The 72089-nt window shown below is 41.0% G+C and overlaps 1 protein-coding gene across 3 annotated transcripts; it reads right to left on the bottom strand.

The window, feature by feature from the left end:
• Positions 1 to 25567: 25567 nt before the first annotated feature.
• On the bottom strand, positions 25568 to 53107 carry LOC147607491 (uncharacterized). Of its 3 annotated transcripts, none has more exons than XM_086790301.1 (5): positions 52580 to 53107; positions 52425 to 52495; positions 51360 to 52327; positions 49592 to 49725; positions 25568 to 26772 (listed from the first exon to the last, which is right to left on the bottom strand). In XM_086790301.1, the coding sequence occupies exons 3-5, from the start codon at positions 52262 to 52264 to the stop codon at positions 25856 to 25858; spliced, it is 1956 nt and encodes a 651-aa protein (XP_086646427.1). In that variant the 5' UTR covers positions 52265 to 52327; positions 52425 to 52495; positions 52580 to 53107; the 3' UTR covers positions 25568 to 25855. The 3 variants fall into 3 exon arrangements, with proteins under 3 accessions (XP_086646427.1, XP_086646428.1, XP_086646429.1); XM_086790302.1 differs by having other exon boundaries at positions 51360 to 52330; positions 52580 to 52864; XM_086790303.1 differs by having other exon boundaries at positions 51360 to 52330; positions 52425 to 52864.
• Between the last annotated feature and the right edge of the window lie 18982 nt (positions 53108 to 72089).

Raw genomic sequence — 72089 nt, 5'->3', positions numbered from 1 at the left:
TATGTTAAAAGAGTAATCCCCATGAAAATGGCAATCCATGTATTCCAATGAAGTAAGAGAAAAATTGGGATGCTAAAATAATGTATATTTTATTTAAAAATTAAAGAAAGATTTTAGTTAAATTTATCTTTTTGCATAGATAAATTTAAATAATGAAAGAGGAATTCCCACCATATTGGAATTCAAATATTTAAATGAGGAAAGTGTAATTCCTAGTGTAAAGGAATTAATGGAGATTTTTAATTAAATTTTAAGAGAAATTTTGGTTAAATTTATCTTTTTGCATAGATAAGTTTAAACGATGAAAGAGGAATTCCCACCATATTGGAATTCAAATATTTAAATGAGAAAAGTGTAATTCCTAGTGCAAAGGAATTAATGGAGATTTTTATTTAAATTTTAAGAGAAAGATTAGTTAAATTTATCTTTTTGCATAGATAAGTTTAAATGATGAAAGGGGAATTCCCACCATATTGGAATTCAAATATTTAAATGAGAAACGTAGAATTTTTAGCTTAATGAAATTAATGGATATTTTTATGTAATTTTTAAGATGAATTTTAAATAGATTTAATTTATGGTAAAAGATGAATTCCCATGATAATTGGATTGCATTCATTAAATGAGAAAAAGAGGGATTTTAAGTTTTTTCAAAAAATAGGTATTGGTATTTAGTTAAAAGAAGAATTTTTATGATATTTAAGAAAAGATGGGTTTGAATTAAATCTTAGTGTCAAAAGATGAATTTCCACCATAATTCTACCTAATGAATTAAGGCTGAGAAATTATGTGGCATAAAGAATATCTTTGGATATTTTAATTGGTAAAATCACTAAATTGATATTTACCCAAAATCTAGATGTTTAGTTGAAGGGAATCCTTGTAGAACTAAACCGAATGAATTTGGTTAGACTACGTGAGGGACGGACAGTAAACCTAATTATCCTTCTCTCGATCTGAATCAGACAAAAACTTTGTGACCAATTCCAGTTACTAAATCCAAAGAATACACTACCGAAACTAATCTAGGTTTTCCTTGACCAAACTCACCAAGAATCTAGTTGGACAAATGGACAAAATGATGGGTAGATTACCCTCATGAGAGATCAAGGATCCTCATTATGAAACTGGGAATTATGGAAAAAGGGTTATCAGAAACCGATCTCAAGCTGAAATTTTACTTGCATTGGAACCTCTGTTTTTTCATTCAAAGGACTGTTTTACGCCAGAATGCTAGAGGAAGCATTTGGCTTATGTTTTCCTAATAGGAGGTTAGTCCACTTGATGAGCTTACAAAAGAGTAAGCAGATGTATTACATGGTTCAGCAGCATATGCTTTCCCATATACCCCCCTCTTTCTACCCCTCCTTGCCATACGGCCCCACAGAATGGTTGGTACAATGAGGAATGTCGCGAGACTCGTGACCGCTTGCAACGAGAGATCACCCTTAGCATCCACACACATAGATAGGCTAGAATGCTCTTCAAACGCCTTGTGCGGAAGAAGAAGCGGGATTACCTAGACAAGCTTGAGATGGAGATATACCAACTATTTTTGGGGTAGGACAACAAGAGGGCATGGAAGATGTTCCATGAGCGACAACCACCCACACATATCATAGCACCTGAGGCATGGCATGAATATGCAAGAACTTTATATGAAGTACTAGGGCATCCCCCCATCCCTCATCTGTCTCAGCGACTCGCCCGGATCATAGTACTTTTGTCACCATTCGGATGGTTTTGGATGCTTTGACAGACTACGTAATGGAAGAGCCCAAGACCAGGATGGTCTGGTGGGAGAACATTTTTCACATGCCAGGATGTATTAGCACCACTGCTAGTACACATGTTTAACAGGGCCATTTGCGAAGGTTTCCCAAATAGTTGGTCGGCACATACTATTGTACCTCTATTTAAGAGTGGTGTACCTCTATTTGCGAAGGTTTCCCAAATAGTTGGTCGGCACATACTATTGTACCTCTATTTAAGAGTGGTGTATCTCTATTTAAGAGTGGTGACCCCATGATACCAGGGAACTACAGGACCATCATTATTGGCCATTACTTGGCCAAGATATTTGGATCTATTCTAGATCGAGATCTAAGTAGATGGGCTGAGACACATGGACTCACAGCACCTGGGCAGGTAGGTTTCAGATGAGGTTTCATGACTTTGGATCAAATATTTACCCTTCAGGTCTCTCATTGAGGAGGGACGAGCACGGGGGAAGAGGAGATATTGCTACTTTGTGGACTTTCGCAAAGCCTTTGACACGGTGCCACATGCCAGAATCATGAGGAGATTGCATGACATTGGTGTTCCCGAGGAGATGTAGTGGGGCATTTATGCATTATATGAGGTGGTGATAGGCAAAGTACGGACTTCTGGAGGCATGTCGGATACAATGACTAGCACCATTGGGGTGAAGCAGGGATGCCCACTATCACCCACCCTTTTTGGACTTTACATTGATGAGATATCTGACTACATTGACAGGATGGGGGGGCAAGGGGCCAGTCTGAAGGGGCCAGTTTGTGGCAGGGGTTTGGATACCCATAATACTATATGCCAATGACATTGTACTTATTACAGACTCCCTTGCGGGTTTGCAAATAGCATTTGGATGCTTTGCAGTCGTTTTGTGCAGATAGGGACCTCACAGTGAACCTTGGGAAGACTAAGATTATGGTCTTCAATACAGCATAGGACTAGGTGACTAGATCCGACCATCAATTCACTTTTAGAGGTGAATCAATGGAGTACACCAGATCATATGTGTACCTAGGAGTCACATTCAGCGAACCACATTTCTCTATAAGGCATGCGTCAGAGGCTAGATTGTCATGTGGATATGCAGCCCTAGGGGCACTAGAGAGACAATGTGCCTACATTCAATTTCAGGAGCCGCGCACCAAACTCTGGTTGTTTGACACATTGGTCACACCTACACTCTTATATGGCTCACCCATATAGGGACCCAGCCCCTACTACACGAGGAGGGAGCCGCTTGTCGACTAGGTCGGGAACTAGAGAGAGATTTCCATGATGGATGGCAGGTACTAGAGAAACCACTTGTGACTATTATCGCATGCATGATTCAGAGCAAACCATCGGTACCTCAAGCAGAGATAGGACCCGCACCAGTGGTGGTTACTGAAGCCCTGTTCCAATTAGTGACATTTTTGCAGAGAATATGGGAGCTCCCCAGATAGACATACCCACACCTAGCACTGTCTCTTCCAGGCAGTTAGCAGCAGATGGCAATACACGATGTTGGTACACCCAATTGTGCACCTGGATGAGATTACATGGCATGACTATTTATGCACTCCCTCCATTTAATTACAGCCTGGACTGCCCCTTCTTGGACCTTAGTCGCTCTCTGAGCAAAATAGGGTGATCAAGATGGACATCGTGTGACAGGGTCCAGCCCCCCCTACCACGAGGCACAAAGATGGCCCATTATCGAGACCATTTTCTACATCTTTCCCCAGATGGCTTTGTGGCACGGTCTACATACATGGACACCCATCTCTCACATGGCATTTGCAGTGCCATTAGACAGATCCGCACTTCATCACATCAGCTGAGGGTAGAGATTAGCAGATACGAGGGGATAAAGCCAGAAGACCGCATTTGTCAGGTATGTCACCAGGAAGTGGAGTCAGAGGAGCACTACATATGCCAATGTACTATGTACTATGAGATACGAGGGAGATACTAGTGTCTCTTCCGAGAGGGTTTTGGACAATTATGACATGTGATGGAGTTTGAGGATCATAGGTGTTTGGGGATTTTCTTATTGGAGCTTAGACGCCATCGAGAGGCTCTCCTATGAGCCAGGACAACACACTAGGATCCACCCCGCCAACGAGCCATGACAGATTGTTTTAGGGCCAGGACCACCCCAACAAATATGACTAGGACCTCCACTACCCCCTCAGCAAGCCAGCTGTCCTTTGGGAGGAGTCACCCTTGACAAAGCCATAGCACTTTGTCGAGCGAGATACCCATGCTTACGAGGACCTCGTCCATGGCCGCTTTATCATCGGTAGATTAGAGCCATCATCACCGCCACACAAGAGATGACTTCCCCGCCACTTTAGTCTCTCTATCTTACAGCACCCCAAGAGAGAGATACTGAGATGAGTAGATTACACCAGTCTTATGCTAGTTGTAGATATTATACACTTTTGTTGTACCTCAGTAGGAGTATTTTCCTTTCTTAGCTGTTTAGGACTGTTTTATGACTTTTTTAGTCCTTTTTGTCTTACTTTTGATGAGACACCATCAGTTGTGTACTATGTTTTGGTCTCATAGGCCACTTTGGCCTTTCGCAGACGTTAATATATCTTTCTCTCTCTCTCTCTCTCTCTCTCTCTCTCTCTCTCTCTCTCTCTCTCTCTCTCTCTCTCGCTCGCTCGCTCGCTCTCGCTCTCTGTGCCTACAGGCCCCTTACTGTTGTTTTACCGACACACACATATGCATGGACCTTTCACCCATCGTAGATTTGCAAGCATTTAGAGGCAGATGTAGAAGTTCATGCTATGTAAATAGTTGTGAGTTATGTGTGACAATGCAATTAAGGATTATCATGCATAGAGGAAGCAAGAACAATGTGCAAGGATGAAGTCTAAGCTACAAGACGAACGGGAGCACAATGCAAGTCATGGTGTAAATGAGTAGAAGCGTCAAAAAATTAATATGCAACAACATCGTTCAGTACTTTTATCAGCATACCAAGGGTCTAGACGAGAAGACGAGGTTTGATATATTATCTCAGGTTCTCTAACATTGCTCCATGAAAGAAATTTCCAGCAATTCTCCACTATGGAACCAGACAAGTCTAATAGAGTTGTCTCTCATTTTGATGGTCTAACTTTTCCTTGCATGCGTTTAGCTCTGCCCTTAATTCCAAGATCATACTGTCTTTCTCTGCAATCATTGCATGCATTTCCTCTTACAATTCTTTTCTAATTTCAGCCTGCATTAAAGTTTGTACAACCTGTAATTCTGCCCGTACTTGGGCTTGCATCTCACCCTTCATCTTTGCATACATGTCTGCATACGTTTCAGCCAAACAGGAATGTATTTCTTGCTGCATTTCTTGCTTAACTTCCTCACGCAGGAGGCGCATCTCTGTCCTGACCAATCTATGTATCTCATCATACATTGCTTCATCGATTCTCTTGGACGTCTTCCCCAGTCACTTTGACCCCGGGGAGAGTGTCCATTCCCTACCTTTTCTCACATGAAACTTCTTAACAGAAGGGGAGGGGAGGGCAAGGGGAAGGGGAGGGGACTTTACCGGTGTATGAAATGCAGCATCAACAGCTCCTTTAAGTTTAGTGACAATCTCCTCTTCGTCCATGCAGAGAGAGAGAGAGAGAGAGAGAGAGAGAGAGAGAGAGAGAGAGAGAGAGAGAGAGAGAGAGAGAGAGAGAGAGAGGTAAACAACAAGGCGATGGCAGTGATGTAGGTTTAGGGTATAGAGGAGATGGAAAGAGACAGACTGGGTAAGCGAAAGAGAGAGAGCTTGTGAGAGAGAGAGAGAGAGAGAGAGAGAGAGAGAGAGAGAGAGAGAGAGAGAGAGAGAGAGAGAGAGAGAGGTGGCGAAATGAGTGCACCACGAGCTGCTTGTAAAAACTATTTTTTTGTTGTCAAGCTTTTCAAACGTACAAAATGTGGAAGAAAATGAGGAAAAATGACTTTTTTAAATGTCTAAAAACCAGCTTAAAAGCCATGTCTAGGAAATAGGTTTTGATTCCACCTTACCATGCATCCACCTTAATAGGAATGATTGGAAATCGCTACCGTGTGATCACGAAATGGGATCAAGACATCCAATCATGAGATGTGATTGAATTACGGCCATAAAACGAGATCACGATGTCCAATCACAAGGCATGACTAATAATCAGCCATGATCATGAGATGTAATCATGTCTCCTAATCACCACGTCCTTTAGATAAGATATAAGATAATATAATGATCACGAGACGTAATCGTGTCTCCTAATCATGACTTCCTTTAGATAAGATGAGATAATACAATCACTTGATTGGCTGTTTGCGTCACAAAATCTCAGCATAATCTTCAAGTCAACTTTGACACACTACGATTTATAAAAAAAACTTAACCGCCATCGCGGATATCACGACTATGATTCTGTAAGAAATAATCATGAGCATAATTTTGTAAGAAATAATCACAATTGTCACTGTGCAGGTTTTAATTTTTAGCTTATGGTTTGGGGTGCAAATGTGAGTGTTCCCTATTCATATGTTCCAAAATGAATGACGCAATGGGATCCCCAATGGCTACTATTTTTTCTATTTTTTAAAATTTTTAATAAATGAAAAATAATATGAGGTAGAACTTGCATAATCATAGCTTGATCTTGCAAGTCAAGAAATGCAAATAATATTTTTTATGTTTTTCTTTGCTTGTTTAATGCCTAAAGTTCAGAAACATCAACCAAAAGTACAAAAACAATGATTTTCCCTTCTTTTCTCCCCTACTTTCCAGACTTATCCACTTCTCTACCACCTACATTGCTTTAAGAAGCCATGTTTTGGGAAAAGGGCTTGAGGGTGGGAAATGGGGACTCAAAAAGGAGTAGAAAAAGAATCGGTTGCTTCCTTGACAGTGGCACCAAAAATGTTATGGCTTGCACAACCCCTTGCAAGATTCCTTAAATAATAAGCTATGCTTACCTTAACTTGTTGTGGGGATGTACTGATTCTCAAGCCATATGCCTTGAAGACTTCAAGCTCCACTAGTTGGTGCGAGCTTCTTCTCCTCCGAATCCCTCTCCTTGGTGTAACCTCAAGGAGCTCCACATACACCCATAAATTCTTTCACTCTTATCACTCTTACTCACTCTCATGTGATGAACACGAGGCACATGCACCAAGAATGATACATACTACTCTCAATTCTCTCTGTGTCTCACACACACACAAGACTAGTGCACAAGAAAGCAAGTAGACAAGCAAAACTCAATTGGCACAAAAAGAGGGATTGTGTCCTTGATTATGAGAAAAATTTATATACATATGGCCCTTATTCACACTTGGGCACCCAAAAACTTATCTTAAGCTTGGTCATTGGCTAGATTTTCTCATTATACCCTCATTCATGTCCACCACCCTTCATAAGTAGTATAAACCCTTTTTGTTTCTTTTTATAATGGTATGATGTTGAGATGGAAGAAGAAGCTTTGGATGATAAAGGGTTGGATAAAATCCTTGAGTTGAAATATAGTGGTAGATATGACCTCATCCAAACCGTGATCTTCCTGAGGTAATTAGCATTCACTTTAATTAATGCCATGTTTTTAATATGTCCCCCACAAAGGGTCCCAAGGTCAAGGGTTAATTCGATAAACAAGATGCATCCTTTAGGAGAGCTATGGGATTATTGGGTATGATTTGATCATATGAAAAGAATCCATGATTGGCATAGTATGGCATGCCATGTTTATAATCCCTTCATTAAAGAGCTATAAACAATAGCTATTGGATAGTTTTAAAAAAAAGAATACTAATGCTCAAGTAGTATTTTGGTATTTACGCAATAAAGTAATAGAGAAAGAGGGTTTTCCTATTATAGAGTTTCATGGCTTTATGGGGGATGAGGCCCAAGAAAATCAGAGGGCAATAAGTTTTTCTTACAATGGTGGCCCAGACAATGTTATGGAGGGGATAGAGCAAGGTTGTTTGTGGCATTGGGAGGACAACCTTGACAGGCATGCAAGGAAGTGCATCCAACACCATGATCAAAAAGAGTTCAAGTTAAGTTAAAGTCTCTTTGTGAGTGGCTAGATAAAGTTCATGTTATAGTGAGCTTGGCCATCGGTCATCTTTTTTCATAATACAACATTTTATAGCACCGTTCATCATCACACTTATTACAAGCCATCTCTCATGTGTAGAGGAGAGATGTTTTGTTAACCCAAAATGAGTTCAATAGTTTGTCTTAGTGTAGAATGAGGAAATGAATTGAATGTAATTAACTAAGTGATAATTGAGAAGTTCTTACAATACTACGTCTTCTAGAAAAAGGAGAGCGTTGCAAAAGAGAGGTCTATTCTAATGCAAGTTATAATAGCATGTTGTTGATCTATGTATTCTTAGAATATAATTCCATGCTAAAGGAAAATAAGAAAAAATTTATTGTGCTTAAAATCTTTATGAAGGATGGAGCCTCAAGTGTAGATCCACTTAATTGGATGAAATGACCAAACATCGTTGGCTTACACAAGTGTTGTTCAATCAAATAATAAGATTATTATAGTGGAAAAAATCCATGTTTATGATTCTACAAATTCCTCTGATTTCCATGAGATCCTAAAATGAATCATGTTTAAGTAAATGTGGATATCGATTTTCATAATGTGCAAGATTTGATGACCACAGCCACTTCAAAAATAAACAAGGAACATAAAATCTTATGTGATCTTTTGGAATGTGCTTAATCAAACCTCTTCTTGATATTCACCACCTCTATGAGGTTTTCTTTCATCATCATCGACTTTTTATGTTTTCCATTTGAACATTTGATATTTCTCCACCATTAACCTTTACATTTATCAATGTTTGATATTTGATAGTACTTCATTGTGAGGCCATGCACTTATGCCATGGGAACTTTTGTCCCCCTGGGTTTTTCCCATGGTCATCCAAGTGTGAACAGGCAAAGTAACCTCATTCACAGTTTAGGTTTGTTTGCTAATGCCCATCCAAGTGTGTGAATGGGCACCTTAGGGTTAGCTATTATATAAGCAACCTCATTCACAATGTATGCTTACTTGCTCATTTGTACTTTCCCTTTGTACTGGCTCACCATTAGGTGTAACCCATCCTTTGGTTCCCAAACTATTGATTGTAGCCATTATTTCTATCCAGTTTAGATCATTCTCCTCACTCATGAGACCTTTGACTTGTAGGGTGATTCTTCCCCTACATTGGTATCCTCCCTGCAAGTGTAGCAGTATTGCAAAGGGGTTGAATGGATAGTAGTTTCAAATCTCTAGTCGAATAGTCCACCACTACCCATTTGATATACGTGACTAGTCTCACAAGGTCTACTCTAAGGATTGAGTCATAAATTGTAAGTAGACATGGTTTTTTGACCAATCATGGACCATTTTAGCTTCATGCATAAAAGTCTTCCTAAGATCATTTCATAAGAATCAAGTTGCTTGGAAAAGTCCATCACAATGAACGTATGCCTCACTCGATGTTTCAACACCTTGATCTTAAGGTTGCGTAATATGTTTTGGTAACAATACCATCATCCATTTTAACCACAATGTGTAAGACTTCAAGCCTGGGTTTGAACATTTTTTCCCATCATTTTTTGGTGAATATACTGACTCCCGCACCAACATCTAGGACTCCCATTATTATGATGCCCTTGGTGGTGACTAGTAGTAATGTGTTGGATTGACCCAATTTATTCAATGGAATTTTGACCATTGATTTGGAATACTCATTCTTTACTTGGGTTCTTGGATCTTCTATGACTTGAGTCAGCAAAATCCCATAATAGGGTTGAGTCTTATGGGTTTCTAGAAATGGTGGTAGTCCTATGTTGAGTTCTCCATTTAAAAGAGCTTTCAATGCTCTGAAGTGTTTGGGATCTCCACACAAGCACGTAGTCATCATGGTCTTTGTTTTAGAAGCCATGAACTCTAATAATTTAGTGATGTTGAGAGGAGTTCTTAACACCTCTCTACCATATAAAGGTACTAGGGAGACTGTAATCTCCAATTCTTCTATGGGGTTAGGGTTTTCAAACTAAAAAATTCTCCTTGGGGTCCATACTTACAGTCAGTGAGTTTTCTTTTTCCTCCAAGATGACACTAGGAATATCTAACAGTTTGTGTGCCTCCACAGGCTAGAGATTATCTGGGTGTACCGTGTCAGATATTCTTACATGTCTTGGTTTTGGCTCTAGCTCCTATTGGGCCTTAACAACCAAATCTCAGAGCTCATGCACATGCTCAACATCTTTTACCAAGTTAGGGTAAGCACCAAGTTTTGGTGTTCTATATGCCAACAAGCTCATACAACAAGTGAGTGTCCAATCTTGAGAGCACAATACCAAGGAAATTATAGTTTTTGCGGTCGCTATGGTCATGTTATCTCACAGTGTTGAACGCACTTGCAAGCCATTTTGCTAATGCTCCTAAAGCACAGTTAGATTTACTAGCGCCACCACAACAACAAACTATCATGCTAGCCATAGTAGCTTAACACACTACTGACCAGCCACAAACCACTCAAGGTGCATCTTTTACACCACCATCTACCACTTGTAGTCATTGCGGCATAGATCGTATGATCAAGGATTGTAGAGTGGTCCAACCATCATACCACTTAATATGATTGGTGTAAGTGACAAGTCAAAAGAAAAAGTTTTAAAGTTGAGAAGGAGAAATATTTAGCAATTTGGAAAATCGTACCTAGTTAAACCCAAACACTTGGATTTAAGATTTAGACTTGGTGAGGAATCCCAAGGCGAATACACACCAAGTCCTAAATTTCAGGAAAACATTAGGAAATCATGAAATTTAAGCATTGGGGCTAGGATCCTTTGCACTCAGATGAGGGTTAATGCCATGATTTTATGGCCAAATGGTTCTTCTCCAAGCAACTGGGAGCATAGATCCCCGAGGGCCTGTGTTGACTGGGAGTCCTTGAGTGCACAAATGAATCCATACTAAGGACTGGGTTTAGAGCCTCAGGGCTATTATGATACTTAAGAGTCAAATGTGTATAATGATACACATAAATTTCCCTAATGATCTAAGGTCAATTGTGCACAATAGTGCACATAAATTAATAGTTAATTGTGTATAATGATACACATTTACTAATACACATAAATCATCCTAAGGATTTAGTTTAAATGTGCACAACTATGCACATAAAGTTTTCTAAAGCTTAAAATGTACATGTGCATGATAATGTGCGTAAAAATTACCCTAAGGTTCAAATGTACATGTTTACATTTCATACATGTGTACAATAATTATAAATGCAAATAAAACCCTAAGGCTTAAATCTTATGCCAAGGTGTTTTCTCTATCAAAATGATCTAATACTTCAATTTTTTTTCTAGATTTTAAACTACAGCTAGAAAAATTCTTCACTCAATTTATCAAAAAGGGTTTACATCTTATTCTCTATCTAAAAATAAGGCTAAGGGTAAAAACTAATTTTAGAGTTATTGTCCAATATTAATTGGTCATGGAAAATTTACTTTAAAGCTTTCATCCTAAATCAAGGAATACTCAAGGGTTATTGGAATAATACTAAGTTTTTTGGGTCACTTTCATATGTATGGTCATATTAGCATACTCTTGGGAAGTAAACATCCTATTGGCAAAGTAGTACACTAGAAAATGTATTATTTCTTTTGTGGTTGGTGCCAGTAGCTCCTATGGTTAATTTTGAGGCATCCACATGTGCATGGAAAATGATATCCCACCTTTGAATTAGAGTAGTGTTACCTTTTCTTTCAATGTTTGGAATGATTTTTTCTCTTCTTCTCGACTTGAACCTAGAATCCAACTTGGATATTTCCAATAAGAGTGTAACTATCCTAGTAAACCCTTGAATAAACCTTTAGTAAAAATTAGCATATCCCACAAAAACAAGCAAACTTAAGTTAAAGTTGTTGGGATCTACATTTCTTTAATAGCCTTGATTTTGTTTCCTGCTTGAATGCCCTACTTAGACCTAATAACTCATCTTTTTATAGGTAGAAACCACACTTCTAAGGATTGAGGAAGATTCTCATTTTCCTACATCTCTTAAAGATTTCTCTCAAAAGCACCCCAAGTTTTTGATGATTTGAAAAAGGTTGCAAAGTCATCTAGAAAAATGGTCATGAATTTGTGCAGGGAAATCTATAAAAGACTCCATTCTGCACCTCTAGAAGGTATTGCATAACCTAAACAACATGATTTTGACATGAAGGCACCCCATCCTATTATAAATGTGATCTTTTCTTTGTCCTTGATTACTGTCTTGTTAATTCTTTCGACCTTCATACCTTTTTTCATGATTCTAACTAGATCTTTAGAATCTTCCTAATTCTAACTAGCCCTTCATAATCTTTTCTTGGATTATCACTCTCTATAAAAGACTCCATTCTGCACCTCTAGAAGGTATTGCATAACCTAAACAACATGATTTTGACATGAAGGCACCCCATCCTATTATAAATGTGGCCTTTTCTTTGTCCTTGATTACTATCTTGTTAATTCTTTCGACCTTCATATTTTTTTTCATGATTCTAACTAGATCTTTATAATCTTCCTAATTCCAACTAGCCCTTCATAATCTTTTCCGAGATTTTCACTCTCTCTATTCTACCACTTACCACTTATTATTAGTTCTTTCTCTCTTTGCTCCCTACTAGTCAATGCTAGTGTATCTAGCTTCTTGCTCGGCTCCTGAGTTTCTTCCCACGTCTTAAGCTTTTGGCTTCTCATCCTTTCTTGCTTGAGAATTTCCCTACCTCTTCCCAAGATTGGTTAATTTTCCTTGACATGGTCCGACCAGTCATAGTAGGAAAAGCATCAATAATATCCAATACTTTAAAAAGAATTTCTTGATTTTAAACTATATTTAGGAAAAGTCTTCATTCGATCAATCGAAAAGGGTTTGCATCATATTCTCTACCTAAAATAAGGCTAAGGGTAAAAACTACTTTTAGAGTCACTCTCAATATTAATTGGTCAAGGAAAAATCACTTAAAGCTTCTATCCTAATCCAAAAATCAAGGAATACTTCAAGGACCACTGAAATAATACTAAGGTTTTTGGGTCACTTTTATATCTATAGTCATATAAGCCTACTTTTGGGTAGTAAACTTCCTACTACCAAACTAGTACACTAGAAAATCTATTACTCCCTCTCGTGGTGCTAGTATAGCTCCTATGGTTTAATCTTGAGGCATACACATGTACATGGAAAATGATGTCCCATCTTGGCTACTTTAGAATAAGAGTAGTGTTGCCTTTTCTTTCAATGTTTGGAATATTTTTTCCTCTTCTTCTCCACTTAAAACTAGAATACAACTTGGATAGTTTGTATAAGAGTGCAGCTATTCTGGAAAACCCTTCAATAAGCCTTTAGTAAAAATTGACATCCTACAAACAAGAAAACTTGAGTGAAACTTGTTGGGGTTCACATTTCCTTAATATGATTTTGTTTCCTATTGTTTGAATGGCCTACTTTGATATTATATGGCCTAATAACTCCACTTTGTACATGTAGAAACCACACTTACAATGATTTCTCATTTTCAAAGATTACTCTCAAGAACCTCATGTTTGATGATTTTGGAAAAGGTTGTAAAGTCATTTAGGAAAGTGGTCATGGATTTACGCAAGGAAATCTACAAGAATCCATCATATAGCTTCATCATGCACCTATTGGAAGCTAATCCAAAATTATCTAAACAGCATGATGTTGACATGAAGGCACCTCATTTTATGATAAATGTGGCCTTGGTACTTGAGTGCTATGCTAAGATGATTATATCCACTATAACTATCCATGAAGTTTTGCATCTCATGCCCTACCACTTTATCTAACATGAAGTGTGCATCTTCATTTTATCCATGTAAAAGCACCAGTAGACGTGGCCTTGGTCCTTGACTGCTATGCTAAGATGATTTTTATGATAAATGTGGCCTTGGTCCCCTGATTGCTATGCTAAGATGATTATATCCACTATAACTGTCCATGAAGTTTTGCATATCATGCCCTACCACTTTATCTAACATGAAGTGTGCATCTTTGTTTTAGTTAACATGAAGTGTGCATCTTCGTTTTATCCATGTAAAAGCACTAGTAGATGAGTAAAATGTCAAAGCCCATGAGTTATGGAGAGATGGAGATAATCTAGGATTTATGGAGGAGGTTTAGGAGATAAAGTAGGAGTTACTCCCTAAAATCAAGCTCACGAGTTTCTATGCTGAAACAATGTAAACATTAAGCCTATTTAAGAGACAAATTGCTTAATACAAAGTGTGCTGAAACAATGTAAACATCAAGCCTATTTAAGAGACAAATTGCTTAATACAAAGTGTGCTTGATTATGCTAATCATCTTGGTGATTAAGTTAATCCATATACTAATTTCTTTAGCTTAAGCTTTCTATCATAATCATGTTGCTCCTTGGTCACTACGAGCCTCCATGATGTTATTAAGTGGTATCAAACCCAAGTCAAACAAGTATTAGCATCTCTATTAAAGCTTAGTAACTTTTATTAGTGTTAATCATGTTTATTAGCATAATTAACCTTCTCTAAACTGCCTACAGAACCATCCTTCAATGGAGGGCTCATATCTCTCTATCTAGAGCATCATTTCCAAAGTCATCACTTGGTCCATGAACCTCACTCAAGGGCGCTTCAGATCAGCACATACATTGTCTGAAATAGTGCATGTTGTAGCTTGGGAGAGGCACCTATAAAATAGTCACCTAAAATTCTACTCAGATCGCCTTGGTCTACTTATTCTAAGCATTTGAAGTAAAATTGAGCTATTCCGAGGGTTTTCTTGCACGGCGAACACGACGGTGGGCTCTGAATTAGGTAAAATTGCTTCTATATCTTTATTTAAGCTCTGTGGGAGATCTGCGCTTGTGCTTCCGCCAAGATTAATCTTTGTGTAATACTCTCAATCCATTACTTCATAGCTCTAATCTCAAGATAATGGATAGCTATTACCTACTACAAAGGATCTCTAGCTCATTCTAAGCTTAAAATGCCCAAATCAACACTCCAAGGCATCACTATTTTTGCTCATAAATAGTGAATTAATTACTTAATTAAGCTTAATCTCACTATTGATGATGCAATTTGGTGGTCCATTCATACTCTTTTCATTTCATCCTCAAAATGCCAAGTTCAAATGAATCATCTAGCAAGAGTTACATTAAAAAACAAGATTCAAAAGGTCAAGAAGAAGCCACACTACTATATAGGCTTATGCAAGTGAATTTTTGAGCACTAATATGCATACGTATGGAGAAGGTGAAGGGAGTAGACATTGCTTTTTGGGTATTTAACCCAAAGGTAAGACCTTCCCTAATGGCTTATTCAATGAAGATAGATAAAATTGAAGGTCAAATTTTCCACACTTGGCAAACTAAAATTAAGTTAACTTTAATGAAGAAAGTATGTGGAATAGTACAAATGGCAAAGACAAGAAGCCCAGTACTAGATATGCAAAAGCTGCATGGCTAGCTAAAGATGAAAATCACTTGCCATTATATCCTTGGGTTTAAGTGATAATTTATTCCATCACATGGATGGGAAGGACACCTCAAATAAATCTTGGGAAACACTTGATATACTATTTCGAGCACAAGCCAAAAACTCTAAAATCTCTCCTTATAGAATTTTTTGAGCTGAAAATGTATCAGGGGGAATGTCTTCCCACTCACCTAAATTACATAAGGAGGAATATTTTAACGCAACTTGTAGGAATCAACAAATACATTGAAGATGATGAAATCATTGTAGTACTTCTGAAGAGCTTACCACAAGATGAGTATGGTAACATTGTTACCACACTTACCAACCTACCCTCTCCTACACTAATGTATGTAGAGGCCTCTCTACTCAAGGAGGAAAAGAAGATCAAGCAGAGGTAGGGTCACTATTACAAGGAGGAAGCTTCCTTCAACAAAGGAGGCTACCAGAAGCATGGACCAAAGACATCCTTCAATTTAAGGACAATTTCAAAGAAAGGAGTTTCCTAAGAAGTCTTGCAACTTGTGTGGAAATCCTAACCACATGAAGAGAAGGATTGTTTTATCACTGACATGCCCAAAAGGCCTTACTTGTAGGAGAAGCAGACTCAAGTGGAGATGAAGCAAAGGAAGAAGAAGGAGCCTCAATTGAGCCCAACTACCTTGAAGATACCTGGGCTTTCTAGACTAACTAGAATCTACCCTCCTATAGTCATTCATTTATCCTAAACTAGTTGTAAATATAACTAGGGTCTATCATTTGGCATCGTAAATGGCAGTGTAAACCTAACTGGAGTAAGATGTATGGGCACCAACATGGTCATCATGCCCATTATTGTAAACATGTCTAGCATTTTCATCAACTTTGGAGGGTGTTAGATCAATACACCAAAAAATCTTGTATGGCATTAGGGGACAAGGGGAAAAGGTTCAAAGTTGTTTTATCCATGTAAAAGCACCAGTAGTAGATTAGTAAAATTTCAAACCCCATGAGTTATGTAGAGGTGGAGATAATCTAGGCTTTATGGGGAGAAAGTTTAGGAGATAAAGTAGGAGTTACTCCCTAAAATCAAGCCCATGAGTTTCTATGTTGAAACAATGTAAACATCAAGCCTATTTAAGAGGCAAACTACTTAATACAAAGCGTGCTTGATTATGTTAATCATCTTTGTGATTAAGTTAATCCATGTACTAATCTTTTTAACTTAAGCTTTCCATTATGAATAATTATGTTTCTCCTTGATTACTATGAGCCTTCATGATGTTATTAGGAATTCACTACTAGAGAGTATAGGCAATGGGTTATGCATAGACTTAGAGAATAAGAAACAAAAAAAAGCCAAAGGATTGCTCCCCAACACCAGTGATGCCAAATTTTTTTTGCTCACTTTGGCCTCTCCTAGAAACACATTCACAAGAGATTCCTTGAGCAAGATACAATCATCATGGGGATCTTTACAATGACCGAGCTCATAACCCTCAAGGTCTCCAAGCTTCACACCTCCTTGGGGAATAGTTTCCGAGAGCGTTGTATCACATTGTCACACATTGGACTTTGTCTCTCCTCTCACCTCACACCACTCATAGAAGATCACTAGTATGCATTAGAGAAGAAGATTAGAGAGTGGATTAGCACAAGAGCAAGACTCTATTACATAATTGAAGAGTCTCCTATATTATGAGAGAAAGTGACTTATATATAAGGCCACAAGTGTTCACACACACTTAAACTATGACCGACTGAGTTCCCAAGGCTCATAAGTAATCTATTGCTTGTACAATACTTAATCTCATATTATATACGTGAAGTACATTGATAGGGAAACCATTCTAGCTTATTGCCACACACATTTGAAGTGGCAAAATTGTCATAAATATTCCATTGGACCGTTTTTTGGAGCCCATCCAAGTTGTAGATTTGGATGTCATTGCTTCATAGATTGATCATACATGCTTTTGGTGTCTCTAACTTTGCTATTTAATGTAGAATTATAGTGGCAAGTCATGTTAACCCCCAAATGGATTAACATATGGAACTTAAGTTTTAATAACCTTCACATTCACATTATACAATCCTGAGACATTTTGCACTAAGGCTTTTATAGGATCAAGGACTCGTTTGTCTATCCATGTCTCACAAGAGATGAGGTTTCTTCCTACTCCTATATCTAATAGTGCAAGCTTGGATATACTCTCCATAGTGGTGGGGAGGTCCAAGCAAAGCCTTGTATTTTGGAAAAAAAATTTGTAGTGCCTTAGTGATTGAAGCCTTTCTAAATAAGACCAATTTAGGAATTTTGGCACTTATTCAAGTGCCATTTTTTGATAAGGTATGAAAAATGCTACCTTATTTGCATCAAAGATGGACAAATGATGGTTTTCTAGGCTGTAAACATGTGTGCTTTTGTTTTTAGTCTCACTACTACACGGTCTCACAAAAGGTACTTTTTAAAAATAATGGAAAAGAAAGAGGTAAAAAATATTTTTTATCACACAATTTTGATATTTTTAGTTTTTGTAACTAAAAGTTATAAAATATGATTAATTTTCTTAAAAGCAAGCTCAAATTTAATTTGACATTTTTGAGTTTAACCATAAAAAATACACTATAAGCCAAATTTTTGTGACCAATGATGCTCGCATTTGATGAAAATAAAGGATGTACCCAAAATAATTTAGTATGTGTAGAAAGAAAATTCGGCTTAATGTAGATTTTTAAATGGTGTCAAACTATCTATTAGGTGGTGAAAAGCTTTCTAATTGCTAGAAATGGCAATCTTTCTAGATGATGTTTCTTTTTTAGCTAATAAAAAAATTATATCAAGAGACTATACTAGAGACTCAAACCTAAGTTTGAGCCTAAGTGTGAGCCTCTAGCCCCCTACTGACCATCAACTAGCATTTCCCGTAGTTTGCACCTTGAATTTTAAGTGCTTTAGCCGTGAGACACATAGTCTCACATCGACTCCATTTCCTTTTGTTTGATGTTGTGCATCTGTGCCACAGGACTCCATCTGTCGTCGTCACTTCTAGCAAAGCTTGGCACAAACACATTCTTGAGTCGTGTGAAGTTAACCTTATCCTCGGGTTTGAGGGTTCATAACCATTGATGCGCTTTTCCTTCTAGGGTTAGTGAGAAAGCATGAATCGTTATTACATCACTGACTAGCCCATAGGTTTCGCATGTGGATTCAAAAATCTCTACATGTTGAATAGGATCCCCATCCCCAGAGAATTTTTGAATGAGCTTTGAAATGATGTGAGGCTTCATTTGGGAGGGTCGAGATTCTTGAGCAGTGCCTAGTTCCCTGACCATTCCTCGACCCATTTTCGCATCCATATTCAACAGATCCGTCCTTGTGGCTGCATTAAGATGGATTGGTCTTTGAGGAATTTCTCCCCCCCCTACCTAGACCTTGTCCTCTTCCTATGTTGGCTCTTCTAGGCATCTCTGGTCTATGGGATGGTCTGGCCACCTCATTCTGGAATGGCTCATCTTTAGCCGCCTTTGCAGAATTAAGAGTTCCATGTCCTGTAGGAATGTGGGATGATTGATCATCTGCTCGATGTCCTTTTTGGTGTACAAGCAGTCTTCCACTTCACCCGCTGCTCTTGGTAGATTATCCTCTTCATCTAGAGTTACAAACCCCTCCTCCACTCTGGGCTCTTCATTAATGGGTTCTAAGTTTGGAATTTCTCCCTCACTTCTATCCAAGACTATTTTTGGCTCTTTACCCCATGATTGGAGTAAGTTCACACTTCCCATCTCCTTGTGTTCGGCTCTAACCCTTCAAGTATCGAGCTCTTGTTTCCTTAAGCTCAATTCTCGTAGTTAGCTACCGTTCTACCTCGATCCTTTTCAGATCTAATTCTACTTCCTCTGAGGTCGGAAAGAATACTTCACCAATCCTGGCCACACTTTCCATGTCCCTTCTCATTCGGGGAGTGCCAGTGTTTGATAGTCTTGAATTTGAAGTTTAGATAGGTACCTCTTGACTTGGACCAGGTCCAACGCTAGTTGGCGGACCCATGCCCGCAAATTGCGCTTCTTTATCATTGCTGGTTTGGAGACCAAAAAATCCCCATGCTATATCAACGATACCGTTGGATCTGGTAGGGGAGGGTGGTCTCTCCTCTTCCCCAAACCTAGAGTATCGCAGCCCTTCTTCCATGGATTCTTGACTACTAATTTTGACGGTGGTCATATTCCTTAAAGACATTCAATTGAGTGCTTACTAAGTGGCTTGAACCCACACTCTTTTGATAGGAAGATCCTAGGTGATTTGATGCACTATCATCAAGAGTGAGGTCATCTCCGATGAGCTTTCTAGACCTCAAGTGCAAGTGAATATGATTTGATAAACTATTTTACTGTTCCAATTAAATTTTGGTCAGATTCTGTCAACTCATTTCTGAGGCCGTGAGATTGCAAAGATCAGTTCACGACATGAAGTGTCAGAAAACAGTTCACGTCGTGAACAAGTTTTTGCACTTTCACGGGTTTAAAATTTTTGCTTTGGACTCAGAATACCACGTTACCTTGTTATGATTTTCAATGTTCTCAAGACTTCCTTAGCCTAATCCAACAATACCAGGTTCGTGAGTTGGATTTGATTAAGGTGTGAAATTGCACAAAAAGTTCACGCCATGAAGAGAAAAGGTTTCACGTCGTGAAAAGCGATTGGTTCACATCGTGAATTGAAAATGGTTCACGCTGTGAAGGGTTCTAAAATAGTTCACATCATGAGTGAAATGAAAATGTTTCGCGCCGTGAAGTGCTCTGAAGAAATAGTTCACGTCGTGAACGATTTTCTACACGTTCACGATTCTTAATTTTGTGAGACCCTATGGTGTCAGAGGTGTCAGGATAATGCTACCTATTTTTGGCAAGGTAATCTCGTGAATTGCGGCATTAATCACAACGTTGCCAGGAGCGTTTCATGGTGTGAAGTTGCAGAAAATGGTTCACGTCATGAACGATTTTCTTACAGTTTCACGTGGGAACTTCCCACGTCGACTAAGGTGATTTTGGGTGCAAAATCCTTATCCAACTACTTCCAAGATGATTATGCCACGCCTATGGAATGTAATACAAGCTCAAGGCACAATCAATGGCTCCTTTTTTTTGTGAATTTTTTAAAAGAAAGAAAAACAGAACACCAACCTGCGCGCACCTTGATGATTACGGTGATGTAAACATCAAAATTAGCTAGAAAAAACAGTGAAGCTCTCTTCCAAGACCACTCTAGCACACAATTACACAACAAACACAACCAATTTCTCATGATTTTTCACTTCTACTCAAATCTTATCCATTCATTTCCTACACAATGCACTACTAGAATGCAAAGGCAATCATGAATCTTATGTAATGAGAGTTGAAACTCAAAGAGGATGGAAGAAACAAAGGTGTTTCCCCGGCAGTGGTGTCAAAAATGTTATAGGGCTACCACACCTCCAAGAGGGAACTCAATGCATTCACATAGAACACAACTATCGTAGGACACTTACCAATGCTTTGAACTTGAGTCCCTTGAGGCCTCCAAGCTCACTTGAAAAGCTCCAATTGTCCAAGCTCCACCTCCACACTGTCACTGTAGAGTCGCTCGCACCATCACTCTCTCTCACTCTTCAACACTAGCATGTAACATACAAGCATAGAAGAGGCACAAGTGCTAGAATGCTCTCTCTTAAACACAAACAAGAGCTCTCAATAGCACAAAGGGTGATTGTGTCCATTCATTATGAGAAAATGCCTTATATACAATTGGCCCTTATTCACACTTGGACGTCCAAAACTTACTTATCTAAGGCCTTGGGTGGCCAATATCTCATAATGTACAACTTTTATAGTGCCTTTACAGGACACTTATTAATGTCCTCAAATATGGAGGAGCATACTTGTTAATCCAAAATGGGATTAACAAGGATTGGATTTTTTGGGACCAATTAAGCCACCCACAAAAGGCAGCAGATGTGAATACATCATTGTAGCAACACAACAAATTATTTCACCAAGTGGCCGGAAGATAAGGCTATGAAAAGCAACTCCGCAGAAAAGGTGGTGATTTTCCTCTTCAAAGACATCATTGCTAGGCATGGGTTGCTGGTGGTGGAAATAATCAGTGATCAAGGGACACATTTCATAAACAAAGTGATGAAGGAATTAACGGAAAGAAACCTGATCAATCACAAGAAGTCCTCACCTTACTACCCACAACGCAATGGCCAGGCAGAATCTAGAAGTTAGATGTTGCCCTATGGGCATTCTGGACATCATTCAAGGTCACGACTGGGCAAACACCATTCAAATTGGTCAGTGGTTTGGAAGCAGTCACACCAATGGAGTATGTGGTACCTAGTTTGAGAGTGGCCATTTAGGAGAAGCTTCCAATGGAAGAATCCCGGGACCATAGAATACAGGAACTCCTAGCCTTAGAGGAAGAGAGGCAAATCAGCTCTTTAAAAGTAGAGATAATGCAACAACGAAGAAGAAAGGCTTGGACTGATAGGCATCTCAAGCACATAATTTTTATAAAAGGGGACCTTGTATTAGTCTACAACGCCAAGTTGGGACCTCATCCCTGAAAATTCAAGATCCAGTGGATAGGACCATTCATAGTGAAAGACTCGGTCAGCCAAAAGGCTTTCACCTTAGAAAACCTGGATCGTACGCCCTTTCCAAAAGCAGTCAATGGCTTCAGCATGAGGAGATACAAAGGCCAACTAGTGGAAATCCCACCGAAAAAAGAAGAAGCGAAAGACCAGGAGAGCCGGTCTGGAGCATATGTTGTGGCGTGATCTCACCAGTAGAGGTGGACGTGGAAGATTCAAAAAATCACAAAGCTGCGGAAGGGTGGTCAGAGACCGCAAGGATGTCCAGATTGCAAAAGCTCTGATCGTTGCAACCAATCAAAGCCCGAACAACAAAAAAGCAAGTGACCAACAAGCATGCACCAACCTGAGCCACGTCAACAATACCAAAGGCCACATAAGCAACTGCATGAAGGGAACCTATCACAACATCATTAAAAATTCACTCACAATGGCAAGAAGGGAAAATGCAACGGGCATGATGTAAATTGAGGGTCACATCACATTGAAAATAAAGAAGCCGAAAACACCTCAAAAAGGAAGCTAAAAGGAGAAAACATCATAAAAGAGAACACAAACGCTCACATTCACATTCTACTCTCTTGCTCGAGACACTCTCACCCATCTGCAGCACTTTTTCAAAAAATAGCACCATGCCGAAATCAAGAGGATGCTCAGGCTCAACAAAAAAACTAGAGAAAAGCCTCTGCATACCCATGTTCATCTCGGACATGAGGAAGAAGGAGCATTAGGAGTGAGCAAGGAGGTGCGGGTTTGAAAATTTTTTGACTGATGGTGGGAGGAGCTATAGGACCCAGAGGAGGATGGGGGAAGATTGATTAATCAATTTTTAGAAACAACCAATGTGCACATGGAGGGGAAGGAGCCGATAACGATCTCAGAAAACGTAGTGCACCACACGCTGGGATTGCCCTCAGATGGAACTTCAAGGGTGGATGAAGAAATCCCTAAAATAGGCAACATGCACCAAGTAAAAGATGTGGCAGACGAAACCCGTCGGGAACAATTTATCTTCTTCTTACAAAACATCATGTTCATGGGGAAGCCGAAGGCAGGAGAGAAGATAAATTGGGCTGCAATTTACAAGGAAAATCTGGCCAAGAGAGCAGCCACCTAGGCTAAAGAGAAACAACCCACTGTGGTACATGCACACCTGAGGGCAATAGCCCAAGCTGCAAGATCGATGGATCGACGGACATGAAACATCTCCGACAAGCAGCAAAACAAATAAGCAGCAGGATCCTCGAGCTGCCAAAGTAACCTTCAATTCATTTGAGGATGATGTGGATGACGAGGAAGAATGGCAAAAGATCGTCGAGAAAACCAACAAAAAGAGGAAGAACATGGTGGATGAAGAAACGATGCCCGACCTAGAAGAGGCTAAGAAAAAGAGGACAGAAGAAGAAAAGAAAAGGGAATTGGAACTGGAAGAGAAAAAGAAACAGGAAGTTGCTACGAAAACTGAGAGAAAAAAGAAATCTGAAGAAGTGGAAAAGAAAAAGAAGGAAGAAGAAAAGAAAAGGAAGGAGGAAGAAGAGAAGAAGAGGAGAGAAGGGGAACAGCATAAAAAGAAAGAAGAACCAGCCCAAAAGGGGAAGATGCTCGCAAGGACAGAACTAATCATACTAGCGGAATTGCAACCTTGGGTGGTAGCACTGGCGCAAAAGGCACAAGAAGGCCCAAATTACAAAGACAAATTACCTGAAAAACTAGAGGAGGAACTTCCCACCCAACAGCTGCACATGGACAAAGCACTAATCTTTGGCCCAGAAAATTCTCTCACACTCTCTCTTCAATGGAGGAGCATGAAACAAGGCCCAAAGTGCAATTAATCCATTGAGTGCACTAAATCATAAATAGTATGGAATGTTGATGAGTGCCATAGCAAAAACCAAGGAGTCGGAGTGCAAACCACAGTCAATGGCGCAGCGAAATGAGGAGTTGCAAAAGAAGGTGGCCATGGCTGGCCATGGCTGAAAGGGCCCTAGTAGACCAAAAAGAGCTAAGTGAGGGAAAAATCAAGACTCTCATTAGCAAGAGACAATTGCTCCAAGAACATATAGAAAGGCTGTGAGCAGCATTGGAAGAGGCAAGGAAGCTAGCAAAAGCTTGGGCCGACGAAATCCAGGGATTTAAGGATGAAGTGCTAGACAGTACAACAGCCTTTGCAGTCGCCCAGTCTGAAATACAAGCCCTGAAAACCCAGGAAGAAGAGGAAGTCATGTGCCTTCCGCTAGATGCCAAAGCAATGGTAATTAACATAGCAAAGGCCAGACTGAGCAAAGTATGGGATCAGGCGCTGCAAACTCTAGTAGAAATCCATGCGCAGTTGTCTTGCAAACCCCAATAGGTCATCCATGACTTGGATGACAAAAGGCTCGTGCACTCATCCTAAATGCCAACAACAATGTCATTGGAAAAAGAATCCGACACAATAACTTGTATGAGCTATCGGCTTTTATAGCCCCAACCGATGTTGAGACAAGTAAGATAAATTTGGGCACCTGAGCTTTGTAGTCTCAAAAGAGACGCAAACGTTTGGGATTGTAGCACATCTAAATGCGTTGTCAAAGATGTCAGATGTGTGTGAAGCTTGTATGATGGGTAAGAAATTTAGACATGCATTTCCACAAGAAAGTAAGAATCTTACAAAGGCTCCTCTAGAGCTTGTACATGCAAATCTCTGTGGTAAAATGCCCCAACCACTACATGGCGTGGCTCTTTCTATTTCTTGCGCGACTGATCAATAACTTTAGTAAAAAGATGTGAAAAATTCAAAATATAGTATAGCTTAATAGAGAGTGAGACGAACAAGTGACTGACAAAATTTTAAACAGATCAAGCAGGAGAGTTCACATCAATTGAGTTGGGCAAGAGATAGTGATAGCAAGAAATTTGTTTCTCGTTATTGTTTTCTTATTAGGTATGAAATTACATCTAGATCAGCAAGAAGCAACCAATAGTGGCACTTCCTTCTACGTAGACTCGTACCAAGGCAACACTAGTTCATCATCGAGATAACACTACACTCATGTTTAAGGCCTCGACCAACGGTGGTACTTCCTTCTACATAGACTTGTACAAGGCAACACTAGTTCATCATCGAGATAACACTACACTCATGTTTAAGGCCTCCAGAGCATGTTCTACAATGGCTAACTTTGCAGACCAGATTGCTACAGATGAAAAGAGATGGGAGGCCTATTTCAGCCTTAGAGATGATCTCATGAATAACATTTAGGATGACATTTTCATTGCTGCACAAGTATTTTTGGAAACTTGAAGGTTGTAACATCTCATCCCAAGCTACAGCATAGATCACTCCTTGGTTCAGCAATAAGGAAAGGCTGTAAAACTCATTGCTAGCAAGTGGGAATGCTATTAAAGGCCACATCACATGCCAAAAAAAACGATTCCAGTACTCTACCTAGATGAAAGTCCAAAAAAGAGAGGATGAAGATGGAGGGATGTGTGTGATAACTTGAATTTTACCATGCTTGGCTTGTGTGGCTCTTGGGACATAGCCTTGACAATGTTGCTCTCCCTTTGATCCAACATTGAAACTGCCATTCGGCTTCAAAAGTGCTTTAGATGTGGAAGAGATTCTCAATCAAGCCCCGCGAACAAAAAGCCACCACACCCATGAACACACAAATGAAAAGCCTCTAAAAAATATGTTCATCTCTCTATAAATTTAGAACACAAGTAAATGCCTTGGCAAGCAAATCTGGAGAACAAAACCCACAGTATTCAAATAGGACCCAAAATGAAGGAGAAACACACCTAGTCAAGTCAAATGTTGCTTGCTTATGTGTTACATAATTACTACCCCACTTCTAATGTCATGCATAAAAGTCCAATACAAATGCCATCAAAATGGTAATAATTAATACATGGATAATGCCGAAACTGTGATCTCTACCTTGGACAAGATGCTGAATCCTCTCTTGCAAATCAAAAAGCAGATTCATACGTGTACTGTAAGTCTCCAAAAGCACAACCTCCAAGCTGAAAAGACATTGATTGTTCCTCAGGAGTTCCATGTTGCGGCTGAGAAGATATCCGCATCAAATCAATTGTTTGCTTCACATCCTCAGGGCCTCTGGTATCATGGCCCTGAAATTCTGCTAAGAGAGGGTGGCCTTCCAAACTGCTAGCCCCATTCAAGCCATGCACAATTGATTCTTCAAAGTGATTCTTTTCCAAGGAAACCATCCAACCTGCAGGAAGACTGCATGCAGATGAGTGAGCTTGAGAATTCGGAACGATCGCCGATAGCAGCTTTTCAGTTGAATAATCATAACCTTGCTGCTGCCCTCCTTGCAGCAACTGTTGTGGAGCATTATCCTCATTCATGAACTGATCAATTGCTATGCTTGTCCGACCTAACAAGTCTAATGATAATACATCCGGAGCATATGAGCCCCCTGTTTGTGGTGACAGAAGAGAGAGAGCACACCCAGTGTCTGTGACTCTTGGAGCTACTTCGGTAGCCGGTGTGGCTTCAAGGCCTGAGAGCACCCCTGCTCCTGATGATGATGATGCCAGGATTAGACCCTTATTCACTGGACCAACAGGCCCCGATAGGTATTGATGAAGTGAAAACTTCTCAGTGGAATGAGATATATCAACAGGCATCATCTCTTTTGGACTCTGGAGGAGCAGAAGTGGAAGTGTGTCATTGGTGTGGTGTGAGAGACCCTTTGAATGGAACTGTCTTTCCATGCCAGGAGCTTGCACCATGCAGTCATATATTGGTCTATCTTCAAATCTTGTAGTCCTTGGCCAAGTCCCAATTGACCTGTAATCAAATGTATTTTGCCACAAAGATGGCATTCCTGAAAACCTTGGATGATGTAAAAACGGCCAACCTGTAAAGAAAGAACAGAACATATTCAATGAACCCATGGGTCATTACCCATACATAACAAAAAGTGTGATCATAGCTTCCTGACAGTTAACTCACAAGATTCAAACCATCCACTCTTGATCATCAGCTATTGTATTATTCACTTCATGTAAAAACACTACAATATATGCACTATCAGGATTCAACCCTCTCTCTCTCTCTCTCTCTCTCTCACACACACACACACACACACACACGCACGCACACAAAGATGAGCTGGTTGATATCATCACTTCATACATTTACTTAGGTGTCACTCTTGTTGGACCGATCTTCACCATGTGCCCAGCATCTGCCCTTCAAGGTAATCCCGGGGGGGATCGGAATCCATATGAATTACAACTCGAAGAACTATACGAAGCTCTGCCCTTTGGGGTCTTGTCTACGGTAATGACACTCATCCAGGTAACATTCATCCTGAAACATCGCAAAGCACTGAGGGGAGAGGTGCTCAGCAAGTGCAGATACCACCTTCTCCTACTTGAGAGCAAAAAAGATGGGATGCAAGGGATGCACAGGCCATGTTTCTCATAGCTTTGTCAGTTTAGAGGCCCATTATACCTAATATGCAGTCACACAGGACAGCCAGACAAGCTTGGGACGTCATGATCATGCATTGTGGTCAAGGACAAGGGCAAGGGACATGCATCCAACCATGGTGTAAATCATCCAACCACTGATCATGGAGAGCCATCAATTCTCAAACAAGTCTAATGCGTCAGTGAAAGAGGCTGCAGACAAGGCCAAGAAGAAGGGCAAATGCCATTATTGTTGGGAGCCAAGTCACTACATCAATGAATGCAAGAAAAGTCTTGCAAAGGAGAGAAAAAAAGAATCTGGCAATGTAGTTGCACAGGGTTCTAGTGCTAAGAAAGAAGGGGTGTCTACAAAATTTGATTGGGCTTTTCTAGTATGTAGTTATGATCCCTCTAAGCACGACATGTCTCTTAGTGCACCGAAGAATTCTGATGCTATTTGGTTCTTTGACATTGGTGCCTCTAGACATGTTACCTTCAGAAAGGACTTGTTTCATAAGCTTAGAGCCAGTACCAGATGGTAAAAACGTCTCATGTGCAAATAACTCTTCTCTCGTGAAGCAAGTCGATCAAGTTATACTCATTGTTGTTAATGGGAGAGATCTTTGCCTTCATGATGTGCTCTATATGTTCTAGAAATTTAAAAGAATCTGCTATCTGTTTCTACCATTGCTAGAGTAGGTCTAGTGATGAATTTTGTGGATGACAAACGCACAATCAGGGATTGTAAGAAAGACAATCTGATCATAACATTTGCAACATTCTACCATAGCCTATGTAAGCTAGATAGATATGAGAGGCAACATCACAGTGCATAATACTCAGTGACTAACAGTACTTCAATGAGCAATGCAGTGTTGTGGCATGCTTGGTTTGGGCATGTGAAATTCGGTAGTTTGCTGCTTTTGCACAAGCATTAGATGGTTTCCAATATGCCACATTTGGAGCCACATGTTGGCCATGTTTGTGAGGGGTGTATTTTGGGCAAAATGCATCCAAACCTGTTTCCGAATGATGGATCAATGAGAGCCGTCTAAAAATTACAGCTTATACACAATGATGTATATGGTCCTATGAACACACCATCCATAGGAGGACACTTGTATTTTGTCACATTCATTGATGACTATTCGAGGTTTTCATGAGTGTACCCATTCATTGATGACTATTCGAGGTTTGCATGAGTGTATCCATTGAAGGCAAAATCTGAGGTGTTTATGTGCTTTCAGCATTGTGTGGCAATGGTGGCTGAAAATATAACTAATTGCAAAGTCCAAACCCTCTGCTCAGACCCGCCTTCAAGGCTCATTTGTTGCAAAAGGCCATTAAACGTCAATGTACAGTGCCATATTCACCACGACAAAATGGTGTTGCTCAAAGGAAGAACAGGCCTTTCATGGAGATGGCAAGATGTATGGTGAAAGGTCAAAGGTTCCCCCATAAATTCTAGATGGAAGCAATTATGTGTGCAACTCATGTGTTGCCAACTAAATCCTTGAAGATAATCACACCTTATGAGGCTTCGTACGACACGAAGCCCAAAGTGGACTACACGAGGGTCTTTGGTTGTTTGGCATATGCAGATGTGCCACAGCAGCTCAAGGCCAAGCTAGATGACAAGGCGGTTAAATATATTTTCTTGGGCTACAGTATTAAGTGCAAAGGCTACCTTCTCTACAACCCAATCTCGCAAAAGATTCGTGTCACCACAGATGTTGTGTTTGCTGAAAATTCAGTTCAGCCTATGCTTTAATTCAGCAAACAATATAATGTAGGCTCATAAGAAATGTTTGATGGGCTGCTGCTAGTGTCAGTTGATGTTAGATATATGTTAGATGTTAGATCCTATCAGCCAACTATAGAGCATTATATGCCTCATGAAAGACAACATTTAGATGCTCAGGATCAGCCTAATAATCAGTCTGTTACTCAAGAGCAAGTGGATGACATGGTGAGGGAGGAAAGGACATCCATTCAGGAAGAAAGGAATGTGCCTAGATGGCTAATTCGCACTTTAGATAGCAAAATTTCACCCCCTCTCACTAGCAGGACATGGGGTGGTTCTACAAATGCTTCGGAATTACAACATGCTGATTTTGCTTGCATTGATAATCTTTGTGATGGAGAAGAGCCTCATACGACAACATTGCAAGTCTGTTCACAAAGGCATTGCCCCGGGAAAAGTTTCAAACTTTCTGCAAAGCTTTAAACTTACTATTTGATCTGTTACTTTGCACACATTCACATCATCACTACAAGGGGGATTTGTAGGAAAATACACTTTTAGTGGTGACATGTATGCACATGGGCTGACTACGGGCACTTTTTACCTTCACACATGAAGGGTTTTTCCCCCTAGCTTTATTTGGTATGATGTGACTTTACGTCACTACTCTTGTACTTAGGGTGTACTTTTATTTTTGCACCTTATCCAAGAAAGAAACGTGCTCTCATTTCCACAACTCTGCAAGTCAACTACTCTCTATGTGTGAATTTTCATTCTTGCCCTTCTCAAAACCCAACATAAATATAGTACCATTTATATCTAATTGTGGTGTGTACTTGTGTTAATGTGTTCCGCTGCTCTCTTCTCTCTCATAATTCTTGCACAGCACCAGTATAACACACTTAGGAACCACGAAAACCTGCAATTTTTTCTTTTCTAGCACCCTGTGTGTGTGTGTTGTGACCCCATGTTCGGGATAGCACCCTCAGAACTAGGAGTGCACAAATCTGGTTTGGAAAAAGTACTTTTGGGTTTTAATTACTCGCTGGCTGCGATGGTTTGCTTGATAGAGCAGCAAACCTCTTTGGGAGCATGTCTCAAGCAGCATGACAAGGTGTTGGGAGCCCTCCATCCATGCCAATCCCACGCAATATCTATTTTTGCCTCCATTGTCTTCAGTGGGAAGGCAATACCTCCGAGCAGGAGGTAGAGCAGCCAGCTCCCTCTAGGCTGCTTGTTGAGCAGCCGGACAAGTACCACTCTAGGTCTTGAGGAAGTCATCACTCGGCGCATCGTGCAAGTCGGCATGATAGCCACTATTCTCAAACAGTCATCATCCTAAAAGTCTAGAGATGCCACATGGAGTCCTTCACCCACTTCACTGACAAGTTCTCATTCTCCATCTCCGATTTATTGACAGGGAACTACCGAGTTCCTAAGCTCTTATCACATGCCATGTGAGCCTTCGGGAATCGGCAAAGGTTGAAGCAGCCCTAGGTCATATTTCCAGCCAGGTGATGAAATCTCTTGCAAGAGAGATGCAAGTGCAACCAAATATGCTGGGAAAAAGCACCAGCAAGCAAAATCCCAAACACACCGGAGTGCAATGCCAGGCAACCACAAAGTCCTATGCAAATGTTTTGCCCAAATACAAGGCTGCAGATAAGCAATGCTGAAAATCCCCAAATTTTTGAGCACCAATGGGCTTGCACATAATTGACAAAAGCCCCAAAAATTTGTGTACCAATGAGCTTTAATTGTGCAATTAAGCGCTAATTTTAAGAAAGCCCCAAAATTCCGTGTCCTACAACTGCATTTGTGCAAGCACAAAGTTTCTCAAAATCCCAAAAATCTAAAAAATCTCCAAATTTTTCATGAATCCTGCACCCTAATGCTGCCCTCCACTTGAATTTTGCAATGAAGCAATAAATTCACAAAAGCCCCATGAACTAAAGAAAAAAAATTGACTACCTTGTGAAACCCTGATTTTTGCAGTAGACTCCTTAATGTTGTAGTCAGCTAGAGTGTTGCTACTACAAGTGGGTTGACGTGGTGGGAGTAGCTGCTATTGGTGCAACAGGCGGGTTGCTGCTGCTGAAGGCGGGCAGAAGACCAGGCGGCCAACTGACCAGAGCAACCAAGCGTGCAGGCGACGACGACGAGTAGGGCGATGAAGCTGGTCAACCAGTGCACTCGTGCGATGGCGACTTTGACTGGACAAGACGTCACGGACGGGCATGGGACCTCAAATTTTCCACCAAAAGTGGCCTTTGCCACGTAACGTCGCGGACAGGCATGGGACCTCAAATTTTCCACCAAAGTGGCCTTTGCCACGTAAGGCCAAGGTGGGGCTGAGCTCCGCCCTGGGCCGCCTCATGAGGTGCAAGCTCCGTCGACGGGCGGGGCGGTGGTGGAGCCCTCCCCACTAGCTCTGCCCCTTTTGGAGGTTGAAATGGAAGGCAGGAGGGGTAGGCAGGCGGAGAACGGGCGGCAGCAGCTCAGACGAAGATTAGGGGTGACGGATGGAGGCTCAGAGTGCCAGACCGATTGCGCAGGAGTTGCCGGACGGAGCAACGCCGAAAATTTCGCAAGAAGGTGGGCGACGAGAACTCCACCGATAGGGGACTGCAGCCAAGCTCAAATACCACTGTTGGGATTAGGGTTTGAGAGAAACAGAGAACACAAGGAGATGTACACAGCAACAAGCTCTCAAGAGTGAGAGAGAGATGGTGATTGATTAGATGCTCAAAGAAGATGGGATACAAAGATGTGGAGCAAGTGAGTTGACTCCACAATATCAAAATACACATAATAAGTGTGGTGTTCTTTCACACCTAATATCCAAGGGGAAAAACCCAAAAGTAAACTACATAACTACGGCATGATTGCACTTACTCTAGTACTTACTAAAACTTGGTTGAGCTCGTATGACGGTGGTGGTTGGGCTAGTGGAGGAACTAGGGCCTTGTTTTGGGACACTGTAGGGAGAATCGACAACATATTTGCTTGCATAGATACTATCAACCACTAGTGTGGAGTTGCATAGCAAACGTTCAAGCCTTTGTTGGTGTTCTCGGGCTGCTTGATCTGCCAGTCGTTGGTCTTCACTCATCAGCCCTGAGTTTGGCATCCTCGGCCCTTCGTTCATCATCAGGTTGGGCTTCTTTGGCCCTTCGTTCTTCAGCCTATTTGGCTTCTTCTTTTTATTTTTGTTGCTCCATGACGAGAAACAATCTTTCAAGCTCTGAAAGTTCTTTAGGCTTTTCATCTTCTTTGACTGCTCCCTTAGCTTTTTCAACTTCCTCTTTGGCTTTTCCTTTTTCTTTTTCAATGGTTTTCTGCTTCTTCTTCTTTAGCCTCAATTTGGAGCTTGAGAAATCTATTTTGCTCCAAAATTACTTCGATGAAGTCATCACTGTGTGGAAGCGTTTCTTTGGTGGTATCTTCTTTGTTGATCTCTCCTTCCATGTCTTCTTCGTAGCTTTTTGAAGAAGCCTCCCTTGACATTGCGGAGACCTGGGTGGTTTTTCCTCTTCCACCCCCCCTTCCCTTCTGCAAGCAAGAGTATTTGCTTGTATTACTTTGGAGAACTTTGTACAATGATGTGAATGATGACTATGGACTGCCAAACACAAGGATGAGGAAGACCGAACGTAGGCTGAACCATACGCTGACCCAATAGCATTGTAGAAGACCCTATGAAGCCACTTATACAAATCCAAAACTACTGAGAATGTGCACATATGCTGGCTGAAGATGAGAGGATCTTCTATGATGCCTTGAACTGAAGCACAGAGTGCTTGAGGCTGATTTTATGCTCCAAGAACCCTAGGGATCTTGTTCCCTTGAAAGCTTTGCTGAATACTTGTGGAATGAGATGATTTATGCAAGGATCTATGAGGTGCCTTATATAAGAGATATGTGCTATAGATGGTTCTACTATGCTGCTGTCGCTAGATGTTGACCGACTGTTCTATATGCTGGAAATTGACTGCCGACTGAGATATAAGTGGGGTCTATGATGCTATGGATCAAGACAAGGCAAATACTGTGCCAATGTATTGCCTCATGGGCTGGCCCATGCATCAATGCTTCTATATGCTTTTACATGCTTTGTATACAACTATAGGATGGACTTATGCATGCCATAACCTCAAATGACTCTACATGCTTGTTCTCCAAGTGGGTTAAGGGACTGACCCTGACACCTAAGGCTGGGAGACTAACCTACGTAGCTTGTGCCTAATGTGTCCCAGACTCGGGCCAAGAATGGGGCCACGAGCATACGACAAATATTCCTACAAAGGGTATTAATGATGTATAATGTTACTTGAATGCTAAGCCAATATGTCACATAGCACCACAATGCAAGGTGCATGTGACACCTACTGTAAGCCCAACGGAGCGTGCAATGACAGATTCAACCGCATGTCCAAGGGATATAGATAGACAGAGAGGGGAGAGAGATAGAGGGGTATAGGAATTTTGCACAGTACATCACACTGAGCAGGAACAGGCCCCACCCCCTTTCAGGAATTTATTCAAGAACAATCCACAGGCTTTTCCAAGCCAGGACCAATACAACATATGAATACAATATCAAACAAATATGTCGATGTAGAAGTTCATATCGAAGTCGGTGTCGAGGCACAAGATCTCTAATGTTGTGCACACCATGAGGCTCACCCACAAGAATGTCTTCATCGGGCTAGTACCAAAATATGAGATAAATCCCCAAATCCAAGTCCACATCCAAACTCAAGTTCAAGTCTAGTTCTAAGTCCAAGTTCCAAAGAGATCTCCAAGCTTGAAAGAAAATCACACAAGGATGTGTGCAACCGACAAATTTTATGAAGTATTCCAAGGCCCAAAGAGATTGGTAGATGGTTGCACTGGCAAACTATTTAGTATGCGATGTAGACAAGAGGAGACATGTCATGTGCACAGTGTGTATCCACCATGTGCTACTACACGCACACAAGACTAGCTTCGAGGTTTGGGGAAGCTTGGAGTTAGGCTGATTGACGAGCTGAGTTAGGGATAGACTAACGAGCGGGCACCCAAGTATGGACGGGCGGACACCCAAGTGTGGATGCCCGATGACCGGCCAAGAGCCTATAAAAGGGTGGCCAAGGTTAGTCATTAGTCATATAGAGTCTCGCGTGATTTGTGAGAGCTCTATGGTCTCGAGCTTGGATCTAGTGCTACAGACGTGCACCTGCTTTACGCAGCCGAGGCCGGCAGCGATCTCGAGGCCCGCGAGGGTAGCTTCATGGCGGTATGGGACATCGCGAGGTGGAGATTGGTCGGTACGTCAACCTAGTTAGCTCAGCTCGTGGCTCGGTGGGGACAGCCAAGACTGTGGGCTTGCCCACGGCTATCATGGTTGGAAGGTGAGTCAGGCCTGCACCCCCATGTTGTTTGTTTGTTTGCAGGTTTCGAGTCTCGTACCAGGAGCGTTCCACGAGGAGATCCGGTGGGGATTTGACAGTGGTATCAGAGCATGCCTCGTGAACGAGCAAGTCGGTAGGTAGAGAAGATGAGGTCGAAGAAAGGTATGTGTTCAAGAAGCTTGCTGTTTTTCTGTGCAAATTGCTGTTTTTTCAGATAGTATGTGCTTTTTCATCAAAGAAACCTGTGATGAGGGTGTAAGTAGATGGTAGGGTTGATTTGTTTGCAAGAAGAAGGCTGAAGATTCGTGTTTGTGCAATCGCATGAATAGTTGAGAGAGAAAAAACAAACAAAAAGCATGTTGGCTTTTGTTTGTAAGAGAGAGAGAGAGAGAGAGAGAGAGAGAAGGTAGAGAGGAGGTCGCCAGCCGTGTGTAATGCTTGTATGCGTAGCCTGGGCGGGTACGGTATAACAGGTAGCCAAGGGCCTCTGGACGCAGGCAGCCAAGGGCATCCGGGCGCAGGCGGCGAGGCCTATACGCTGGCAGCAAGGCACGTGCGCAGGCGGCGGCGACTTCAGGCTCACGCGGGCAGCCGGCAGTGCTAAATCCAGGAGGGAAGAGAAAAAAAAATCCAAGAAAGCCTTCGCCGATTTGAGGCGTTTTTTATTTTTTTTAGATTAAACTTTTTTTTTTAAAGTTTAAAGGTCCCCTCTAAGGTTTAAAAGTGTTTTTTTTTAAGAAGGCAGAATATATATATCCATATATATATATATATATATATATATATATATATATAAAAACACAAAAGCAAAAGCTCAATTAGCTTTTGGAGACAGTTATATAAACCCCTTAAGTGGGCTTCTTGCCACACATCTCTCAAGTTTTCAAGCTCTCAAGCTCTCAAGTTCCCTCGCACTTTTATTGTGCAAAGATCGAATTTTCTCTCCACTTGCCCTCTTTACGATGTCGACCCAAGAATCGGAGTTGGAGCCCCTTGTCGAACGCAAAGGCTTGCCGGCTATGGAAGATACCGATGCCGATCTTTTTGACGATTATGTATCAAAATCAGATTTCCAAGAGTTCAAAGTTGCTCTCGAAGATTCTTCTTCGAAACGTCAGGCACAAATCGCCGCCCAAATGCAAGCTTTGACTCCATCTCTCTCTTGACCACTACCCTCTCTACTCTTTCGGGTATGGATACCTTGGCCTCTGCTTTAGGCCCCAATATTACTCCGGAACCGTTCGGGGGCGAGCAAAAGCAGCGTACCAAGGAGATCGTGGACACATGGCTACATAAGTGGCAGGTTTCATCCATATGATGATGGAAAAAAGATCCAGTTAGTGGCAGATTTCCTCTCAGGCAAAGCTTTGCTTTGCCTGACAATCCTAAGCCAACAACTTGGGCACAATTTGAAGACATCTTCAAGAAGGAATTCCTCAAGAAAGAGGATAATTATGATGTTGTTGCCCGGTTTACAGCTTTGACCATGACCTCGCAGCACCTCACTTATGAGGTCTACCTCCAGAAGTTAAGGGACTTGCAAATGAAAGCTACAAAGATGGATCCCACTACTCTTTTGGGGTTTTTCGTAGCTGGTTTACCCGACTCATACCGTTTACAGGTTAAAAATAACAAATGCAAAACATTGGACTAAGCCATTCATTCAGCTCGTATCTACGATGATACAATGGTCTCTTCCAAGTCGAAACCCGACTCATATCGTTTACAGGTTAAAAATAACAAATGCAAAACATTGGACGAAGCCATTCATTCAACTCGTATCTATGATGATACAATGGTCTCTTCCAAGTCGAAACTCGTTACCGAGTAGGGGAACAAGTATAAAAGAAAGTTCTCTGCACCTATGGCTAACACGACTGAAGGAAAGTCTTCGGACCAACCTTCGAAGAATTCAAGTTTGACACCAGCGAAGAAGAAACGACTCCTTAAGGCTTTAAAGCTCAAGAAGGAAGGACGTTGTTTTATCTGCGAAGAAAAAGGACACATGCGTAACGAGTGTCCGAAACAAAAGGGTGCAAAGACCAACGCAGGACCCAAGCCAAAGGCAACTAATCAATTGTCTTTGACAGGTACGTCAGTTACTGTACTTTCTCGCCCTAGTGCATGTTCTGATTGTCTGTTCAACTCTAAAGTATTTGGCTTGCATGATCTTCTCCGAGTTTATGGAGAAGTGAATGGCCATAAAATTCACATTCTTCTAGACCTTGGCAACTCACACAACTTTGTTAACTACAAACTTGTGCAGAAATTGAGTCTTGATACGACACCCAACGATCATACCTATGAGGTACGCCTACCTGCAGGAAGGCAAGTATGGGATCGAAAGGTGGAGATGCTTCCAATCCAGATTTAGGACTACAAAGATACTCTGGAATGCTATGTTATGCACCTAGAAAATGTAGACTTGTTATTAGGGATTGAGTGGTTTAAGACTCTTCAAGTCCAAATAGATTGGTCTAGTCATATTTTTTCTTTTCAGCATAGGAACAACCAGTATAGTATTTTAGGTGATTGTATACATCCCTCTCAGGGACCTCTTGTAAATACAGTTGATTTTGGAAATATAATGGATTCTTCTTTGTATACCTGTCACATGCACTCTGCACTCAGTGCATGGTGACAAGATGGCTCATCATCAGAAGTGCAGCAGTTGTACAGTTTTAGAACCCAATAGGATGATATTTGTCGTACGTCGTGACCCCATTGTACATCCTCAGTCCAGGATAAGTCAGGCACGAGCTACGTAGGTCATTCCTCAGCCTTAGTGGGTCAGTCAGTCAGTCAAGTCCCTTAACCCACTTGGAGAGAATCATTCATGCATGTAGAGTCAGTAGAAGCCTTAGGGTTTGCATCAGAAAGCACTCTGCATCCTGCATAATATGCATTCATATGCCTGTGCATCATTTAGAACATCCCCAAAGCCTTAGGGAATTTACTGGGATTTATCTGGTATTTTTCCCATATTTATTAGTATTTATTTATCATTATTTGCATTATTGGGCATTTATAAATATTAACTTTATTAAATGACCAACCTCCAGTTAGTATAAATAAGCTTGCCTAGAGCCTCTTTTCCTCATTCAGTCTTCATTGTGCTAAGAGCTCTCCTCTCTCTTGCTTTCAGCCCAAGACTAATCCAGCCCTAGTGCCCATGAGCTTTCTTCTCCAGGCCCTTGAGATCCATAGCTTCAGCCCAGCCCTAGGTGCCTGCCTTCAGCCTCTTTCAGCCCTGAATTCAGCATCAGTTCAGGCCCACAGTTCAGCATAGATTAACGCCAGCAAACAGCCATCATCTCTGCGTTTTTTTGCACAGCCGTACAGCAGGTCTTCAGCGTTTCTGCTCCAGCCGTACAGCAGCCCTGCAGTCATCTGTTTGCTCATGCGTTTCAGTCCACAGCCCTCTCCACACCTCAGCGTTTCTGTCCACAGCAGATTCCAGCCCTGAAGCAACAGTCTACAGTAGTTTCCAGCCCTGAAACTGTTGTTTGCATCAGTGTCCAGCCTTCTATGCATCATCAACACATTCAGCAGTCATCTGGTGAAGGTAACACAGCATTCATATGTGTTTTCAGCATTCTAACAGTGTGTAGAACAGTCCACCTTCTTCTTCTTTGAGCCTCAGGTGTGCAGCCCTTCCTCATGCCCTTGGGAGGAGTGCATAGGCTCGAGATCAAGTCATTGAGGTGTTTCTACAGCAGTGTACAGATCAGCCATACTCCGATCCTCCGAGATCTTGCGTTCGGCTTATCTACAGTCCAAAGTCATTCTCTCTAAAGTAATAAAGCAAATACTATCTCGTTATTGGGATAGGGGGGCCTTCAGTGGGTAATTCGGCACCCAATCTGGTGTACAGTTCTCATATCTCTCTCTCATCTCTTTAAAGTTTGAAGTAAATGAAATGGATTGCTTAACTCACGAAACTCAGGATACAGAAGACGGTGTGAGCATATTGTGTGACAGGATCAACCAATACAAAGACTTCCGCTGCATATCACATTGGTATCAGATTCAGATAGTCCACACACACCGTATCCTAGTGTGGGGGCATCCTCGGATGGTTAGATTGCGTTCCGGCACGACCACCGACTTCAGCATCATGTCTACAGGAGAGAGTACTCATCAGCCGGAAGACGTCCCCAAGAAGGAGACCTTGTTCTTCCGCCTACAGCAGACACCATAGCTCTTCTTAGAGCTTAGAACCAGCTACTCATGGAGCGTCTCCAACTCTTGGAGGCAGCAGCAGCACGTCCTTCTACACCTCCAGCAGCACCCGACTACATCTCCCTCTTCTTTCAGATGGAACAACAAAGGAGAGAGGACGAGGCCCGAAGGCGAAGAGAAAAAGAAGAAAGACGGGACTATGAGGAAGCCCAACGTAGGATCGACGAAGACCGGCGTCAGGCTGAACTCGCCGCTCGGGCACACCAACGTGAGCTTGATCGAGAACGTATGTTACTCGAACACCAACGGGAAAAGGAGGCCATACACCTGAGGTATCAGCAGCTCTCCTCAGTCTCCCCAGTCATAGGTGTCACCAGCCAGCATCCCGCAGCAGCAACCACCATCATTCGCAGTCAACCGAATTTCAGCAAGTATGATGGTAAGTGTGATCATTCTTCAGTTAATCAATTTGTTCATCAATTTAATGCTCATTTTCCATTAGCTAGGATCACAGACCCACAAGACAAAGTCCACTTAGCGGCTCCCCATCTCACTGGTGAGGCAGTCACTTGGTGACAACATTGGTCTAGTATTCATACAGACCAGGCCACAGGTGTCACAGCCTTTGACTGGGACATCTTTGTCCATGACCTGAAGACCAGATTTCTCCCGCCCCAGTACATGACCGGTTTGAAAGACGAGTTCTATGGACTCAGACAGAACGGTTCCCCAGTGCTTCAGTTTTCCGGTAAGGTTATTACTTTAGCACAGCAGTTAGGGTTATCTGAGCAGGCCAAGATGGAGCAATTCATTCGTGGATTGGACTCCAACATTCGGTTCACAGTTCGTAACTTTGAACCAAGTACTTATGACCGGGCTTTGACTCTCGCTCAGAATGAAGAAATGAAGCTCAATGGGGGCAAGCCCAAGCAGGCATCTCAGTCCAGTACCAAACCCCAGCAGCAGCAATCAGCTGCACAGACAGGGAAAGGTAACGCATCTTCTAAAGATGCTAAGAAGGACAGCAGTAATAGCTCCAGTTCAGGGGGTAAGAAGGATAAAGAACCTAAGAAAACCCCTGATGAAAAGGCTAAAGCAGGTATTACTGGAGGTTATCTTCCTCCAGAGGAGCAAAAGAAGTACCAGTCAGAAAATAGATGTTTTTTCTGTCATATAATAGGGCATGGTAAGAAGGATTGCCACAAATGGCAAGCGGCACAAGCTGCCAAAGCTCCTTCTGCCACAATTGCCACAGTCTCCCTAGCTCCTCCAGCCCCGCCTACTACCTCAAATGCAGTTCAACTTTTACCTTCCATGCATCCTATGCCATCCGTGGTATTTGATGCTAAGCAGGAGGGTGAGAGCGATGCTGCTCAGAAGAGCCTTATCCGAGCTTATGGCTCTGCCCAGGGCCGACAGTTTGTAGTCCTTTTCGATATGGGCAGTTCTGAAGACGCCGCTAATAAATTGAACTGCACTTTAGTCCCATATCATCTGGATGTGGACGGGTTTACACCTGGTCTTCGCACCCACATTTCCCAGAAGGCACAGCAGTTTGCCTTTGAAGTTCAGAAGGCCTCATTCCAACGAGATTTCATCGTCTCCTCTCTGTTAGGGTGTGACATGATCTTAGGAATTCAATGGTTCCGTCAGTATGAGCCTATTCCCAATTGGGGGCAGGACACTTTTACCATTTGTAAAGGTTTTCTTGAGCCTGTCATGATTCGGGGGGATAGAAGCATTCTTGGCATCCCATTGATTTCGCATCTCCAGGCCCGACGAGCTATCCGCAAAGGAGCAGAAGGAGCACTCCTTTATGTTCGTGCTCAAACAGCCCCTCCCTCATTAGTAGCATCCATTACATCTTCAGTCCCTCAGTTAGCAGACCTCCTATCCAGACACCAGGACATTATGCTTAGGGACGATCTCCCGCCCAGTCTCCCACCCTCTTGCCTTGAGGACCATCACATTGATTTGGTCCCTGGATCAGATCCTCCTAGTAGGTTTCCCTATCGTCTTTCCAAGACTTTAGAGGGCGAGTTGGAAAAGCAGTTATCTGAGCTTCTCCGAGCCGGATTCATTCGGCCTTCTTCCTCCCCATTTGCTGCACCTATCCTATTTGTCCAAAAGAAGGACAAGTCTACACGCCTTTGTGTAGACTACAGGGCATTAAACAAACTCACTATCAAGAATAAGTTTCCTATGCCCAGGATAGAGTACATTTTGGAGCGTTTAGACGGTGCTAAGTTTTTCACGAAGATCGACCTCAAGAGTGGTTACCATCAGGTCCGCATTTTTGAAGCTGACATTCCAAAAACAGCTTTCAGGACAGAGCGTGGTCACTACGAGTTCGTAATCATGCCTTTTGGGCTTACAAATGCACCCACAACGTTCAATAAGATGATGTCTAGGATTTTCACAGTCCACATTGGGAAGTGTGTCTTCATATTCCTTGATGACATACTAGTCTTCTCAGCCACTGCGGAGCAGCATGAGAAAGATGTGGAGAAAGTCTTGCAACTTTTGCGAGATAATCAGCTCTACATAAACGCCAAAAAGTCTATCTTTGGTGTTAAGGAAGTTCAGTATTTGGGCTACATCATTGGTTCCGATGGGATTAGACTGGACCCATCAAAGGTTCAGGAGATCTTAGATTGGGATATTCCTAAGACCGCCCAAGAAATCCGTTCATTCGTAGGTCTTTGTCAGGCCTATAGCACACATGTCCATCAGTTTTCCAACCTTGCAACACCTCTTACCGACTTGCTTAAGGGGGTGAAGACTCGCAAGCAGAAAGTCTCAGTTACAGGTAAGGCACTTGATGCATTCCGTGCACTCCAGAAAGCTGCCTCAGAAGCACCTGTATTAAAGTTAGCATCATGGGATGAACCTTTCGAGGTCATCACCGATGCCAGCAATGTAGCCATAGGTGCAGTCCTCCAGCAGGACAATAGACCCGTGGCATATTACAGCAGAAAGTTGGATATTGCCGAAAAGAATTATTCGGTATATGACAAAGAGCTTTTGGGTGTGATCACAGCGCTCAAACATTGGAAGCCTTTTCTTTATGGACAGGCTTTCACAGTGAAAACAGACCACCAAGCACTTAAGTGGCTTCAGACTATGCCAAGTGCCCAGTGGAGTGATCGACAGGCCAGGTGGAGTCAAATCTTCCAACAGTTTGGAGGTATGATTGAATACATCCCTGGTAAGCATAACCCAGTAGCAGATGCTCTCAGTCGAAAGTCCAGCATCCAGGCAGTCCAAGAAGCTACCATTCTCGAAATCACGGAGAAGGACTTGGATAGTATGAAAGACCAATATGTCGACTCCCCTGAGTTTGGTACTCAGTATAGTTTGGCCCTCACTTCTGAGCCTGGCCACTATTCAGTACAGAACGGTTGGTTGTTCTACAAGAATCATCTCTGTGTTACTCGGGAAAAGCGTTCCGCTCTTCTCCATGATGCCCATGACTCCTTAGTTGGAGGACATAGGGATATCAACAGTACCCTCGAGAAATTAGAACGGTCCTTTTATTGGCCAAAGATGAGGCGTGATGTCTATGCACATGTACAAGCCTGTAAGATTTGTCAAAAAGTCAAGGTTCCCCATACAAAGAAGGCAGGTTTACTTCAACCTTTGCCTATCCCTAACGGACCTTTTATCAACATATCTATGGACTTTGTAGGGCCTCTACCAGCATCCACTGGATCCCGTAATACTCAGTGTTTTACCATTGTGGATCGCTTTAGTAAGTTTTGCATGCTCATCCCATGCAAGCATACGGCCACAGCCGAGGACGTAGCCCGTCTGTTTCTCAAGCATTGGTATCCAATTTGTGGTTTGCCTAGCACCATAACATCAAATAGAGATTCCAAGTTTACCTCGCATTTCTGGAGGGCATTATTTGAAAACTTTGGAACTAAGTTGCAGTTGTCTAGTGCATTCCATCCCCAGACAGATTGTTCCAAAGCAAAAACTTTTCTCATCATCAAGGAAGAAATCCCCAGGGCCAAAGAAAGCAAAACAATGAGGAAGAAGTGAAAACCAAAAGGGACACAGGAATTTGCAAGAAAACGCGATGTAGGGCCATTTGGAAAATGTCAAGTACTCTCCTCGCATTTTGTTGTGCAAATTTTCCATTTCTATTGCTATCTGTCAGGCGTTTTTTTGAGAGGTCTTTTTGGTCAGTGTACATATAGATGCGTGGCGTGTGTGGAGATTTTGCCTGTGAATGCATTGGCAGAGTGATTTTGTGGATAGGACCGCTTGACCAAAGCTCAGGAAGCATATAGCAGACAGGCAAATAAGTCTAGACGAGATGTCCACTTCAAGGAAGGGGATTGGGTCTATTTGCGTATCATGAAGCAGAGATTGAAACAAGTGGGCAAACGTTGTCCCAAGCTTTCATTCCGTAGTTTTGGCCCTTTTCCAATAGTTAAGAAGATAAGTGATGTCTCAATGAAGTTAAAGTTGCCTGCCAGTTGGACAATGCATGATGTTTTCCATGTTTCTTGGCTAAAACCATATGTTGGTCCAGAAGTGTTTGATGTTTCAGATGAACAACAGCCAGACGTGCTAGACGAGGCAGAAGTTATTGAGCCTGAGCAGACCCTTCTTCATCGATGGAAGCATGGTTCCGGTCGACGGATTCGTCAGTTCTATACGAAGTTCCGAGATCGAGGCACCCACGAAGCCGTATGGCTCGACGAGGAGTTCTTCCAGGAGTACCCCCAGTTATTGGCGGACTACTTGGAAGCCATGAACCTGCCGCCATGCTAATCAGGAGGGAATGTCACATGCACTCTGCACTCAGTGCATGGTGACAAGATGGCTCATCGTCAGAAGTGCAGCAGTTGTACAGTTTTAGAACCCAATGGGATGATATTTGTCGTACGCCGTGACCCCATTGTACATCCTCAGTCCAGGATAAGTCAGGCACGAGCTACGTAGGTCATTCCTCAGCCTTAGTGGGTCAGTCAGTCAGTCAAGTCCCTTAACCCACTTGGAGAGAATCATTCATGCATGTAGAGTCAGTAGAAGCCTTAGGGTTTGCATCAGAAAGCACTCTGCATCCTGCATAATATGCATTCATATGCCTGTGCATCATTTAGAACATCCCCAAAGCCTTAGGGAATTTACTGGGATTTATCTGGTATTTTTCCCATATTTATTAGTATTTATTTATCATTATTTGCATTATTGGGCATTTATAAATATTAACTTTATTAAATGACCAACCTCCAGTTAGTATAAATAGGCTTGCCTAGAGCCTCTTTTCCTCATTCAGTCTTCATTGTGCTAAGAGCTCTCCTCTCTCTTGCTTTCAGCCCAAGACTAATCCAGCCCTAGTGCCCATAAGCTTTCTTCTCCAGGCCCTTGAGATCCATAGCTTCAGCCCAGCCCTAGGTGCCTGCCTTCAGCCTCTTTCAGCCCTGAAATCAGCATCAGTTCAGGCCCACAGTTCAGCCCACAGTTCAGCATAGATTAACGCCAGCAAACAGCCATCATCTTTGCGTTTTTTTGCACAGCCGTACAACAGGTCTTCAGCGTTTCTGCTCCAGCCGTACAGCAGCCCTGCAGTCATCTGTTTGCTCATGTGTTTCAGTCCACAGCCCTCTCCACACCTCAGCGTTTCTGTCCACAGCAGATTCCAGCCCTGAAGCAACAGTCTACAGCAGTTTCCAGCCCTGAAACTGTTGTTTGCATCAGTGTCCAGCCTTCTATGCATCATCAACACATTCAGCAGTCATTTGGTGAAGGTAACACAGCATTCATATGTGTTTTCAGCATTCTAACAGTGTGTAGAACAGTCCACCTTCTTCTTCTTTGAGCCTCAGGTGTGCAGCCCTTCCTCATGCCCTTGGGAGGAGTGCATAGGCTCGAGATCAAGTCATTGAGGTGTTTCTACAGCAGTGTACAGATCAGCCATACTCCGATCCTCCGAGATCTTGCGTTCGGCTTATCTACAGTCCAAAGTCATTCTCTCTAAAGTAATAAAGCAAATACTATCTCGTTATCGGGATAGGGGGCCCTTCAGTGAGTAATTCGGGACCCAATCTGGTGTACAGTTCTCATATCTCTCTCTCATCTCTTTAAAGTTTGAAGTAAATGAAATGGATTGCTAAACTCACGAAACTGAGGATACAGAAGACGGTGTGAGCATATTGTGTGACAGGATCAACCAATACAAAGACTTCCGCTGCATATCACAATACCGCTTTCCATTGTGTATTGATTCCACTTTCTTCCTTTCTCATCCCTTCCATGGATGTCAATGAATTAAGTGTGTTTGAAAGCAAAGAATTACAAAAGATACTTGATTCGTTTCAAGATGTATTTCCTAAGGAACTGCCATCGGGTTTACCACCTGAACCGGCCGTAGATCATCGTATTGACTTGATCCCTAGTGCTCATCCTGTCAGTATTCCACCTTACAGGATGAGCCAAGCTGAAGCTGAGGAAGATGAGTTGGCTAAACAACTCGAAGATTATTTGAGGATGGGCCAGATCCGTCCAAGTAAATCACCTTGGGGTGCACCTGTGTTGCTTAGGAGAAAGAAGGACAACACTTGGAGAATGTGTACAGATTATAAGAGATTGAACAAGCTGACAATTAAGAACCGTTATCCTCTCCCTAGATCAGATGACCTGATTGACCGGTTAGCAGAAGTGAAATATTTTACGAAGATAGATTTACGTACTGGCTATCACCAGATACGTATTCATGAAAGGCATGTCGAAAGAACCGCCTTTCGGACTAGCTATGGCCATTACGAGTTTCTCGTATTACCTTTTGGGTTAACCAATGCTCCAGCCACTTTCCAGAAAATGATGAACGATCTTTTTCGTGCACAGTGTGTATCTACCGTGTGCTACACGCACACAAGACTAGCTTCGAGGTTTGGGGAAGCTTGGAGCTAGGCAGACTGATTGACGAGCTGAGTTAGGGATAGACTAACGGGCGGACACCCAAGTATGGACGCCCAATGACCGACCAAGAGCCTATAAAAGGGTGGCCAAGGTTAGTCATTAGTCATATAGAGTCTCGTGTGATTTGTGAGAGCTCTATGGTCTGGAGCCTGGATCTAGTGCCAGACGTGCACCTGCTTTACGCAGCCGAGGCTGGCAGCAATCTCGAGGCCCGCGAGGGTAGCTTCGTCGCGAGGTGGAGATTGGTCGGTACGTCAACCTAGTTAGCTCAACTCGTGGCTCGATGGGGACAGCCAAGACTGTGGGCTTGTCCAGGTTTCGAGTGTCGTACCAGGAGCGTTCCACGAGGAGATCCGGAGGGGATTTGACAAGACGGCATAGTTAGGAGGAGGCAGGGTGCAATCATAGTATGGGGCTGCTGGAACAAGGCGGCGGGTGACTACACAGAGGTGACAGGCAATTGCACAGTGGCGACAAGCGGCACAGTTGGTGGGCGGCGCTTCAGGGCAGTGCAAGCAAAGCAACCGGCGGCGGCGCTGCAAGAGGCGACGACATAGCTAGCGTTAGGCGGCGTAGGTAGAGTCTGTAAAACGACGGAGATGTTGGCCGCGTAGAGGCACAAGGTGGCGAAGCAAGCACTGCACCGGCAGCTTTTGGTGGCGCAACCAGCGTCAAAGGGGCAAAGCAGGGTGGCGGTGCCTTAGCGTGGTGGTGGAGTAGATGGTGCTGATGAAGGAGTTGATCCTTTAGCTCTTCACCAAGTTGTTCTTCAGGAAGTTAATCTTCAAAGGGTTGATCTCCACTTATTTGTTCTATATAATCAAGAGAAATACAAGCTTCTTTTGTACTTGAAGGGGGGTCCCTGCTTTTTGCTAAACATTGCTTTTGCTTTGCTTTTGCCTTTTCTCCTTTTATTATTTTAATAATAATCAAATATGGCCCAAAGTTCTTGATTTATACTTTTCTAAGTTCAGGGCCTTGCTTTCTGTCAAACAACGCCCCAAGAAACACACCTCTTCCACCCGGTCTCAACCTCAGTAGATCTCACCCGAACAAGTTATTAGTGTGGTCATCTGCAGGACACTGGAGGTTCAGCATGAGGAACCACTCTTCACTCTTGAGCTCGAAGCGCAGCAAGAGGGGACTCCAGATAACGAAGAGTGTCTCCTTAAGTGTCAAGGCACTCTAGCACGACACCCCTTCGTGGTCTTGTTTGGTTGCCATAATACCAAGGCCCTAATTCCGAGCAGCTTGCCCACCAAGCTAATTTAAATTTGACACAAAGACATGACAATCACCGGATTAAGCAATGGAATGAATCTACAGGATAAGTGTATTGCCCAAAGGCAACATTGGTTTCAACTGAGGTGGAGTTTACACATGATTTCCTGTTAACAGCACTGATTGGTGCAGGCATGATTTTCAGTGTAAAATGGTTTCGCCATTACAAACCACACGTTGACTGGGATGATAGCTTTTGTGGACCACAAAGACAATACCGAACTCAATCATGATCCAAGGAGAACCTAAGAGAGCTTTTCAATCTCTCATCTCTTGTGTATAGTCTAGTAGTCCTAACAATCTGATCCTATTATAGTTGATGTAGTTGAGACTAGCCATGTGAATGTGTGTTGGAATGTCCCTAGCCTCTTTCCTTAGTGGTTCTTCTTTTTCGTTCTTCTAGCTTTGTGTCGTGGATGTGGTACTGCCTGTGCATGCTCCTGAGAAATCACCCAACAACTTCATCACCCAGTTGAGCAGCAAAGAGGCACACTTCATTGGATATCAACGCACAAGATCACCATACCTCTGGCCATTCTGAAGTGGTACCACAATCCGGCATCAACAGTCGGTACACCACACCCTCAAGAAGCTGATGCAAGATGCTACAAGAAAGATCCAGCATTGTTGGAGGATTAGCCAACAACATAGCCGCTCCTGTCATGAAGCTAGGCAAGAAGGGATGTCAAGAAGGTGAACCACCTACGAAAGAGGCTTCGGGGCATTCCAAAAAACACACACGCAACAACTTTGTGACGCACTTCAGCAGCCAGAAGACACACTTCGTTGGATACCAACGCACAACACCCGGGTCCTTAGGGCCATTCCAAAGCAGTACCACAATCCAGCATCAACATTCAGTAGCCACACCCTCAAGAAGCTGACGCAAGATTCTACAAGATTGTTGGAGGATTATCCAACGGCATAGCCAGACCTGTCATCAAGCTAAGCAAGAGGGCATGTCACGAGCGTCCCGCACTTGAATGGCATACACACACTACACCAATACATATGCAAGGCCATATGGCCAGAGTCGCACACCAAGCATGTGAGCCCTTGTCCAGAACAAGTCACCCCTGAATACCGCCAAAGGGTGGTCAGGATCAGCAGTCTCGTGCACGTCCCTCACAGATTGTAAGGCGTCGTCTCATCTCAGGCACTTATTAGGCCACTGACCGGGTGCCTGTCAGCAAATGTGTCATTGCAATGTGTGCAAACCTTGATATAAAGCACTAGAGACACCACATTTTTGGGGGAAAAGGATATTAATCCATTCAGGAGACCTTCCGCAAACGACTCGCCACCCAATTTGGGGGCTATGGAACCTGTGGGTGCCCAGCAACCGGGGCCCATGGCCAAACGGCCAGGCGCCCATGGGAAAGTGTCAGAAAAAGGGACTTCTACACGACTTGTCCTCTAGACCAAGACAGCCAGCACCATACAGCAATCAGCCTGTTCCACTACCCGTATATTAAGCATGCACATCTTGTCATAGCAGCCATCTCACCACTCTAGTCTCTTGCACACATATAGGGTGAATGCAATGTCTGCTGCATTCTTCAGCCCTAAACGCAAGGCACAGGAGGTCATCTACAGTCCCAGTCCCAAATGAGTGAGCGTAGAAGCTAAAACACAGGTCTACCACCTTCAGAATCAGAACACACAAGGCACAAGGCTGTCCAGCAGAGGCTGCACAGAAGGAACAGTATTCAGCCCTATACATCAGCTCTCTGTGCATCATATGGTCAGCAAATTAGGGTTTTACAGCCCTAAAGGTCGCTCACTCATTTGGGACTGGGACTGTAGATTGCATTCTTCAGCCCTAAATGCAAGGCACAGGAGGTCATCTACAGTCCCAATCCCAAACAAGTGAGCGTAGAAGCTAAAACGCAGGTCTACCACCTGTAGAAGCAGAAAACACAAGGCACAAGGCTGTCCAGCAGGCTGCACAGCAGGAACAGTATTCAGCCCTATACGTCAGCTCTCTGTATATCATATGGTCAACAAATTAGTGTTTTGCAGCCCTAAAGGTCGCTCACTCATTTGGGAGTGGGACTATAGATTGCATTCTTCAGCCCTAAATGCAGGGCACAGGAGGTCATCTACAGTCCCAGTCCCAAATGAGTGAGCATAGAAGCTAAAACGCAGGTCTACCACCTGTAGAAGCAGAAAACACAAGGCACAAGGCTGTCCAGCAGAGGCTGCACAGAAGGAACAGTATTCAGCCTTGTACATCAGCTCTCTGTACATCATATGGTCAGCAAATTCCTAAAGATCAGGCCATTTACAAATAAAGCAATACAAGGAAATACAGGTGGGTGCCCTTCTGAGGGTTATTGAGACCTCATCATGTGTATTGTTCTCTCTCTCTCTCTCTCTCTCTCTCTCTCTCTCTCTCTCTCTCTCTCTCTCTCTCTCTCACACACACACACACATATAATTTCAGTTTGTGATTGTTCTCTGCTAATGAAGTATAAAGCATGTAATACCCTCACCCACACCACTCTTTCCAGCAAGGTGGCACGAGTTTGAACATCAAAACCTCAATATAGTACATAATTCTTTTATATAAAAAAAGAAGGGTAACTCTTAACTAGCAATTTGATAACTTTGATAAGGTGCACCAAGAGCCTTTTCCAACGTAAAGTACAACAATTAAATGCAAATTTGGAAGCACAAGAGTAATAAAATAGCTACACATTAACGCATGAGCTTAATCAAGTCAAATACCTTCATAATTAAATTGCAATCTAGCATGCAATGCCAAGGGGTCAGGTTGTGGCTTCCTCCGACGCTCGTTGTGACCAGCAAGCCGCCTCCTGCAACTTCTCTTCGCTTCATCGAACTCGGCTAGCAAATGGAATCTATAGAATAAGGAGACAAATTAAGGCATTTAAATGCAGCATGTGTGAAAAAGACAAGGTGAGAAATAAAAGCAAAAAGGTTGATCTTTCAACTCAGTTAATAATACAACAACTACTTTCACATCTGATTGTCATTCCACCTTTGTTAAATTCTCGTGCATGGGAACAATACTGCAAGAACTAATCACTGTAGAGGAGAGGCTAAACTGTTGATCTTCCCAAGTTGTTAATCCTAAAAGAATTTGTCTCTTTGTCTGCTTAACACCCATATAAAAAGCAATGATAAGCATCAAGCTTGATAGTTTGTCAAAACACTTTTTGGAAAGCTCTCAAAGGTGAATGGGAGGAATAACCCCCCCCCCACACACACACACACACAGCCCCCCCCCCCCCCCCCCCCCCCCCCCACACACACACACACACACAAGCCTGCTGTAGAACCAATAGAATACAGGAAATTCCCGTCTTGGAAACCTTCCACACGTGTGTGCCTAATATACCACACATCCCTATGGTATGGAGAAACTCATTTAGAAAGCCGGATTCTAGACAGACCTGAGCTCTGATACCCAAGTAATATGAAAAAAACAGCATGAAGATGAAAGTCAGAGACTTGCACTCATTGTCACACACATCATGCCCTGACAAGAATGCATGTGTCATGACTACTGCAGAGGCATTGGGGTTAGCGTTAACATAGGGTAGTGACCACTTGAGAGCTCTAATGGACACAGGGACAGAGGAATGAGTAAGAAGACTCAGCACAGAGGAAGAGAGCTAAAAAGACCCAGCCTACCCTACCAAGCAATCGATATTATCATGTGAGGATTGATCTATAGATGAAATCCAAAAGAAAACTTCCTTTTGCAAGTCTTCTGATCTGTTCAAATCCGCAGTCTGTCATTGGAGTTGGCAAATGCCTTGGCATAATAATGTCTCAAATTCTTCAACCCTGCCTTGGAAAACATTGTAAGAGTCCGTGGATTGGTGTATACATGCTAAGTGCTTGCAATGAACATCAATATTGCTGGAATATGTTAGCAATAAACTAAAAGGAAATAGAAAAGTTCCCTCCCTGAAGTCCGCTTTGGAGGGAGACCACATTATTGGGAGAGCCATGTTGGTGACTTGTAGCCATACAAGTCACCAAGTAACCCAACAGAACAACAAGCCTTTGTCCTGAACTTGGAGGAAGATCCCTGCACTCATCAGCAGCCCTGAAGTCTGCCCCTACCTGCCCCGTGGTCCATGGAGGTCATCAACAAGATTAATTCTAATCACACTCCACATACTTGCAAGGAGGCCTGGTGTACCTCAGTGCTCTCTGTGCATCTCACCACCCAACACAAATGCACAACCCCCCCCACACTGATCGTCTCCCACAAAGCATCCTAGACAACTAAAATCTGGCAGGTCACAACTGGGTATGAAGAACCAAGCAGCAATTAATGTCAAAAAAACACTGCCAACTCGTTTCCATGACCCAAGCAATGAAGGCTCACATGATGAAGAAGGTGCTATGAGATCTGGGGGGGAAGAACCTTGACTGCATCATATCACAGTGACCACAATGGAGAGAAGCAGCTTGTAAAAGGCATTCAACCATTGTAATAAACAGCAGCACAGAGAGATACCTGCTGCACTGTTGGCAAAAACGTTGCTCTTGATTTGCAACTGTTACTTTTCCTGCTTTGGAATGTGGCTCGCAAACTTTGTGCCTGCGATGGTAGTCTTTGGCCAAGGTGAGATCTGTTATGCACCCTTCGACTTGGCAGCGGGGTGTTCGCATTCCGGCTGCCCTAGACTTCTTTGGAGCAGGATTAGGCTTTTGAGTTGCCTTGGTTCCAGTGGCAGCTGTAGTATCTTGGAAGTACGCCCGCTTTCCCAAATGCAACCCGATTAGAGATTCACCAGAGCCAGCTGAGCCTGTGGCCGTGCTACTGTGCTGCTCCTCCATGGATTGTGCTGCCCTGGTTCCATCTTTGATGTCTTTAACAGTTTTTCCTGCATGAATTAAAGGCCTTCCCTGCTGCTCAGCCTGAGTTGAACTCTTATCCTCATAATGCTTTGCCAGAATAAGGTTGCCTACTGTCTCTTTAGAGCTTGTTGCTGCATGTTGCTGCTTGTGACCATGACTTCTCAGCTCAAGGTGCCCTGCATGATTATCAGAAACTCTCTTTTGTGCTACATTTCCTGGATCCTGACCTTGATATGCATCGTTCCAACCGATGCTGAAGAGCTCGCTGCCAACGTTGTCGATAGCAATGGGTAGTCGATTTGGCTCCAAAGAAGGAAAAGCAGTCTCTCCACCACCAGTGCCATTAGCCACAGCTCCATACATATGTAAGGAAGTAGGGCCCATGCTGGAGCACATGAGTCCATTATGAGGGTCTCCATGCTGCCCAAAGCATCGCCTGTCTTCAGGCGCAGTTGTGGTCGAAGTACTTTCAACCTGCTTCCAAAGCTCCCCTCCTTGGCTTTGTAGAAGAACTGCCCCAGTATCCCAGTTCCAGGGGGAGGCATTAGTATCCCAGGCCATGCATACTCTCCAGCTTCAGCAGAGTATGTGGTCTTGCAGGACTTCAATGCTGCAAGCAAAAACCTGCTGGGCAAAACATTTTTACATGAGATAGAAGGTAATGCAAGAGGGTGGAGGCAATAATGGGGCACTCCAGCCCCAGCATAGGAAGCACACTCACTAGCTTGTTGGTCGGTGTATGCAACAACAATGGCACAAATCCTCAGGACTCAAGAGATTGATTTGGGGTACCTAAAAGCAAAAAGCTTTGAAATTGTAAGTTTCTTCTTGAAAAATGAAAATAAAAAATTGATAATCAGATAATGATGATACAACCTTTCAGCTCCCATGGAACCAGCCAAAGGAGGTTCCTAGGCGCACAGCATGGATGTTGTTCCCCATTCCCTGTCAAACTGGGTTTTGTATATAAAAGAAAGTGAGATAATGTTTATAAAAATGGAATTAAAATAATGCAGGAAGAAAAAGGAATTTTAATCAATGAGAAAACAGCAATTTAAATGATGTAAAACACTCTGGGGAACCGGGATGAAAAATGCAACTGACAGAAACTAATGCATTTATTACCGAATAATATAAGAATTAATACTACTTTCTTTACTTCAAATGAAGGTTTTCTACGTTATGAGTTGTAACCAGTCTCTTTCTATCTCAGCCGTTTAAAAAAAAAAAAAGAAGGTTTTCTACTTTATCCTTCAATATCCATAACTTTCTATTTAATAATACTTTCAAACCGATAATCCTATTTAATCATACTTTCTTTATTTCGAATGAAAAATTCTGTAATAATAAAAACTTTCAGAAACCTTCGAATTCTCTAAATTCTAATTTTAATAATACTTTCTAGCTTGTCCTTGATTTGTTTCTAATAAAATAATACTTAAAATACCAGGTGCTATTTAATAATACTTTCTGTAGTTTTTAATTTCCGAATAAAGGTATTTTCCACTTTTTCGCAAAAGGCTGTTTTTCCGCCGGCCCTACCAATGATCACATCAATCTGAGCGGGGGGCACGTGGTGCAATGGGAGAGGGCCACGCGTCGGCACGGAATTCGAGGACACTGCTCTGACATGGCAACTGCAAAAAGGCGACGGCGCCCGTCTTTTCATATGCCAGCTGGGCCCCATGTCACACCCGGAAATAACGCTGCGCTTGGCCGTACGCGCACCCCCCGTCATCACTGCCCCATGATTTTTTAGAAAAACCCCAAAAAAAAAGGCTGAATTAAAAGAAAATATACAGCTGCACTTCGCCCTTGTACTTTTAGCTTTTATCAAGTTGTGATGTTCCGTATCCACTTCTACTCGCCACTTTAATTTGGCTAACCACTAAACCACCAATTGGCCATTCCACCACCAATCATTACTATTTGAACCATTCCATTGATTTGTTTCCATATCATTATTATTTTTTAACCATTCCATTAATTTGTTTTTTTTTCCAAATGATCATTTATTTGGAGGTTGCCTACAAGCCATGCCCTCCTCATTCCAAACCATAACATCTCCATTAAAGAGTCAGTTCGCCTTCTTGCGTCGCGTCGCGGGTCACTCACAACTCATTGCCACCCATGTATCTTCAAAAGAGAAAATGAGCACATATCTCCAACAGCTACTCTTTACACAGGCTAGCTCATGTGCTGAGATCACAATTAGTGGTTCTTTAAATTTTTCCCCCTTCATCCCACCGTCTCTATATTATCTTAAGGAAGAGTTTCACAAAGATGCCATGTGGCAAGAATTTGAGGTTCGAAAAAGGGAGGAGGAGGTTTGGGTAGAATTTGAATTTGGAGTCTCAAAAGACATGCAAAGCACGGGCTGCCCACTATCTCACATAGGAACTAGGTTTTTATTTTATTTCTAGTCTAGAGCAACTCCAAAAACATCGTGTGATAAATCGGCTTGAAACTAGTTGCCCATTTTACAAGCCCAAAGTAACTCCAAATGGAATGCTAGGCAACAACCATAACCCCCTGACCTTGTCATGGGGAACTACTACATCCCAATAAAAGTTGCCCCACTGGAGGTTAGGAACTTGAGGTGGGCTGGAAAACTTTTTAGAGTGAACCTTACACTAATCCTTCTTACACTTGAGGTAGGTTGGGAAAACCTTTTGGAGTGAACCTTACACTAGTCCTTCTTGCACTTGAGGCAGGTTAGGAAAACCTTTTTTGAGTGAACCTTACTTTCATTTTGCTTGCCTTGAGTTAAAGATGAATTTTTAACAAGAATTAACTTAAAATATTTGTCCAAGTCTAACTATTTTTCCTTCTCTAATCAACTTGAAGCAGATTTTCATGAAATTGAATTGATCATAAGATGAAGTAAAACCTTTTCATGAACCCCAACTTAAGGAACTCGAGGCTTGAGATTGAGTAAAGTGTCACCCCATCTTCGGTACTCTACAATCGTTCTACTACTTTATTTGGGTTGCATTCATGACATTTTCGTCATCAAATACTTTAAGAATTCAAGTTTTGGACCTTATGAATTGCATTCTTAAATTTTTATAAAGAAAAGTGGCATCATGCCATTCAAAATTCACATTTATTATGGAAATCTAATGAATTGTTTCAACATATTATTAAGCAATAGGGAACTATCATCCATTATTAATTAATACAAGCTTTAGCTTTAGGGTACATAAAAGTCTAAGGTGCTAAACATCCCCCCTCCTCTAGCCTCCCTCGAGCTAGATCTGCTCCTCACCTTACCTTTTTTCCTCCCTTATGTGTGTGACTCCCAAAGACCTGCACTAATTTGCATGATATGAGCACAATCCAAAAAAAAAAATGTGTGTGTGTGTGTGAGAGAGAGAGAGAGAGAGAGAGAGATGACACTTCCTAATTTGAGGCATATCGACCCTCACTTATATAGAAAGACTTTACGCCTCCCTCTCCACTTGCGAGCATATTCATCCATGCTTGCCTCGACTTCACGCCTTTATCTCCATTTTTGCAAGCAACATGCAATTTGGATTAAAGTATTCTTGTTGCTATTTTAAGGAATATGTTATTTCATTATACAAGCCATATCTTATCTCCATATTCCTTAGAAAGTTCAATATATGTTATTTGAATTAGCATTAATAGCATATTATTTGAATTAGATTTAATAACATATTGGGGAGCTTATTCACTTTACTATCTTAAGCTTTTTGGAAAAACCCATCTTGTATGCGACATGCACTCAAAAAATGTATTTCAATTTCTCAATAGGATTTAAGGTCCTTTCAAAAAATAAATAATTTAATAAAAACAAGATGGGCAAGTGTCAATCCCAATCATGGTAAGGTCTAGTCATGGATTCTATTAGATCCTACTACATTCTGCGCTAAAGATCAATGAATAAGTCTATCTATATTAGAAGTGCTAGTTATTCCTCACATTGTAATTCAAAGAAACAACTACTCCAATGGGTACACCTACTTAATTCCATATTAGGGGTCCACCAACTTAAAACCAACAACCTTGTAAATTGGTGAACTTCTTCATTAAAAAAATCAATCTTGAAAAAATTCATACCTTGCAAAAATCCCATATCTTTCCTTAACATCAGTACACCCCCAGCCACTTTTGTGAAGGAATAACCCCACTTACTTATTCGCCGCCTTCTTATAAAAATATTATCAGCATTTACAATTTATCTTTTAAGATCTAAATGAAGATCCATATGCTTTTGTTTGCAAGGAAGCATCAAATGAATATAATGTGTGTGGTCCAGAAGAAACCTAATCCAAACATAAAGATTATGACTTGACTTCCAAACCTAATCCAAACACAAAGATTATAACTTGCCAATAAAATAAATGTTTGAATGTCTTCTCAACTGAACATCACATTACCTTAAAAGTCATATTCCTCTCAAAGTGTTTGATCAATTTTGACCAACCATAGGGGGACCCATGGTAATTAGAGAAAACAAAGGAAAAGGTATCCACCCTCCTTATTACATAATCCATAAAATGGCCCCTTTGAGAAAAAAAGTTGAACATAGCAAACAATAAGCATGTATATCCTCTTTATTAAAGTAGGCTCCAAATTGTTGGCATGCATGTACATTATAGAGAAAGAGCCATGCTATAGCCCATATATGGATGATAGCTTCCCACACCAAGCATAAAGAGGGTAAGGCAAACATGACTTGAATATCATGTCAAAAGGTCTTATGTGAGCACTTTAGTTCAACAAAAATGCTTTCCTTAATGTTTGCAAATTCTATACTTTAAATGTGTTTTCAAATATTTGCAAATCATGAAGCTTAAATAAAACTCAAATGTCATAAATTTTATAGTTTTCATGAGTTGAAAAATATACATTTTGCAACCAAAATGAGAATATTTAGGTTCGTGTAAAAAGTTTACAACCAAAATGAGAATATTGAGGTTCGTGTAAATAGTTTGCAAGTTTTTTGTGGACACTATATCACTCAACAACCATGGAGGGACCTACAAAAACTAGGAGTACTAGTCTCTAAGTGTGGGATCCCCAAGCTGTGGAATTTTTTTTATGAGCATGAGAGCACTCAACAACCATGGAGGGGCCCACAAAAACTAGGAGTCTCCAAGTGTGGAATCTCCCACCCCCGCCAACTACCCCAACCCATGCCATTTCCCCGACAAAAATGGCCCCAAATTGAGTGAAAGAAAGAGTATACACGTCTCCCCCCTTATATAGTGTGCCATGACTCATCCAAAGTGCTTACCATGCATGCAGGATAGTTGCCACATCATAGCTAATGGGAAGAAGGCAAAACTTTCAGCTTTTTTAACAAAAACTATAATGGCTTGATATGATTATAAGTGTGATTTAATTGTTAAAACTTGATATCGTTTAAAGAAAAGCCGCATTATACTAATCTTCATTGTGCTTTTCATGACTCTCCATTTCTTGTACTTCCAAAACAATTAGAAGACAATCACTAAGCTTTTCTTTAATCACCATAACATAGCTAAGTTTTTAGCACCACATTTTGACCAAGTTCACGCATTAGTTAGATAGTGTATTGTTTTGACCAAGTTCATGCATTAGCTAGGTAGTGTATTGTTTAGTACTCCCACCAAAAATTCCCCTAGTACAATGGTTCCTAACTGATGGGAAAGTGTTTTTATGTGATTTTCCTTATGGAACAAAGCATTCAAAACATGTATTATGTTTATCATCAAATCACGTTTATTGCTAGTGATCAATTTCTTCAGTAGTATATATATAAATACTCAATACAACATTATATCAATGTAGGACCAATTTCTTTAGTAGTTTACTCTATGAACCATTAAATAATCAATACAACATTATATCCATGTAGGATAAATTTATAAAAAGCACCACCATGCATCCACAAGATTTCTATGTCACTCTTACATTTTAAGAACACCACCAACTTGCACAGTGTTTTGGAGGTGGGGGTGGGGGGGTGTCACTCTATAAAAATGCATATTCCATGTGCGTGTAAGCAAAATGCCCCTGTTTTCATTTTTCATTTTTTACACAATTGTTCACCCCCTTTTTTGTAAGTATACGTGTTTGAATTTTGTGAATTTAAAACCCTCCTTTGTAAATTTACATAATAAATTACATAAAACAAGTATTTCTATAATCTATTCTTGCATGTATACAGCATGTAAGAGGCCAAAAATCCTTTGTGCGCTTAGGTGCTATGCTACATATGTATAAGTGATCGCCCCAAGGTTGCAAGCAAATCATATCTTTTGACTAGTGGCCCAATTCATGAGCTAGTGTATTTTATGAACCATTTAAATATTCCTTTAAGCATAATATCCATTTAAGATGATTTGCTACAAAGTACCACCACATTATTTCTTTATGATACTTGCATTACTTGCTAACAAGCAACATATGTACTTGCATTTATTCCTAATTGAGCCTCTTGCTAGCAAACAAATTTGACTTTAGCCTTTAGTAATATTTTGAATTAATATATATTGAATGGAACTAATTTTGGAGTTTGAACTAGAAAAATCAATACAAGGGATATCCAATAGTATAAAGTGATGATATACACATGTTAAAGAGAGCACACATAATACAATCATGCTATATTTAAGCATTATTTGTCCCTCAAATTTTGCCATCTTGATAATATCACGTGAGGCAAACAGATCATTAGGAATAAAACACTCCAAATCAATCATTGCATGCTTAGCTTAGATGTCATCTTTGGATGGCTTTGCTAATATCAACATCTTTAAGGTAAGGCATACACAATAAATCAATAAACGATACATAAGCAAAGTCATATTTGGAGGACTTTGCTTATGTCAACATTTTCAAGGAGAGGTGTTCAAAATAAATCAAGAAACTATGATAGGCATTGAAAGTATGTAGTTGCACCTTATGTATCGTGATCATGTGGTGGCACCATTTATTCATCCTTTGTATTTTACATTGACTATTTGTAATAATTGATTACATTTATGTATGCAATTAAAATAAAGAAACTATGTAGTTGCACCATGTATTGTGATCATTTATGTGAAAGTTTTGGGGACAACTAAGTTTTCCATCGTCAAGGGATACTTACATGACATGGATTTTAAAACATCACTTGTTATCATATGGTTATAACATTAAATTTTAAGAAATGTCATTTTTTGAAAGCCACTTGCCACTCTTGCAAACTCAAACTCAAAAGAGTTCAATACTTAATGTTTAGTAAGCCATTCTTACAAAGAAGAGTTTAAATTTGTGAGATCTTTTGAAAGATCCCTCTCCCCTCCACGCAACGAATTCAGGGGTGCTAGCAGCAGAAGTAGCACTTCTTGCGCGGGGCAGGGTCCCTCACTCGGGGCCTCGCCCCCACGGATATCCGGACAAGAGACTAATCCATCAGTTCTTCCAAAACCGAACCTGGAAAAACTCCCTCGCCCGGAAAGTACGGGCGATTCCTCCAAGATAAAATTTACTCTAACGTAGTCAAAAGCCTTAACTAGCTGGATGATCTGATTGAACTTGTAAGTCCCTTAGTCAGATCAAGGAAAAGATTGCACTTGGATCATAGAGACCAACGCTTTTTTCCTCATTGAGAGGCACAACCCGTGATTCTTTTCCATAGAACAATTTTTATCCGGGATTTACTTTATCTATCGTACCATAACAGAATTGAGTCTCATTTTAGGGATCCATCAGTCCAGCCTAACCCCATCCAGTCCCGTGGGTTAGCTAACCACCCAACCACTGTAGTGATGGGATCCAAGTAAGAATTTGGTTAGGTTTTGTCCCGGGTACCAGGGAAAAGAGTTCCTAGGCCCCCTAGCCGGATATTCATGATGCGAACTTAAAACCAGTCACACTACTTATACACCCAATATGAAATTGCCTTTTTCACAGATTCAGTTGTCTTTAAAACAATCTTTTAATGAAACTATAGTATCTCTGATCATAAACCTCCAAAATATCCGGTTGAATCCTAATTTTCATTTTTTCCTTCATAAGTGTACCTATGGCATCATTGGAAACCAGAACGCTCACCACCTGTCTACTTAGGGGCCTTTTCGATAGTTCCTAGCTCATAGTAATCTGCAATATTATTACTTATAAAAATCAAAATGGAATCTCCGTTAAAGATCAGCAAGATCAAGCAACAGATCCATATAAAAGAGCTATGGACTCATCCGTTTTTGAGGACCAGCAAGGTCAATCAACCAGATCCATGCCCGAATTTAGAAAACAACTCTTACTCTTTGTTCCAATATCTTCCACAACGCACGTGTGGGTATCTTCGGTGACCCAGAGCCCGAGCACCGTATGGTCAGCACCCTCTAGGATCCTTCGCAGGTTACCTAGCGCTTCACTCATAGGCTGCTTCCTTGGTCCCTCATCCACCGTACCGGAAGCTCACCATTTAAATCGAACCGAGGCTGGTCAAGACCTCGGTCGACCTTGCTACGCGAGACGTCCTCCATTGACTCTCCGTCAGCTGTTGCAACTTTATCAGATTAGGTCTCCACGACCTCATTTACAAGACGGTCAAAATGCTTCCCCATCATTCTTGACATAAAACAGTCATTTAAAAACAGGTCATAAATACAGTTTCTGTAGTAGCAAACTCTCGTCTTTCCACATTGTTCCACATAAATCCACCTTATTTAAATCACATCCATTTCATATGTATTCCCGTTCTCATCCAATCACATCATTTTCATCTCATCACATCTTTCCTCATTTATCATCAGATCTCATCCACTCGCATCTACCCATCTCCTCATCTCATCACATCACATTCATTCACATCTCATCCATTCATAACTACCCTGATCCACATCACATCACATCACATCTATTTCACCTCACATTCATTCACATCTCATCCATTCATAACTACCCTGATCCACATCACATCACATCTATTTCACCTCACATCTCATTCATTCACATCTATCCCGATTCACATGACATCACATCTCATTTATTCACATCCTCATCCACATCATATTCACTCATATCCATCACATTCATTCTCATTACCATCCCATCATAAACATAACATCACATCACATCTATCCACATCATATCTCATTTTATACACATCTCATCTCATTCATCCACATCCATCCAATCATTCACCTGTACGACTACCCACATCTATTCATACATTCATATCTATCACTTCACATCCACATATATTCATGTCACATCACATCTCTTTTCACCTGTACGACTACCCACATCTATTCATACATTTATATCTATCACTTCACATCCACGTATATTCATGTCACATCACATCTCTTTTCATCACATCACATTCTTTCACATACACATCCACATCCTTTCTTTCACATACACATCCATATCCATTCTTTCACATACATCAACATCCATTCTTTCACATCCATATCCACATCCATTCTTCACATACACATTCACATCCATTCTTTCACATACATCCACTCACATCCCATATCATTCATTTGTATCCTGATTCACATGACATCACATCTCATCCAGTCATTGACATCTATCTGATTCACATCACATCTCATCACCTCTATTCACATCACATCCATCCATCCATTCATTGACATTTATCTGATTCACATCACATCTCATCACCTCTATTCACATCACATCCATCCATCCATTCATTCACATCACATCTTATCACATCTATTCACCTCACATCTCATCACATCTTATCACATCTATTCACCTCACATCTCATCACCTCTATTCACATCGCATTCATCCATCCACTCATTCACATCTATCTAATTCACATCACATCTATTCACCTCACATCTCATCACCTCTATTCACATCACATCGATCCATACATTCATTCACATCTATCTAATTCACATCACATCTCATCACATCTATTCACCTCACATCTCATCACCTCTATTCACATCACATCCATCCATCCATTCATTCACATCCATCTGGTTCACATCACATCTCATCACATCTATTCACCTCACATCTCATCACCTCTATTCACATCATATCCATCCATCCATCCATTCACATCCATATGATTCACATCACATCTCATCACACCTATTCAGCTCACATCTCATCACACCTATTCAACTCACATCTCATCACCTCTATTCACATAACATCCATCCATCCATTCACATCACATCTCATCACATAACATCCATCCATCCATCCATCTATTCACATCACATCTCATCACACCTATTCAGCTCACATCTCATCACCTTTATTCACATAACATCCATCCATCCATTCATTCACATCCATCTCGTTCACATCATATCTCATCACATCTATTCACCTCACATCTCATCACCTCTATTCACATCACATCCATCCATCCATTCATTCACATCCATTTGGTTCACGTCACATCTCATCTTACCTATTCACCTCACATCTCATCACCTCTATTCACATCACATCCATCCATCCATTCATTCACATCCATCTGGTTCACATCACATCTCATCCATCCATCCATCCATCCATTCACATCCATCTAGTTCACATCACATCTCATCACATCTATTCACCTCACATCTCATCACCTCTATTTACATCACATCCATCCATCCATCCATCCATTCATTCAAATCCATCAAATCACATCACATCCATCACATCACATCACATCCATCCACCCATTCATTCAAATCCATCTGATTCACATCACATCTCATCACACACATCTCATCACCTCTATTCGCATCACATCCATCCATCCATCCATCACATCACATCACATCCATCACATCCATCCATCCATTCATTCAAATCCATCTGATTCACATCACATCTCATCACACTTATTCACTTCACATCTCATCACCTCTATTCGCATCACCTCACATCTCATCACACTTATTCACTTCACATCTCATCACCTCTATTCGCATCACATCCGTCCATCCATTCATTCACATCTATCTAATTCACATCACATCTATTCACCTCACATCTCATCACCTCTATTCACATCACATCCATCCATCCATTCATTCACATCTATTTCATAGAATTTAAACATAGAATTTAAGAGAATTCTAATTTTGATATAAAGATTCTTTACGCATCTATTTATGCATTCTTTACCCTCAGTATATACGGGTAGTCACGATCCTTGGACTTTTAAGGTAAATATCATCATGTCTAGGCCTTAAGCAAGTCAGGGATTCCATGCAATTGCTGTACTTCCATCAGAAGACCCAATTACTAATTTTTGAATTTTAGTCTGAATATCACTTTGTATGAATTTCATCACACAATTACAACCTTTTACTGCTACTTCGTAATTTTTTGACATTTTTGGCTTCACGGTTGATCCACATTAGCCAAATTTGCTCTGATACCAGCTGAAAGATCCCTGTCCCCTCCGTGCAACGAATTCAGGGGTGCTAGCAGCGGAAAGAGCACTTCTTGCACGCGGGGTAGGGTCCCTCACTCAGGGCCTCACCCACGGGTATCCGGACAAGAGACTAATCCATCGGTTCTTCCAAAACCGAACTCGGAAAAACTCCCTCACCCGAAAAGTACGGGCGATTCCTCCAGGATAAAATTTACTCTAACGTAGTCAAAAGCCTTAACTAACTGAACTGATCTGACCGAACCCGTAAGTCTCTTAGTCAGATCAAGGAAAAGATTGCACTTGGATCATAGAGACCAATGCTTTTTTCCTCATTGAGAGGCAGAGCCGTTGATTCTTTTCCATAGAGCAATTTTTATCCGGGATTCACTTCATCTATCGTACCATAACAGAATTGAGTCTCATTTTAGGGATCCATCAGTCCAGCCTAACCCCATCCAGTCCCGTGGGTTAGCCAACCACCCAACCACTGTAGTGATGGGATCTAAGTAATAATTTGGTTAGGTTTTGTCTCGGGTACCAGGGAAAAGATTTCCTAGGCCCCCTAGCCGGATATTCATACGAACTTAAAACTAGTCACACCACTTACACACCCAATATGAAAAGCTGCTGTGAAAAACAATCTTTACACACCACTTACACATCCAATATGAAATTGCCTTTTTCATAGATTCAACTGTCTTTAAGACAATCTTTTAATGAAACTATAGTATCTCTGATCATAAACCTCCAAAATATCCGGTTGAATCCTAATTTCTAATTTTTCCTTCATCCGTGTACCTATGGCATCATTGGCAACCAGAACGCTCACCACCTGTCCACTCAGGGGCCTTTTCGATAGTTCCTAGCTCATAGTAACCGATAATACTTTCAATTATAAAAATCAAAATGGAATCTCCGTTGTTGAAGATCAGCAAGATCAACCAACAGATCCATATAAAAGAGCTATGGACTCATCCATTGAGGACCAGCAAAGTCAATCAGCCAGATCCATGCCCGAGTTCAGAAAACAACTCTTACTCCTTGTTCCAATATCTTCCACGACGCACGTGTGGGTATCTTCAGCGACCCAGAGCCCGAGCACCGTATGGTCACCACCCTCTAGGATCCTTCGCAGGTCACCTAGCACTTCACTCATAGGCCACTTCCTTGGTCCCTCATCCACCGCACCGGAAGCTCACCATTTAAATCGAACCGAGGTTGGTCAAGACCTCCGCCAACCTTGCTACGCGAGACGTCCTCCATTGACTCTCCGTCAGCAGCAGCTGTTGCAACTTTATCAGATTAGGTCTCCACGACCTCATTCACAAGACGGTCAAAATGCTTCCCCATCATTCTTGACATAAAACAGTCATTTAAAAACAGGTCATAAATACAGTTTCTATAGCAAACTCTTGTCTTTCCACATTGTTCTATATCAATCCACCTGATTTAAATCACATCCATTTCATATGTATTCCCATTCTCATCCAATCACATCATTTTCATCTCATCACATCTTTCCTCATTTATCCTCATCAGATCTTATCCACTCGCATCTACCCATCTCCACATCTCATCACATCACATTCATTCACATCTCATCCATTCATAACTACCCTGATCCACATTACATCACATCACATCAATTTCACCTCACATTTAATTCATTCACATCTATCCCGATTCACATGCATAAAATCAATTTTAATGAGAATAACACTTTTGAAATAAAAATAAATCCTTTATGCATCTTTCTATGCATAAAATCAAATTTAATGAAAAGAACACTTTTATAATTAAAAAAATTTCCATTATGCATCTTTCTATGCATAGAAATTAAATTCAATGAAAATAACACTTTTATAATAAAAATTTCCATTATGCATCTTTCTATGCATAGAAATTAATTTTAATAATTAATATCAGTGATATTCATGCATATTCATAGGTGATATATACATGGAGTAAATTAGAATATTTCTTTCAGAATGCACAAACGGTGGGAATTACTCTTTTGGAATAACATAAAATAAACTTTCTTTTCCACAAAATTCTAAAAAATTTTACCATAACCTCCTTTGTATGGCTGACCATTTCTCATTTTTATCATTCTATTTTCAACTTAAATTAATCCCAATTAGATGTAAAGGACTCTAATCTACACAATTTTTAATTTTCAAGAGAGTAAACAATAAGAAAAGTTTAATTAATCTTTTTGTTAATAATTCAAGGATAAAGAAGGGCTGAGTTGTAAAGAAGAGAAGGGGGTGGCCTTTTCGTCAAGCAACGAAAAACAATTGAATTATCAAGAAAATTCAATGTAAATGGCTCTGGGTACTGGGTAGGAGTAGAGTAACAGTGCATAAACACCATTAAGCTTTTACAAAAGGGGGAGGCTTCTATTTATAGGAAAAAGTGAGCCTCTAACCAAGAAAACTGATTCTAGAAATTTCCAGATCAGTTTGGTCAATTTTTGACCATTTTTGGGTCAGTTTAGCTTACTTTTTGGATCTAGTTGAAACAGGAGAGAGGAGAGATGAAAATATCTCATTATTTTTGAGTTTAAAACTCCTCCACACATGTGAAATAGGCACCTCCTTCATGAGGGGAGATCCCCACACACTGAGGTGTTAAAAAAGCATCATTTTCTCTAAATATCTCTTAATTTTTAACTAATAAACCTTGTACTCAGTCAACTCTTCATCTTATGTGAGCATTTACTCATTTTTGGGGGGGTTTTCTTTTATTGTTCAATTTATCTCTTCCCTACATTTGGATTAATCTTATTGGTTCATAAGAACCTTAATTGGAGCATAATTCGAAAATTTCTGAAAATCTGGACCCTTAGGCTAAGGTCCTTTATACCTATTTTTAATTAATTCCAATTGCACATTGGAAAGTTCTTTTTGAATTTCTGTTTTAGGAGAAATCATTTTAGACACTAGGAGGATTTTTATATCCAAAAATATCTCAATTTTGAATTACCTCCTCTAGACATTTTCTCTCTCCAGGCCAAAACTGTGAGATCCCTGTTCCCACCGAGCACCGATTCAGGATACTGGCAGCGGAAGTAGCACTTCTCGTGCGGGACAGGGGTCCCACATTCGGGGCCTCACCCACGGATATCCGGATAAGAGACTAATCCGTCGGTTGTTCCAAAACCGAACCCGGAAAAACTTCCTTTACCGGAAAGCACGGGTGATTCCACCAGGAAAACTTTTACTCTAACGTAGTCAAACCCTTACTGATCAAACAGATCCGACTGCATCTATAAAGATACTTGGTCAGATCAAGGAAGAAACTTGCACTTGGATCATTGGGATCAATGCTTTTTTCCCCATCAAGAGGCACAGCCGTTGATTCCTATCCATAGAACAATTACTATCCGGGATTTGCTTTATCTATCGTAGTAACAGAATTTGAGTCTTGATTTACAGATCCATCAGTCCAGCCTAGCCCCATCCAGTCCCATGGGTTAGCCAACCGCCCAACCACTGTAGTGATGGGATCCAATTAAGAATTTGGTTAGGTTTTGTCCCGGGTACAAAGGAAAAGAGTTCCAAGGCCCCCTAGCCAGAAGTTCATGCAAAATAAAACTAGTCACACCACTTACACACCCAATATGAAATTGCCTTTTCACAGATTCAACTAGTTTTAAAACAATCCTTTATTAAAACCATAGTATCACTGATCACCATCTTCCAAATTATCCAGTTGATTCAATTTCCCATCATTCCTTCATCAGAGTATCTATGGCATCATTGGCAACTAGAACGCTCACCACCTGTCCACTCAGGGGCCGTTTCAATAGTTCCTAGCCCATAATACTCGGCAATATAATCACTTATCAAGATGGACTCTCGTTGAAGATCAGCAAGATCAACCAACAGATCCATATAAAAGAGCCATGGACTCATCCGTTGAGGACCAGCAAGGTCAGTCAACCAGATCCATGCCCGGTTTCAGAAAACAACTCTTACTCCTTGTTCCAATATCTTTCTCGACGCACGCGTGGGTATCCTGGGCGACCCAGAGCCCGAGCACCGTATGGTCAGCACCCTCTAGGATCCTTCGCAGGTGACCTAGCGCTTCACTCATAGGCCGCTTCCTTGGCCCCTCATCCACCGTACCGGAAGCTCACCATTTTAATCGCACCGAGGCTGGTCAAGACCTGGGCCGACCTTGCTAGGCGAGACGTCCTCCATTGACTCTCCGTCAGCAGTTGCAACTTTATCAGTTAGGTCTCCACGACCTTAATCACAAGATGGTCAAAATGCTTTCCCAGCATTCTTGACATAAAACACTTATTTACAAACAATATTTACAAACATTCACAAAATACAGTTTCTATATTAACTCTCATTTTTCTACATTATCCCTCATCAATCCACATTGCTTATTCCACATTCCAGTTATATGTGTACTCATCCCATCACATCATTTTTCATCTCATCACTTCAGATTCCTTCACATCACATATCATATATTCACATCCATACATATATCCACATCCACATCCATACATCCACATCTACATCCATGCATCTATTTTCACATCCACATCTACATGCACATTCATGCATCCTCATCCATACATCCACATCTACATGCTCATTCACATCCATACATCCACATCTATATGCTTACATTCACATCTACATGCATACATCCACATCCCATCCATGCATCTACATCGACATCCTCATTTACATCCATACATCCACATTCACACTCACATCTACATGCATACATCCATACATACACATCCACATTTACATCCATATTCTCACCCTATCACAACCCATATACATCTTATCCCATCACATACACTTCTTACCTCATCCCATACACATCCTATCACTTCTTAACTCATCTTATCACATCCTAACTCATCTCTTATGCATACCTCTATGCATGAAATTCAATTATGCTAAAAGTAACTCTTTTATAATAAAATATTCATCTCTTATGCATACCTCTATGCATGAATTTCAATTATGCTAAAAGTAACTCTTTTATAATAAAATATTCATCTCTTATGCATACCTCTATGCATGAATTTCAATTATGCTAAAGTAACTCTTTTATAATAAAATATTCATCTCTTATGCATACCTCTATGCATTATGCTAAAAGTAACTCTTTTATAATAAAATATTCATCTTTTATGTATACCTCTATGCATAAAATTCAATTATGTTAAAAGTAACACTTTTATAATAATATATTTATCTTTTATGCATAATATAAAAATTTAATTTTCCCATGATTACTATGAAATTCTTTCAATTAATCTAGAATGATAATTCCTAGAATATGGTAGGAAATCCTCTTTTCATGCTTTGAAATGAAATTATTTTATGTGTAAATTTTTATAAAATTTTACCATAGCTCCGCTACTATAACTAATAAATCTCAATTATTTTAAAAGATAGGTTATCTTTAAGGGAATGATTAGAATGATCCCTAATTGGATCATTAACCCTTAAATGGATTAAATCAAAATTATCATAAACTAAAAGCATAGATAAAAAAACTATTAATTTATTCTCAAGCATAGATTAATCTTGGATTAAGAAAAAGCTTTATGAAAAGCTTCATTTGGATTGAGAATGGGTCATGAGTATGACCATTTCTTAAGTGAGAGAGAGAAAAAACCATTAGAATTAAACATAAATAAAAATTCATGTAATTCTTTACTATCATTAATTAATTAACTTCAATAGCATTTCAAAAACCATACTAATTAAGCTTCTCAAGCTTGAGAGGGGTTGAGAAGAGAGAAACATTGAGAAATTATAGAAAAGATCAAAATTCACCATACTTACCTTACAATTTGCTTGATTCTTTGTTCACGGTAGAGGCCCCCAACCAATCAATTGGTTTAGTATGTTGATGGAGCCACCAATGGGGATTGAAGAAAGAGAGAAGTGTCAAAAACTAGTGAATTATTAAAGAATTCACAGTTCTTGGCTTAGGTGGAGTAGAGTAACAAAGCATAAGACACTATATTTTTTTCAACAAGTGAAGGCTTCTATTTATAGGAAAAATTGAGCTCCTAACCAAACAAACTGATTCTAGAATTTTCCAAGTCAGTTTGGTCACTTTTTGACCATTTTTAGGTCAGTTAAGCTAACTTTTTGGAACTAGACTTGAATGAGGAGAGAGGAGAGATGAAATATCTCAATTTTTATGAGTTTAAAACTCATTCAAGCATGTGAAATATGCACCTCCTTTAAAGAACTTCCCTTCCTTACATATGTGTCAAAATGGAATCATTATACCCAAAATATCTCATATTTTTAATATTGCTCATAGTTTTTTACTAATAAACCTTGTACATTTTCAACTCTTCATCTTATGTGAAATATGCACCTCCTTTAAAGAACTCCCCTTCCTTACATATGTGTCAAAATGGAATCATTATACCCAAAATATCTCATATTTTTAATATTGCTCATAGTTTTTTACTAATAAACGTTGTACATTTTCAACTCTTCATCTTATGTGAGCATTTACTCATTTTTGGATACCCAAAATATCTCATATTTTTAATATTGCTCATAGTTTTTTACTAATAAACCTTGTACATTTTCAACTCTTCATCTTATGTGAGCATTTACTCATTTTTGGGTATCTTCTTTTACAATTTGGATTTATCTCCTCCCTACACATGGATTGATGCTATTGGCCCATAGGAACCTTAATTGGACCATAATCCAAAAATTTATGAAAATCTAGACCCTTAGGCTAAGGTCCTTTATACCCATTTCCAATAAATTCTAATTGCACATTGGAAAGTTCTTTTTGAATTTCTGTTTCAGGGAAACTTATTTTAATAAGATGAGATAATTTTCTATCCAAAAATATTAAAAATCTGAATATTATCTCTCTAGAATATTTTCTCTCTCTAGGTTAAAATAGTTAGAAACAAGGTCTTTATATTTCTGAAGAGGGATTGATTACAGGGGAAGATACTAGACATCAAAAAGGGGGTTGGGGGAGGAATCTTACATTCTACCCCACTTAAAAAACACGAGATGTCCTCATCTCGCAACTTGGGATAATTTCGCAAGATGCACGAATAAAGATTAACCAAGAAAAGTCTCAAGGAGAGCAAGATTCAAAATAAGAACAAGATTTAAACTTTATTCATTCTCGAAACTTATACAGTAAAGATAGAAGAACTCTTTACACTTCCATAAGCCCGTCCATCATGTGATCACAAAAGCAGCACTCACAAGCTGCGCATGTATAAGGTAACTCATCTATGGGAATAATTCTGTTGGTTATTGCCGCACCTATCTCAGTGGTATGAGGTGATCTAACAAAAGGACCTCTGAGAGGTAAGCCAAAAACGGGGTAAAGGCATATCTTCTCATGAGGAAGAAAACACGCCAGTAAGAAGACCCGCTCAGAAAACCCAAGATGTCTTGATCTCATGACGCAGTAGTATCGGGGATCCAAACCCAAAGCTTCAATAACCATGGCCAAGCGGACATTGTTACGAAAGTGCTGCTGACCCCAGGGTGTTACCCTAGTTATGTTTTGATAGGTTCGCCATTTGGTCTGAGCTACAGAAGTTCCTAGGTGAGGAAAAAGTGAGCGCTCATACTGTTCTATAAAATCTTTCTTCACAGACTCTCTTGCGTCTTGAAGGTGAGAAATCATCATGGATAAAACTAATTCTTGTTGCCAAGCCATGAAGGAGATTAAGAAAGAAGGAGATCGATGGGAGTAAGATTACTGTGAGCGACAAGTAAAAGTTACGACTTATATAAAGGAAGGAGCTAGCGTGACTTAGAAGCCAACGGTAACTTGCCACTGAAGTTTTATCGTCTTTCCATGATTTGGGTTTGGCACATTTTTCTATAGAAGGCATTAAGAACTTTGAGATGAGGAGATAAAAGAAGTTCGTAGGCTAAGTTACCTACTTTCTTTGTTCCACAATATCTGGGGGATAACTTCTTATACTTCCCAAGAGATAAAGAACTTCTTTTGGGCCGTACTCGAATGAAGACTAAAACCTTGATATCCAAAATATCGATTCTCACTTCAGAACTCATCATTCATAATCCTTAAAACAGGTGGGATTCTTGAGAAGTATTCTGGGAAAAGATTCTTCCTTTTTTAAACAGAATCTTTCTTTTATTTTAGAGAGGAAATAATTATAAGATCAGAAAGGGAGATTCTTATTCCTGTATACCTCGAAGGCTGGGAGAGAATTCTTACATTCTACCCCACTAAAGAAGTGCGAGATGTCCTCATCTCGCAAAGTAGAGGACAACTCTTTTTCTTAAGATCCAATTTATTCTGGGGTTCCTTATATTCTGGTCAACCCAACAGAATACGGGGATAATTATCCTTTAAATAAAACTCATCATTAAATAACAATTCATTCAAATCATATCATTCATATCTTTAACATGATAATGGTCCATTAGACCGAAAAATTTCCTTCTGAACATTCCTTACGGGAATTTCAGTTAAGCAAGTTCTCAATTTGTCATCCCTTAACTTGATCTATGGGTCAAGTGTTAACAGTAGCAATCTGACAGCACAATCCACTAATCTCATAGTGATTTGCTGAAATCATTATCATCATTCCAGTTATGAATATTATCACTGGGACTCGTCCCATTCATCCTCATTGTGGTTTCGCTCAGCTTATTACATTTTAACTAAATTTTAGAAATCATCATTTTTCAATCAGAATCCAAATCAATTTCATCAGTTCCCAAACAGAATTAAAAATCATATCAACCACATTCGAGTTCATCATCTGGATAGCATCAACCCTTATAATTTCAAGTCTTAGATTTACTCGTATATACTGTCAGTAAAGAGCTGCAGTATACTCTCGGTATATACGGGTAGTCACGGCCCTTGGAATTATAAGGTAAATACCATCATGTCTAGGCCTCAAGCAAGTCAGGGATTCTATAATTGCGGTACTTCCATCTGAAGACCCAATTACCAAATTACAAATTTCAGTTTGAATATCAAATTGTATGA

This window comes from Cibotium barometz, chromosome 55 (assembly GCF_041138505.1).
Source record: "Cibotium barometz isolate CiBa-2024 chromosome 55, ASM4113850v1, whole genome shotgun sequence".
Taxonomy (NCBI): Eukaryota; Viridiplantae; Streptophyta; class Polypodiopsida; order Cyatheales; family Cibotiaceae; genus Cibotium; species Cibotium barometz.
Note: the sequence above shows the minus strand (reverse complement) of the source record. Positions and strands in the feature narration are given on the sequence as shown.

Coding starts and splice junctions, on each gene's coding strand:
- LOC147607491 (XM_086790301.1), bottom strand. CDS start 52,264: ATGGCCTGGGATACTAATGCCTCCCCCTGGAACTGGGATACTGGGGCA. Junction 49,726..51,359: donor TTTTGCCAACAGTGCAGCAG/GTATCTCTCTGT, acceptor CTTATTCTATAG/ATTCCATTTGCTAGCCGAGT. Junction 26,773..49,591: donor ATTGCAATTTAATTATGAAG/GTATTTGACTTG, acceptor CTTTCTTTACAG/GTTGGCCGTTTTTACATCAT.